Raw genomic sequence first — 67,259 nt, 5'->3', positions numbered from 1 at the left:
AGATGCCTTGAGGGCAATTAGCTTTCTTCACTTTTTTAGATGCAGGGACAGCTCATAGGTTTGAAGAAATCCCACCAACTCTTCAATCTTCATCTTTTCTATGGATGAGTTTTACCTCCGAGACAGTCTTCCCAAGACTCACCATCGAGTTTCTTAAGTTGCTCTCATCTTGGAGTAAAACTCTCTGAATGTCTCATCATCCAACATCTTAATCTCTTCAAATCTAGAAATTAACATTTGAAATTTGGCAGATTTAACAAGTTTTGTGCATTCATATGTTGTTTCTAAGACTTGCCATGCTTCTTGAGTAGTTCCACAGTTTGAAATTGCAGTAAATTCAAACGGAGAAAGCACTTGACATAGAGCATGGAGGGCTTAATCATTAAAAAGTCGTATGTTCCTTTCATTTTCAAGCTCAATATTCGTATCCACTAGCTCAATCCAACCAGTTTCAATAGTTTTCCAACAATCAATGAATTTTAAAAAGAAACGCATACGAGATTTCCAATAGCCCTATTTCGTGTCATCAAAGGCAAGAATAGTTGTAAGATTTTGAGACATATTAAAATAAAATAGAAGTCAATTAAAAAATTAAGTGACTTCTAATTTAACATGCGTGTGTGGAACATGTAACAAAATATTGTAAAAGCGGAATTTAAATAACACAAATATTTTGTTAATAAAGTGGAAACTCAATTAAGAGAAAAACCACTCCAGGGCAGCGAAACCCAGATATCCACTATTCAGAAGACAAAACTAGTTACAAAGCAATAGTACTCATATATACCCTTATGCAGTGGTCGTACCTTGAACTCTGACGTGTAACCCAACACAAATGCCTCCCAACCAAGTCACCTACTTGAAGGAGTCTTCAATGAAATCATTTACCTTAGGGATCATCCTTAAGATAGACTTCACACTAACACAGCAACAGCATTTCGGCAACGGTTTGAGAGCAAACTAATTAGCACAATTACTCCTAAATTATACTTTCTAAGCACTATGGAATTCACCAATCATACTTATCTCAAATTCCTACTTCATCTCCTAAGAAAATTCATGGGCTTGGGAATCTAGAGTTGCTCCAAATATGATATCATCAACATAAATTTGAGGAATGAGCTTATGATTACCTTGATTCCTAATGAATAGAGTCCGATCAGCTTGTCCTCTCATAAGCCCTTTAGCCAAAAAATATGTAGTCAGTCGCCCATACCATGCTCAAGGAGCCCGCTTAAGACCATACAGAGATTTCTTCAGCTTGTAAACATGATGAGGATTATGAGGATCTTGAAACCCTTTTGGCTGTTCTACATATACTTCTTCCTGAAATATGCCATTCAGAAATGCACTTTTTACATCCTTCTGGTATAACTTGAATCCAAGATGACAAGTGATGGAGAGAAGAATTCTGATGGATTCTAACCTGGCAACAGGAGCAAAATTTTCATCAAAGTCTATCCCTTCAATCTGAGAATACCCTTGAGCAACGAGGCGTGCCTTATTTCTGACCACTGTACCATGCTCATCTGATTTTTATTCTTGAATATCCACTTGGTGCCAATGATATTATGATCAGCAAGTCTGGGGACAGGCTATACTTGGGTTTGGGCATTCTAAAAAACTCACAAGGCTCGTGGGTTTGTTAAGGCGAAGCTTGGAAATCACTCAGCCAGTGTGGGTCTTCAATTCGGCAACACCCAAAAATTCGGCACCCTCTTGTCTTCATCTTCACTTAGTAATGGGCAAGAAAACACGATCGACACCCAGAATTTTCGGCACCCTCTCCTCTTCAACTCTCGTCTTCAACTTCACTCAGTAATGGGCAAGAAAACACGGTCCCCTCTTCAACTCTCTCGTCTTCAACACGGCACCCTCTCGCCTTCAACTCTCATCTTCACTCAGTCCACGGCAATAAAAACTGTTGACACCCTCCTTCGGCACGGTCCGCCCAGTCGGCCCCCTCTAAATCTCTCCACGATCGTAAACCCTAGAAAAGAAGACAAAGTAAAAAATGCCCAAATCAAATCGCGCATTAAAATTTACCGAATGGCATTATTATAAAAAATTGCCAAGAAATTTACACTCACTGTTTCGAAGGGCACAATGGGAATTTCAACGTTAGGGAGAGGGGTATTTTTGGGCTTCTTGGCTACAAGGGGCACGTGCACGGCACGCAGATCGGTTTCCATCCATTTACACGGCACAAAGTAACGGATGGGGTCAAAAACCAAGCAAATGGTAGTTCGGGGGGCCGGACTGCAAGCATTGGTAGTTCAGGGGCCAACTAGAGAACGTGTAACGCCCCGAATTTGAGCCTGCAAATTCGTAAGCAGAAACCTCCGGTTTCCACGTGACATTACTACATCAGAGATAAACTCTCGCAGCGGAATATATTTTTTTCTTCTAATGCCTTAGGAATTGATAGCATAACACATTTAGAGCTGACTGAAATACCTCGGTACATTTATTAAAAGTTACTTATGTTTATCTTTACATGTCATATGCACACTAGGTGCATCAAAATTAGTGCCACAGGCAGCACATAAGCATATAACATAAAACATGACGAACATGACATTGTTATAAATATTTACATGCCATAAAACAAAACACATATAAGCGCAACTAGTAATTTCTAAGCTAGCACATGATAGTTCGTTGATGGTTTCAAAAACCATCAAAACTGGCATATGGGTCCATGCCTTCATTCTCCAGATCTGCATCAGTAACTATGCAAATATGGCGTTATCATATTTGCATAGACAAACAAGTGAGTCATCTATTTTCATATCTACGTTACCATCAATCTAATAACAGTTCATATAGAATGCAAATGTAAGGGTTGTATGAATATGCATCGTAGTAACTATTTAGTTTGTGTTTTAGGATCATCTTACTTCAGACCTCTCGTTCTAGGTTATCTGAACCCGTTCACGTCCTTTGCCTCACACTTAAAGTCTTACCTGTTTGTACTGGAATCCTACTGGTCCCAGCATTAGTTATATATTAGGCCTTCGGATACCCCTGGGTCACTCTGAACCCCCTGGATCCACTGACTAACCTTCCTTCCCCTTGCTACTACATCAGCTTGTTGATGGCTATCTCATCAGCCGTTATATTAATTGGACACAACATGCAATGCATGAACAACCACATGCAATAAACACACACCACACAGTCCTAATGAAACATAGAATCATTCCTCAGTAAGTACATCCATACTTACCCTCTTCCCCGTGTAGTCCTTAGACTTCTTTTCTGTATAAAAATCCATCCATACAATAATATACAAATCAATTATCTATCAAACAAATCATTGTTTATAGACCCTCATCTCTCTATATTTATTATTATCCATCACTTCATTATATTTGAGACGATCACTTACGATAATCGTAAAACCTTGGTTCATAATTTGATGACGAGGCTATATGACCAATACCACCAAATATGAACTTGAAGGATTAAAATATATCATAAGGACAATAAGAGTAAATACGATCAACTCATGAAGGTCATAAGATCAGTCATGAGGACAGTGAAATTTAAATACGAAATATAAATACGATCAACTCATGAAAGTCAGAAGATCAGTCATGAGGACAATGAAATATAAGTACGAAATATAAATACGATCAACTCATGAAAGTCATAAGATCAGTCATGAGGACAATGAATTTTAAATACGCAATATAAATACGATCAACTCATGAAAGTCATAAGATCAGTCATGAGGACAATGAAATTTAAATACGAAATATAAATACGATCAACTCATGAAAGTCATAAGATCAGTCATGAGGACAATGAAATTTAAAAGCAGTTTATATTACCCTTTACTTTAATTCTTTTATCTCTTAAGCTTATTGGGTCTTTTAAACAATTCATAAAAAGTAATGAAATCAAATAGTAAGGAAGAAGTGTCAAGATTTACTTACCAATTTGATTTGGAGAGAAAAATAACTTCAAGAACACCGAAGTGGTTGTGTAGTAGAAGGAGAGAAAAATGGAGAGAAAACCAAAGCACAAAGCTTTCAAGGAAGTTGTCTAGGATTTGTGTGGAAAACAAGGAGCCTTGCATGCTTATTTATAGGAGGAAGGTAGGGGTATTTAGGTCCAAAATGTAATAAAAGAATTAGCTTATTGGATAATGTCTTGTAAATTTGGAATTTAGAATTTTCGTCCAACTAGAGGGCAGCCTACTCCGAGAATTATTTCGATGGTCAAACCTACTCCGATTGACGTGAAATTTTGAGGGTAGATAGAGGACTTCATGACAAACATTTTCTCTTTTTGGTTTGTCTCATTTTGAGTTCGTTTTGACGTAGTTTCGGTCAAGTCAAAGTTTCTGTCTATAAAGCCAAAATATCTTTTATCCACTTTCAGCGTTCACACTGGCTTTATTGATTTTTCTTCCTTTTCATGATTGCTTTTGAGATATCCTATCCTTTCATCATTACTCTTGTTTTTTATACATAAATGTTTCTAGAAGCATGGAGATATTATTCTTGACAGTTTTTCGTTTAATATCGACAGTTGGGTTATTTAGGCTCGGGTCAAAAAGTCAACTGGTGGACTTTTTTACTAACTTTTGCCATATGATAGATCTTTCTTTTGTAAGTACAACGGTCTTTGAATTATCTAAATCTGAGTTCGTTTGACCTATTTTCGGTTCAATCAAAGTTTAAAGCTTAAATGTAACTTTTAAGTTTTTAAGGGTTTTTAGGTTTTGATCTTTTAATTTTTCGAAACAACTTTAGGTTTGCTTATAAAAACATGTGGATATTGTTTCCTCAACAATATCAATGATTTCTTAAGAGCTTGAATTTACTGGGCGTTACATCCTACCCATCTTATCGGAATTTCGTCCCCGAAATTTGCAAACTAAGTTATGCCAAAAGAAAAAATTTACACTAAGTAAGAAAATTTCAAGTAGAGATGTTACTTACCTTAATTATCTTCAAAGTCACTAAGACATGGCTTAGTGGAGGACTGAGGTAACTCTCTCCCTAGTTGATCTTGAGGTATGGTTTGATGTACAGAGTTTTCAATTTTATGTTAACTCCATGATATTTGACAATTATCAAAAAGGGTGTAAGAAAATAATGTTTTCAAATCATACTATCTTTACCTGGGTATTTGGTTTTATATAGTACCATGATCTATTTATGGGCTCAACATACCGACTATAGTATGTATTCACAGCTACTACTCGCAAACTATTTTAAACACAATTACTACCGTAAAAGTTATTTAATTATAAATACTACGTCATAAATCACGAAAGTATTAAACATACCTACTTCAAAGTGGCTCATGGGAATAGGTACGGGTATTTGCTCCTTATCTCTTGTTCTAACTCCCAAGAAGCTTCTTCTACTTCATGGTTTTGCCATAGAACTTTTACTAGTGGTATTGTCTTTGTCCTCAGTTGTTGTACTTTTCGATCCAAGATCTGCACCGGCTTCTCTTCATATTTCAAATCTGCTTGAACTTGTAAGGGTTCAAAGTCTATCACGTGTAACGGGTCGTGCACGTATTTTCGTAGCGTGGAAACGTGGAATATGTCATGTACACCAGCTAGGTTAGATGGTAATTCAACTCTATAGGCGACCGGACCTACGACCTCCGTCACTAAAAAGGGACCGACATACCTTGGACTTAGCTTTCCCTTTTTACCAAACCGCATGACTCCTTTCATCGGTGATACCTTCAGGAATACTTGGTCACCAACTTTGAATTCTAGCTTGCGTCGTCGTGTATCAGCATAACTCTTTTGGCGACTTTGTGCGGCCAGCATCCGCTTTCGAATTAAGGTAATCTTGTCTTTAGTATCCTGGATTATCTCCGGTCCTACTAGCTGTCTTTCTCCAACTTCATCCCAATATAGTGGTGATCTGCATTTCCGTCCATAGAGCGCTTCGTATGGAGCCATTCCAATAGTTGCCTGAAAACTATTGTTATAGGCAAACTCAACTAACGGTAAATATTGAATCCATTTACCTTTAAAGTCCATCACGCAAAGTCTCAACATATCTTCCGAAATTTGAATGGTTCTTTCTGATTGGCCATCGGTTTGAGGATGGTATGCTGTGCTAAGAGTTAGCTTTGTCCCCATGGCATCTTGTAAACATTGCCAAAAACGAGAGGTGAATTGCGCATCACGGTCAGATACAATAGAAGCAGGTATTCCATGTAGTCTGACAATCTCTCTTATATATAATTCTGCTAGCTTAGGAACAGGGTCGGTAATTTTGATAGGGATGAAATGAGCACTTTTCGTAAGTCTGTCAATAACGACCCAAATAGCATCATGCCCATTGAGTGTTTTTGGCAAACCTACAACAAAGTCCATTGCAATTTGATCCCATTTCCATTCTGGAACGTTGAGAGGTTAGAGTGGACCGGCTGGTCTTTGGTGTTCTGCCTTCACTTGCTGACAAGTGGGGCATTGCGCTACATATTCTGCGATATCACGCTTCATTCCCTGCCACCAAAATCCCTTTTTCAAATCCTGATACATTTTCGTGCCTCCCGGATGTATGGTGTACCTAGTCTTATGTGCTTCGTTGAGTATGTCCCTTCTCAATTCTACATCATTGGGTATAACAGTTCTGGCATCACCTGTTCTTAAAAGGTCATCTTCTGTGAAATAGAAACCTGGAGCTTTACCCTGGCTCGTCTTCTCCATCAGTTGTTGCAACCCAAGGTCGTTCTCCTGAGCAATCTTAATTCTGTCAGTAGTTAATGGTCGGATAATAAGAGCTGCTAGGATGGCATCCTTTACGCTTGGCGCCACATCCAGCTGGATCATTCCCAATTGCTTGGCGAGTTGATTAGGGGTAGGCGTTGAGTTCGTTGATGCACCCTGCGATTTCCTACTCCAAGCGTCTGCGCCTACATTTGCTTTCCCTGGATGGTATAGAATATAGCAATCGTAGTCTTTTAACAATTCTAACCACCTACGCTGCCTCAAATTCAATTCTTTTTGCGAGAAGATATATTTTAGACTTTGATGATCAGTATAAATTTCTACCTTCTCACGAAAAAGGTAATGTCTCCAAATTTTTAAAGCAAAAACTACAGCAGCTAGTTCAAGGTCATGAGTAGGATAGTTTCTCTCGTGGTCTTTCAACTGTCTAGAGGCGTAAGCTATAACTTTATCTTGCTGCATGAGTACGCACCCTAGTCCTTTAAGAGAGGCATCACTAAAAACTACGAATTTCTCAGACTCTCTTGGCAGAACAAGGACAGGTGCAGTTACTAACCTCTTTTTCAGCTCTTGAAAGCTTGCTTCGCACTTATCATTCCATTGAAAATGAGCATTCTTTTTAGTGAGGGCGGTCAAAGGGCCGGAAAGATTGGAAAAACCTTCTACAAATCTTCGGTAGTAACCTACCAATCCAAGAAAGCTGCGGATTTCATGGACGTTGGTTGGCCGCTCCTAGTTGACGACAGCCTCAATTTTGCTAGGATCAACTGCTATTCCATCTTTTGAGATAACGTGCCCTAAGAATGAAACTTTCTCCATCCAAAATTCGCACTTCTTGAGTTTAGCAAATAACTGCTTTTCCCTTAGAACATTTAGTACTGTTTTCAGATGCTCCCTATGTTCTTGATGATTAGTCGAGTAAATTAAAATATCATCAATAAACACAACTACGAACAAATCGAGGTACATATGGAAAACACGATTCATTAGATCCATAAATACCGACGGTGCGTTAGTCACCCCAAAAGGCATGACTCGGAATTCGTAATGACCTTACCTCGTTCGAATCGCCGTCTTTTGCACATCTTCTTCCTTTACCTTAAGTTGATGGTATCCCGATCGAAGGTCGATTTTCAAGAATACCTTGGCTTCCTTCAATTGATCGAACAAGTCGTCAATCCTTGGTAAAGGATATTTATTCTTTATGGTAACGCGGTTTAGCTCCCGGTAGTCTATGCATAGTCGCATAGTCCCATCTTTCTTCTTGACAAACAATACCGGTGCTCCCCACGGTGATACGCTTGGGCGTATGAATCCTCTGTCCAAAAGTTCTTGGAGTTGTTTCTTTAGCTCTTTCAACTCGGCGGGCGCCATGCGATAAGGTGCTTTGTGAATGGGTTTAGTTCCCGGGATCAAATCGATGGTAAACTCAATCTCACGATCGGGTGGCAATCCTGTCACAACCTCGGCAAATACGTTTGGGTAATCGCACGCCACTGGAATATCTTCCAACGTACGCTCCGCTTCTGGTTTTGCCGTCACATAAGCTAAGAACGCTGATGCTCCTTGTCGTATATTCCTTGTAGCTTGTATTGCAGAAAGTAGCGGTGGAGTAGCTCACGTAAAAGATCCGTTGAATTTAAATCTTTCAACACCTGGCAATTGAAAAACGACTACCTTCTCTCTACAATTTATACTCGCATAATACTTTGATAACCAGTCCATGCCTAGGATTACATCATATCCTAGAGATTTAAACACTGATAGATTGATGGGTAGGTTCCTTCCTTTTATATTGATTGGACAGTTCTCTACCATTTTATCGCATACGACTTTCTTTCCTCCAGGGGTTTCAACCGTAAGACTTTGTACTAAAGGTCGTGTGCTAACATGACGTAATTTAATGTATGCCTCATAAATGAATAAATGTGTAGCTCCTGAATCAAAAAGAGTACACACAAGGATACCAAACAAAAAGATGGTACCTATCACAACATCGTTAACACCTCTCGTTTTTCTTCTTCGTCTACCTCAACAGGAGTTAAGGTATACACCCTTGCTTAGGCGGGTTGTTTGGATGGGTATGTCACCTGCAACGCTGGTCGCCTCTTTAGTTCGTAAGCGGCGGATGATTCGCGCATTCCTCTTTCAGCAACTGATGCTATATCAACCAATTTGACAAAGTTTCTAATCTTGTGGCACATAACTCTTTCCTTAATACGAGGATTAAGGCCAGTTTCGAAACGTTCCGCCTTTGTTTCCTCATCCGGGATTAGGTTGAGGCCAAACCTTGATAATTCAATAAACCTCGAGGAATATTGCTCTACCGTCATTGTGCCTTGCACCAGATTCTGAAATTCAATGGCCCGTATCTACCTTTGTGCCCTTGGAAAGAAACGCCCATTAAATTCTTTTACAAACCTATCCCAAGGGATAACAACTCCACATCCCAACTCTATTCCTAAGAGTCCTTTCTTAGACTTCCACCATCTTGCAGCTTCATCGGTTAACCTTAGTATTGTATAATTAACCTTTTGCTCATCAGTACAGCCAAGGGTCTCATGCAATAGCGCGATATCCGTAATCCAAGCTTCAGCAACTAACGGTCCCTGCATTCCATCAAATAGGCGAAATTGCTGGCTAGCAAAATCGCGCATAGAACAACCTACCTGCACCACTCGACCGGCAGGTTGTGGAATTCTTGCCACTACTTCAGCAAACTGCCTAGTTGTTTCAGCCATAAATTGAGCTAAGGCCGGATTCACTCCATCATTAAATGGTGGAGGTGGGGGTGGGAATTCGTTATCATGGTTGCCATGACGATGGTTTCCGTAGTTTTCGTTACGAACAGGGTAACGTCGAGGTGCCATAATTCTGTACCATCGCATCAAGTTTAATCACCAAAATAATAATTAATTTAAATACTACACAATACATTTAATCACATAGATACATATTGATTAGCTTCAAAAGCTTATCATTCTCTAATTCTTACAAAGATATTACACACAAAAGTTTTTATTTTATTTAGGGTACATAGCATATTTAAACAAAACTGATACTTCTACAGTTCTATAATTATTCATTTACTATTATTCCCGACTCAACACTAGATTCTTCAAACGAAATTTTTTACGTGGTTTATAAAATCATTTATTAAAAGTAGCTCTTGGTTATGCTCTAGTTTCTAGGTAGGTCAATTCCAATGGTCACCTGAGCGAACTGCTCTGATACCAAACTGTAACGCCCGGAATTTGAGCCTGCAAATTCGTAAGCAGAAACCTCCGGTTTCCACGTGACATTACTACATCAGAGATAAACTCTCGCAGCGGAATATATTTTTTTCTTCTAATGCCTTAGGAATTGATAGCATAACACATTTAGAGCTGACTGAAATACCTCGGTACATTTATTAAAAGTTACTTATGTTTATCTTTACATGTCATATGCACACTAGGTGCATCAAAATTAGTGCCACAGGCGGCACATAAGCATATAACATAAAACATGACGAACATGACATTGTTATAAATATTTACATGCCATAAAACAAAACACATATAAGCGCAACTAGTAATTTCTAAGCTAGCACATGATAGTTCATTGATGGTTTCAAAAACCATCAAAACTGGCATATGGGTCCATGCCTTCATTCTCCAGATCTGCATCAGTAACTATGCAAATATGGCGTTATCATATTTGCATAGACAAACAAGTGAGTCATCTATTTTCATATCTACGTTACCATCAATCTAATAACAGTTCATATAGAATGCAAATGTAAGGGTTGTATGAATATGCATCGTAGTAACTATTTAGTTTGTGTTTTAGGATCATCTTACTTCAGACCTCTCGTTCTAGGTTATCTGAACCCGTTCACGTCCTTTGCCTCACACTTAAAGTCTTACCTGTTTGTACTGGAATCCTACTGGTCCCAGCATTAGTTATATATTAGGCCTTCGGATACCCCTGGGTCACTCTGAACCCCCTGGATCCACTGACTAGCCTTCCTTCCCCTTGCTACTACATCAGCTTGTTGATGGCTATCTCATCAGCCGTTATATTAATTGGACACAACATGCAATGCATGAACAACCACATGCAATAAACACACACCACACAGTCCTAATGAAACATAGAATCATTCCTCAGTAAGTACATCCATACTTACCCTCTTCCCCGTGTAGTCCTTAGACTTCTTTTCTGTATAAAAATCCATCCATACAATAATATACAAATCAATTATCTATCAAACAAATCATTGTTTATAGACCCTCATCTCTCTATATTTATTATTATCCATCACTTCATTATATTTGAGACGATCACTTACGATAATCGTAAAACCTTGGTTCATAATTTGATGACGAGGCTATATGACCAATACCACCAAATATGAACTTGAAGGATTAAAATATATCATAAGGACAATAAGAGTAAATACGATCAACTCATGAAGGTCATAAGATCAGTCATGAGGACAGTGAAATTTAAATACGAAATATAAATACGATCAACTCATGAAAGTCAGAAGATCAGTCATGAGGACAATGAAATATAAGTACGAAATATAAATACGATCAACTCATGAAAGTCATAAGATCAGTCATGAGGACAATGAATTTTAAATACGCAATATAAATACGATCAACTCATGAAAGTCATAAGATCAGTCATGAGGACAATGAAATTTAAATACGAAATATAAATACGATCAACTCATGAAAGTCATAAGATCAGTCATGAGGACAATGAAATTTAAAAGCAGTTTATATTACCCTTTACTTTAATTCTTTTATCTCTTAAGCTTATTGGGTCTTTTAAACAATTCATAAAAAGTAATGAAATCAAATAGTAAGGAAGAAGTGTCAAGATTTACTTACCAATTTGATTTGGAGAGAAAAATAACTTCAAGAACACCGAAGTGGTTGTGTGGTAGAAGGAGAGAAAAATGGAGAGAAAACCAAAGCACAAAGCTTTCAAGGAAGTTGTCTAGGATTTGTGTGGAAAACAAGGAGCCTTGCATGCTTATTTATAGGAGGAAGGTAGGGGTATTTAGGTCCAAAATGTAATAAAAGAATTAGCTTATTGGATAATGTCTTGTAAATTTGGAATTTAGAATTTTCGTCCAACTAGAGGGCAGCCTACTCCGAGAATTATTTCGATGGTCAAACCTACTCCGATTGATGTGAAATTTTGAGGGTAGATAGAGGACTTCATGACAAACATTTTCTCTTTTTGGTTTGTCTCATTTTGAGTTCGTTTTGACGTAGTTTCGGTCAAGTCAAAGTTTCTGTCTATAAAGCCAAAATATCTTTTATCCACTTTCAGCGTTCACACTGGCTTTATTGATTTTTCTTCCTTTTCATGATTGCTTTTGAGATATCCTATCCTTTCATCATTACTCTTGTTTTTTATACATAAATGTTTCTAGAAGCATGGAGATATTATTCTTGACAGTTTTTCGTTTAATATCGACAGTTGGGTTATTTAGGCTCGGGTCAAAAAGTCAATTGGTGGACTTTTTTACTAACTTTTGCCATATGATAGATCTTTCTTTTGTAAGTACAACGGTCTTTGAATTATCTAAATCTGAGTTCGTTTGACCTATTTTCGGTTCAATCAAAGTTTAAAGCTTAAATGTAACTTTTAAGTTTTTAAGGGTTTTTAGGTTTTGATCTTTTAATTTTTCGAAACAACTTTAGGTTTGCTTATAAAAACATGTGGATATTGTTTCCTCAACAATATCAATGATTTCTTAAGAGCTTGAATTTACTGGGCGTTACAGAACGAGTGGTAGTTTTGGAGTCTTTTTTGTATTTAACCCTATTAATTTAATTTTAGACCCAGCAGCCGAGCACGTATGTGGAAGGAAGCCCAGAATTTGGAAAGAATATTGTTTTGTCCTAAACATGTTCGTGCGTGCCATACAAATATAGAAATATTTTGTGTTTGAACCAAAAACACACCAAGCAGCACCGCATGCACCACATTCAAGATCCTCTCCGATCCAGATTTGGCAAGCCGAGAGACACAAATGCTTTCAAGGAAGTTCCAGTAGCTCGATCTTTACACGTGCACGTTGTTCCTTAAGGAAAGCTGAACAGCAGCAAATCATGCACAAAAGGTAACACGTTTATTTTGGGCAGACCTGGGCACCGAATAGTATCATGTCTTTCCACGATAGAGCAACAGCTACATGTACACATCTTTCCTTGGCAAGAGCAGCCGAATCCATGCAATACCTGGCAGCACAGATTTCCTTCCAATACAGCCAGCATCAAGACAGTGAAGATATCTTCCCCATACATGTGAAGTTTGCAGCACCGACTTGCCATGTATCTTTAATTTCCTTAACTAACGAACGTGACCTGGATCTTTTTCTTGTGAATTTACATGAACGTGGAGACGATGGAGTGCGTGATTTTAGACTCAGCCAAGATGTGATTTCTTTCCACCTGGAAGCACCGAAATATACACATGGGTCTTTCCATAATTGGCAGCACTAGGAAAATACGCGTTCTCTAGGAGGAAGTTGCAGCATTTTCACACGAGCTTCCTTCCAAAGCAGCACCGAACAAGGACGTGAACTCCATATCTGAGTAACAAAGGCGCAGCTCCTTACACCTGATTTTCTCCAAGACCTGTGCACCGAATCAAGACATGCCTCTTCATAAAGATTCTATCCAAATTAAAGCTGGCAGCACAGTTTTGGAAGGACACTGCTCCTTCCAGGAAAGAATGTTAGATATAATCAACATATTATTAAACTAACATGCGCAGCGGAAATAAATCAAGAATCAGGTTTAGGCTTACCTCCGGCCATTGTTGCTCAAGCACTTCTTCAACACTTCTGCAAAATAAATTTTGAGGTATCTTCTAACCTATGCCTTTCGCTTTATGGTTGTACTGATGGTGTACACAGGCACTCAATTTATAGGCTAGGTCAGGGACCCTCAAATTGGTAAATACCATATTGTTCCTCCCATTAAGGAAACAATTTTATTAATTGATTTTTGAAATCAATTAAACGATTCCATTACGGTAATCTAAATTAATAGAAATTACTATAACCATAATACCGTATATTATATTTATTATATTAAAATATAATAAATATAATAAACACTATAATATGTGATATAAAGGCCACATAAGGAAAAAATATCTTACATTCTCCCACTTGGCCTTTATGACACATGACCTTATGATATTAGGTTCTTTAGTTTGGCCAATCTCTTATGGAATCCTCCAATTCAAATAAAAAATGTTTCACACAAATCATGGCGGTAAAACTATTATAAAATTAGGTCATCCCTTCCATGTATCACAATGTAAACCATTCCTTATGTGAGTACCTTATGGATAGTTAAGCTTTATGAATGAACTTCCTATAAGTCATTCGGGTCCAACTTTATTTATCCTCATAGATAAAATAACAAATGTGCACAATAAACTTTATTACAATAACTTTATGTCTATAGATCAAAACTGAGTACAAAATGAATCAACAAGTCCCAAATGGTCCACATGACCTTTAAATTGTTTCACCGGTAAACCTTTTGTCATGGGGTCCGCAACCATTGATTCTGTACTAATATGCTCAATGAAAACTTCATGCCTCTTAATGTTATCTCTAACACTAAGATACTTGATGTCGATGTGCTTACTTTTGCTTCCACTTTTGCTATTCTTAGAAAAGAAAACTGCAACAGAATTATCGCAAAAAATCTTAATGGGTCTTGCTATTGAATCGACAATCTTTAGTCCACCAATGAAGCTTCTCAACCACAATGCCTGTGTAGTGGGCTTCATAGCATGCAATGAACTCTGCCTCCATAGTAGATGTAGCAACTATAGTCTTCTTGCTGCTTTTCCAAGATATAGCCCCTCCAGCAAGAAGAAAGATATATCGTGAAGTAGACTTTCTGCTATCTACACATCCAGCAAAGTCTGAATCTGTATACCCAAAAACCTCCAAACGATCGGTGTGTCTGAAAGTCAAACTGTAACCCTTGGTTCCTTCCAGGTATCTCATGACCCTCTTGGCAGCTTTCCAATGCTCTAATCCTGGATTACTTTGGCATCGTCCCAGCATTCCAACCACTAATGCAATGTCAGGTCTGGTGCAGACTTGAGCATACATCAGGCCCCCTACTGCAGATGCATATGGGATGCTTTTCATCTGTTGTTGTTCCAATTCATTTTTGGGACACTGGTCTTTACTAAATCTTTCTCCTTTAGTGATAGGTGTCACACTAGACTTACAGTCACTCATCCTGAATCTCTCTAAAACCTTTTCAATGTAGGCCTTCTGAGACAGTCTCAATATTTTCTGTTGTCTATCTCTGTGAATCTCTATGCCAATGACATAAGAGGCTTCACCCAAATCCTTCATTGACGAGAGGCCTGTTTTAGTCCATATATAGATTTCTTTAACTTGCAAGCTCTCTTGCTATCATCATCAAAGCCTTCAGGTTGTATCATATAAACCTCTTCTTCAAGATCCCCATTCAGGAAGGTTGTTTTCACATCCATCTGTTGTAACTCTAAGTCAAAATGAGCTACTAATGCCATGATTATCCTAAACGAATCCTTCTTTGATACTAGAGAGAAGGTTTTGTGATAATCAATGCATTCCTTTTGACTGAAAACCCTTGGCCACAAGAAGCATCCCTTTTGGTTTTGTAAACCCATTTGTAGCCTATGGCTATAGCTCCCTTTGGTAAATCAACGAGATCCCAGACTTGGTTTTTAGTCATGGATTCTATTTCTTCCTTCATGGCATCGTACCACAATGTGGAGTTATCCCCACTCATGGCTTGTGAAAACACACTTGGATCATCCTTAGGTCCAACATTAAAGTCAAACTCTTGGAGGTATACAACATAATCTGTAGAGATTGCTGGTCTCCTTATTCTAGAAGACTTTCTTAATTCCACTTCCTCTACATTTTGCAATGGGAGAGTAGACTCATTCTGAACCTGTTCTGTATGAGTTGGTTGTTCTAGAACTGATTGTGACTCAGGAGGATCAAATTGATTTCCCTGTTCTTTATGAGCCGGTTGTTCTAGAACTGATTATAGCTCAGGATAATCAATCTGATTTTCCCTGAATACAATCAATCTTCCTCTGTGAGGAGGAGATTTGGCCAACTCTCGTGCTTCCACTAATTCTATTCTTTGTGGACGAGCACTCCCACTAGGTTCAGCATCCTGCAATTTTCTCCTTTATATGTCTCTCATTTTCTTTATGTTTTTAATAAAATTTAGTATTTTATTTTTAGCCATGAATAGCTAATTTTTCAACTAAGGTTGACGATGAAACCTCACATTTGAAGAGCAACAATATTTTCATGAGAGTTTAAACTATCTGATTTTATTAGGTTTAATATTTCCAATGTTTTACTTCTTTTCAATTATTGAGATGATTTCTTGGATATCTATTGTGATTTTCGGATACATTTGATGATTTGAGATAATCTCATTTAAATTGATTGCTTGAATTTTTCATTTATCAAAACATTGAATATTCATTGTGTTCCGTTCTACGGATACATTTGATGATTTGGTTTAAATCGGATATCTTTTCTAATTTGTGCAAAGAACGGATCCATTGAATGATTTGATTAATTTTTTAAGCATAGTAGAACATACATAAGATTTGTATGGTGAGAACTTCAGATATGTATTGACGAACATGAGAATATGTTGCTGTGATTTGGTGGGCGTGGATTCTAAAACCTTAGTCCATTTTGTCTTGTTTTATTTTTTCTTTTATTCATAAAACCCCAAAATTTGGAACTAGGTTAAAATAAAATTAGTTTAAATAGAAATTAATTTTTACAATACAATTCCCTGTGGATTCGACCTCGCACTTGCACATACACTAATTACCCTGTGCATTTGAGTATAATTTGCACATTAATCACCCTGTTTTTTTTGCTCTACAACCCCATTCTGTTGAGGAGTAATGGGGGATGAAACTCTTGCTAAATGCCATAAGAGTAGCAGAATTCTTCAAATTTGGCATTCTCAAATTCTCTTCCATGATCACTGCAGATTCTCATTATGGGGCAGTATTGCTCAATCTGATTTTTCTTCAATAATTGTTGAGCTGCATCAACAGCATTAGACTTTTCCCAGAGAAGAATTGCCCATGTGAACCGGGAATAGTCATCCACTACCACCAATATGTACTTTCTTCCGCCTAGATTAGCAGTTCTAGTGGGACCCATGTGATCCATATGCAGTTATTCTAAATTTCTAGAAGTGAGAATCTCCTTTCCCAGTTTTCTCCATCTTGGGTAGATCTTTGACAATCTCCTTGCTGGCAATCTTGAGCAAATCTGTAAAGTTTAAATGTCCTAGCCTTTGATGCCATAGCTCACTGTCATCAATGGTTGCCTTGTTACCGATTATATGAGGCTCTGAAGTGAGACTTGGAAGACCATAGCAATTGTCAACAGTTCTTTCTCGTCCCATTAGCCACTTCCCACTGCTGTAAAAAATATTGCATTCCTTTTTGGGGAATTGATCAACTAAGTCGTTGTCACAGAATTGACTAATGCAGAGGAGATTTGCAATAACCTTGGATTGAAGCCCTTTTCCAATAACCTTGGATTGAATTCCATCTCCATAAGTGATTTTTCCTCCTCTGCCCATCTGAACTTCTTTTAGCATAATCTTATCACCTATCATATGTTTAGAGCATCCACTATTCAAATACCACAAACAAGTATCAAGTATTTTTAGGGCAGTATGAGCAACTAGACACATGTTGTCCTTTTTCTTAACCCAAACCTATTTAAAGGTATTCTTCTTTTTATTAGTCAAGATAGATTTCTTTTCATTAGGACTTAGGCTTCCTAGCTTTTCACTAATGAGTTTAACTTGATCACTCAAATTCTTGACTTGGTTCTCAATACCTGGTTCACCTTCCCTAGGTACATGCAGTTTATCTCAAGGTTTTTGGGAATGAATTTGAAAGCAATTAGGACAGATATGACCACTATTGCGACAACGATGACAAGTATGGATAGAATTGAAATTTTTATGACTAGCTCCTTTAATATTTTCCCCTTTATCCCCACAAGTAGGCTGAGTATGATGTTGGGACATGCTAGGTTTAACAAACATAGTTCTATGAGCAGTCATAGCATGTGAAACATATGCAACACTATCAATACTCATGCAAGAATCAAAAGGTTTGTCCCAAGGAAGTTTTGAATTCATTAGAGCATCTTCCAAAGACTTAATTTTTTCAATAAACACATCTTTTTCAAGTTCAAAATTTTTAAGTCTTTGTAAATGCTCAATGCTAGAATTTTTAAAATCTTCAAATTGTTTAAACAATTCGGCACACATCCTTTAGAGTTCACCCTTTTCCAACAAATCAAGATTGATAGACATGATAAAATATTAGAAGTCAAACAGAATCACACTCAATAAATAAATTTTCTCATAGTGTGCCAAGCTCTGATACCAATTGAAAAATAAAGAGACTTCTAATTTACACATGTATGTGTGTGTGTGTGTGTGTGCAACGTGTAACAAAATATTAAAATGTGAAATTTAAATGAGACAGATATTTTGTTAACGAAGTGGAAACTCAATTAAAAGAAAAACCACTCCAGGGCAGCCAAACCAAGGATTTTCACTATTTAGAAGACAAAGCTAATTACAAAGCAGTAGCACTCACATAACCTAGATGTAGTGGTCGTACCTTGAATTCTGACGTGTAACCCAACGCGAACGCCTCTCAACCAAGTCACCTACTTGAATGAGTCTTCAATAGAATCCTTTACCTTTGAAAAATAGATGACTTCTATTATAACCGTGTGTGCACAATGTGTTAACAAAATAATATAAAACCGAAATTTAAAAGACAAGAATTTTATTAACGAAGTGGAAATTCAATTAAGAGAAAAACCATTCTGGGACAGCCAAACCTAGGATATCCACTATTTTGAAGACAAATCTAATTACAAAGTAATAGCACTCACATACCCTTATACAGTGGTCGTACCTTGAATTCTGACGTGTAATCCCACACGAACGCCTCTCAACCAAGTCACCTACTTGAAGGGGTCTTCAAATTCTTGCAATTAGCACAATAACATCTAAAATATTCTCTCTAAGCACTATCGAATTCTTGCAATTACATGCCTAGGGGCCTCTATTTATAGGCTACAGAAAACCTAAATCGCATCTGATACGATTTTTCTAGGCGGCGTCTGGACGGTAGCTGAGGGTGTCTGGACAGACAACTGTGCAACTGGCTTTCCAAATTCACTTTAAATTCTTTCTTGAACAGGACCGCGTTTGGACGGGGTTGCCCTAGCATCCGGACGGTTGCACTTCTGCTACATGCAATTTCCATCTTAAGGTCTGATTGCCCGGACCATAGAGTCTGATGTCCGGACGGTTGAACATCTTCTGCATGACTTGCCTTATCAAGGATAGCGTCTAGATGGAATGGCCATGTCGTCTAGACAACCCATATCTATGTTTTGGAAAGAAATCCTTTTACTTGTTGAACATTGAGAGGCATCCGGACATGTTGCTAAGACATCCGGACGGATGCAATCAAGAACAATTCGAAGCTTCTGGACACAGAAGGATGTCCGGACGGAAAGTTCTCGTTGTCCTGATGAATGATGCTTTGACAGATGAGAGACCATATGGATGCAAGGGAACTGAACTACATTGTTTTGGATCTTGCACAGAGTCTTCTTGAAGCCCGTAACTAAAGTGTAGACTTTGAATAAAAGAGCATCTCTGTATAAAAGGCATTATTATATAGAAGTGATTTTGTCCAACAGAATGCAACCAATCACAAACTAACAAACTCCCCCTTTGGCCATTATGGGACAAAAATCACTTTACCGATTAAAAATACAATCCTAGTTCAAAACAAAAAATACCCCCCTTTTTGTCTTAAAAGGACAAAAGGTAAAACAGAATAAAAGAAAAACCACAAAATAATTACTCTCCCTCAATGTCACAGCAGGACAAGGCAAAGTTCCTTAGCCTCCTCCTATTGACACCTCAGTTGCTGCATCATCATCTCAGTCGGTGCCTCCTTCTTTCAACATTGAAGCTGCTTTTGCTCAGCTTATGTCTTCCATGGGAGCTCTCCAGCGAAAAGTCAATCTTATAGGAGAGCGTGTCGAGCAGAGTCAGATCGACTTTCGGGAGTGCCTAAATTATCATCACCGATTCACCCCAAGCCTGATGATGATGATGATTGAGTTGTTGTTAATTTGAGAACAATTTTCTTTTCTAAGACTGTGTATTTTTTTTAATACTACTGGCTTTTCTCTTATACTCTGTTTACCCTTTGTCCTTTTGTGACGAAATGGGGGAGCATTTTTTGTTGTTTATGTTGGTATTTTATGTTGGCAACATTCTGGATGACAAAAACACTTTATGTAACAGTTGCATTTTAAATAGGTTTATCGGTTTTTTTTCAAAGTTTTCAAGCAATATGGACATTGTTCGTTTCAAGCCATGTGACTGGTCACAAAATTCTAGAAGATGTCCATGAAGACTCCATGCATTTTCCAAGTCAGATCAATCGGTTCCTGTGCAACAGTCTGGACGTTCCTTTGAAGGCGTCTAGACGCCTGGCATTGTCTAGAAGCTTTAACGTTGAAGACATCCGGATGTTAGAGCAGCATCGTCTGGACACTAGGTCAAGCTTCTCCAATTTCTACACTGAGTTGGATTTCAATCGACACTATTTGGAAAGTTTCTGCAAGACGTAAGGACGACGTGGCAACATGTCCGGACGCTACCCAGCGTTCCAAAATATTTCGGGTTTTCTTTACGGACGCAGAAATGAGTGACGGTGAAGACCGTCCGGACATGGTCTTGTGTCATGGGTAGAATCGAGCTATTCTGGAAAGGCGGTCGTAGAAGACTGTCTGGACGATGCTAACTTCCGTCCTGATGCTCCATAACTAGAGTCCGAATTTGTCTAGAATTAGGTTTTCTGAAGCCTATAAATAGATGGCTCTAGGCTTGTTATTTGTAAGAAATTAGTATAAAATTTCAAAGTGCTTAGAGAGGGAGTTTACGGAGATTTGAAAATCTCCCTAAACACCCTTTGTTTAGAGAGTTATAAGAAATCAGTATAACTCTCTAGTCCTTGCCGGTGTGTGCTCTTTGTTCGTGTGAAGTCTATCTTAGGGGTCAACCCTAAGGTAAATGATTCCATCAAAGACCCCTTCAAGTAAGAGACTTGGTTGTGAGTACAAGTGCTTTGTAACTTGCTTTGTCTTTGGATAGTGAATTTTTTGGGTTTGGCTGCTCCAGAGTAGTTTTTCTCTTCACAGAGTTTTTACTTCGTCAACAAATATCTTGTCTCTTTTATTTTCCACATTTAAGATATTTTGTTGCACACGAACACACACTTGGTAGAAGTTATATATTTATTTTTCACAACGTGAACGCCTCCCAACCAAGTCTCTTACTTGAAAAGGTCTTCTATGGGTTCCTTTACCTTAGGGCTCCTCTCTAAGATAGACTTCAATGATGAGCACAGTAACAACACAACGGCAACGGCTTGAGAGCTAGCATATCTTCACAATTTCTTCCTAAAATATACTCTTTAAGCTATGAAGAATTCAATACTGAATTCTGTAAATCGTACATGTCTAGAGGCCTTTATTTATAATCTACTGAAGACCTAAATCGACATTGATTCGGTTTTCTCTAGGCGGTGTCTGGACGCAAGCTGAGGCCATTCGGATGGACAATTGAGCAATCGACTTTCCATAACACGCTTCACACAATACCATATCAGGGTCACATTCAGACAGTGTGGTCCTAGCATCCGGACGGTTGCACTTCTGCTGTACATCAATACTATAATAAGGACCACGTGCGGACGATGTTGTCCTGACGTCTAGACAGTGGCCATTCTTCTCCACGTAGCCTCATCAAGGATAGCGTTTGGATAGTGTAGTCCTGTCGTCCAAATGGATATAGCTGTCTTCCCATATACGTGTCTGCAAAGGAAAACCTAATTATAGTCGAGCTCTGACTGGCGTCCGGACGGTATTGCTACGTCATCAGGACGGATGCACTGGAACGTTGGATTCCTCTCGAACTCTGAAGAACTTTCGGACGTGTTGCCATGACGACCGAATGTATGCAACCTTGAACTGTTCGAAGCTTCTCGACACTAATGGGAGTTCGGACGGTATTGCCACATCATCCAAACGAATGTTGCTGATTGACGAGCGTCCAGACCGAAACAAAGGATTCGACTTTTCAGAGTTGGAATCTTCCTTGAACACTGAAATAGCCTTCTTGCAGCTTTTGACACTAGGACTTGTCATAATAAGGCTTTTTCCATCTTAGAGAAATAAACTCTAAATGATTTGAAGATTCTAGAATATACGGCATCCCTGTGAAAGCAGTAACATTACATGATAGTGATTTTGTCAACAGAATGTAGCCAATCAAAAACTAACAAATAGAGATAAGTGCATACCTGGAATATCAAAAGTGAAGAGAAAATGCAAAAATTGCCAAAAAGCACCAAAACCTCGAGGGAAACACGAGAAACTCGAGAGAAAAACAAAAGAGAAAAAAAATCTCAAGGCAAACAGTGGTGCGGCACAGGGGACAAAGCGATATTACCCTAAGGTCGCGCGTCCAGACCGTGAACTTAGATGTCCAGACGGCAGTTTGTCAGACTGTCAATGCCATGCGCGTCTGGAAGCTCCACACAGAGAAGCTAAAATTGAGGAAAAATAGCATACAACTAATTTTTTCCTAATGTTAGCTTTAGAACACGGATGTGTTCAAAATTGATAACACAGTCAAATAGCAAACCAAAAACATGCAAACATATAATTGAGAGTCAACTAATTTATGAGCCAAAGAATCTCTGCAGATGAAATTTTTTAAATATTTTACTCAACTCATGCTATGCATGTTGTGTGTGAAAGCTTTCTCAACAAAGGCATAAGTTCACAGATAAGGTTGAAAATTACTGTTTGATTAATCAAAAGCCAAACCTTATGATGTGAACCCATGGGATCGAACTCCCTTGAACCCACAATCAAATTGAAACCTACTCAAGAAAGCCAAGAATCAAGTCAAGAAGATCTAGACCCGTTGAAATCTTGTTTCAAGAACCTAGATTCGGTGAGAACACCACAAAGGGTTTGCCTTTGATATGTTCTTAGTTCAATCAAGAACAAGTAGAGAAAACTGAAATGTTTTCTATGAAGAACAAAAACTTCATTCACGTTCAACTTTTTTAGCAAATGCGGCTCTCCATGAAACCCTAAACCTACTAAGGCCTACATCAATTAAAAGACATGGGCTGAACATCTTCAACCCCAAAACATCCTAAACTAAACTTCTATAGCTAATAAAAGAAGTCCACTTAATAAAATAAATAGGCCCAAAAGCCAACAACCATAGAGACATAAAAATAGGCTCACACGCCTATACTTAAGGAAATAAAGAGTCTGCACTAAACCACTAGGCTATGCCGCCCTCATCTGTCGCTTGTATAACATGGATTAAAATTGGTTCTTCTTCTTTCAAGCCCATCTTGAATGCTGGGGTCTTGTTCGATAAATTTGCAAATTCTGTCCAAGTGGATTGTACCAATCCTTGCATTGCTTCCTTGATCTTCTTCGCTCTCGACCTTGTGATTGGCCCATCTGGAACTTGCAAGGGATCTTTAAGATTCGGTCTACCATGGGGCCCATCTCCTTATCTTAGTAGGGCATAGAGATCAAAGAATTTACCTTTAGGGAGCTTTGGATAGTACACAAATTTATTGCATGAGAGGAGTAAACTATCTAGCATTTAGATGCAACAGAGAAACTCAGCACATATCAGACTCAAAATCTCAATTAAATATAAGTGTATATCCTTAATGCACAATGAACTGAGATATCAGGTAAAAATACATGAGATATCTAAAAAGCAAAACAAAAGAAAAAATAACTTTTGTACTGCATGCTCATGGGAATGTCCAGCCTAACTTGGGTATGCCCAGCAAGAGTCATGTAAACTCTTGTCAAGTAAGCAAGGCCCAAACCCCAAAATGGAAGAAGATTTGGATGCTTGCTGTCTACTACTGGGTTTAGGCCCATCATAACAGGACCAAACGTTGTCCTTTTTGAGAGTTTCTTCGGTCCAAATTGCAGTTCAAGACGCTAGCTTTCCAACCCAATAAGTTTTAGTCTATTTGGAGAAACATACAAAAAGATATGACCGTTTTAAAACTAGTCGTTGGGTCCACTCGAAAAATCCGGGATGTTGTTTTCTTACTTTTAAACCATCCCTTGTCTCCTTGACTGTTTTGGAGATTGTCCCCCTATCTGTCTCCTGCCTTATTTCTTGACCTGTTTGCTATGCCTTATTTTGTGTAAGAATTGCAGCATGATTGTCATGCTTGTCCTATGCTTGGAGGGTTGTTCCAAGCTCTTTTAATATTTGTGGTTGTAAGTTGAAGGGGACGTTTTTGTGGAAAGTGAATTAAATCAGTTTGGTTTGTGACAAGAGTGAATTCTCATTCTTGTAAATTCTGTATCTCTTTGGTGTTAACCTTAGAGTGGTGAAATTCCTATAGTTCTGTATCCCTTGATTTAATCCTTGGGGTGGTGATAATCTATATCCCCTTGGTGTATCTCTTGGGTGGTGAACTCTTATCCTTAATTTCTTGTTCATTTCTTGAGTTTCCTATTCCTCCATTCCAATCCGGTATCAATGCCACCCCCCCTCCCCTCCCCCCCCCCCCCCCCCCCAACCCCCTCTTTGTTGAAAAAAATAAAAACAAGAAAACATTCTATGTAGGGAAAAAGATAACATCTAATTCTAGCATGTGAGGTAATAGCAAACATGTCCTCACAGAGAGGTTTGAAATTACCAAGACAGAAAAGCAGCAGCCCGACGTGCTTTTTGTCATCCTCAAAAAATACATGCAGAAGTTTTTCTTAAGATAACAAAAGAAAATATGAGGATAAAACAAATATGGTTCCAGCAAAGCATACATAAAAAATATTTCAGTGAATAATCAATGCAATGCATAAAACTTGACATGCTCTAGGATAAGGAACCAAGATCCCAGGCATGCCGTGTACTCACCCACAAAGTGAGTCTACTCCCTCTAAAGGGGTGAATTGTCTCACCCTTTCTTACCCATACCTTCTTAGGGTTGGCAATTCGGGTCGGCGGGGTCGGGTTCGTGTCGACCCGGCTGACCCGATTATACAATCGGGTCTGACACGAACCCGACCCGATTATTAATCGGGTTGAACTTCTGAACCCAAACACGACTCGCCTGCGAGCCGTGTTACCCGAACACGACCCGGGTAACACGTTTACTTTCAACCAAACCTTGAAATCTGAATTGGTGAATGAGTGAATCCTTGATTGATCAGAGAAGAAAAGAACTGAGAAGAGAACCCAATGTTTATAAAAACAAAATCAATACAAGCATTAACAAATCTAATGGAAAATTCACCTAAATCGGCACAGGACCGAACTACCGAAGGGTGAAAGTTGTGAAACACTGAAGTGAAAATCTAGAAGAGATTCAAGAGAAGATGAGAACCCAAGAAGTGCGGCCGTGCGGGAGTGCGGACTGCGGGCGACGGGCGTGCGCCGTGTGGGCCGGTGCTGCTACGCCGACTAGCAGGCTAGGGTTCCGACTGCAAAGTGCGGGCGACGAGCGTGCGCCGTGTTGGCGGTGCGGCTACGCCGACTAACGGGCTAGGGTTTCGACTGTGGAGTGCGGGCGACAGGCGTGCGCCGTGTGGGGCTGCGGGCCGGTGCGGCTACGCCGACTAGGGGGCTAGGGTTCCAATTCATTCTTACTTTCTCAGCTTTCTCCAATTCACCGTTTCTAGATTCTTCAATCTTCATTGTTCTTCTACAGTCTACGTTTTGTGACTTACTGACTTGTCTTTCGACTCTTTCGGACTTCGGCCTTTCTTCCTCTTTTTTTTTTTACAAAAAAAAAAAACCGTGTCTAATCGGGTTGACCCGAACCCGATTACAATAAACCCAAACCCTATTTTCTCGTGTCGGGTTCGCGGGTCGTGTCAAAAATTGCCAACCCGATACCTTCTTGACCCTAGGAGCAGGATTGTAGGCCTTGTCCATTGTGTCCAGTATGCTTAGGACATTCTGCATCAGGCTCAATAACCCTTCATAGATGGTTATTGTTGGGGCGACTTTGTCTTGAGGTATTGGGATCTATTGTGTCCGGGGCAGGGAAAACTCATAGCTTTGAAGAGATCGTATGAGCTCTTCAATCTTCATGGCATCAAGATCCTTGCTTTCTTCAATAGTAGTTACTTTAATTTTGAAACACTCAGGCAAAGATCTTGATGTGAACCCCATCAAGAATAACGAGACCCAACAACGAAAGGGAACACAAGATCGTTGTTATGACAAACAAGAACCTCGGTATAAGGAAGACGCCACAAACGGTGGTGGAAACTCCGTTTGATAAGTCGAGATGAACGCCACGGGAAATCCCGATAAGTTCGCGTATTTCTTCATAGAACCAAAGAGAATAAACCTCACAAGTTTTATGAATAATCAATATCTGCGTTTTCCATTGCTTATGCACCTATTTAAAGGGCTGAACATTACAAGAAAAAAACCCTAACATAGAAAACCTAATTAAAGCCGAAAATGGGTAAGGAAAGAAATTCTTACCTTCCTAAAACACATAAGAAATATAAGGCAATAAAGGCTGGACGCCCACCCTCCTAATCAAAGCTAAAATAAATCCCTACTTGCCTAAAAAAGAGACGTTAAAATAGGAAAGAAGAGCTGGACGCCTAGAGTCATATAGAAGGAAACAAAAGACAACATAAAAGGAAAGAAAGTGGCGCCTAGAATAGCCATGCAATCCGATCCTTCTAGAATAGACCCAAAATATTTCTTGCCAATTCTTAGCCTTGACCAGATCCTTCTAGAACTTGAATCAAGGTGATGATTCTCTGTTGCCCACATGGATCATGCTCAATGGGCCTCCACGAATTTGCTTGAGCCCATAACTCTTGGATGAGTCCGTTGAGTACATCCTTGAACTTCTTTGCTCGTGCTCTCATAACCGGCCCAATTGGTACTTGAACAAGATCCTTCGAAGCGGTGCCTTGATCTCCATTAGATCTTAATATCTTGTTAATGAGCTTTGCATCCGAAATTTTCTTCCTGAGACTCACCATAAAATTTCTCAAGTTGCTGAGAAACTAACATTTGAAGTTTGGCAAATTTTACAATTTTTGTGCCTTCATATGTTGTTTCCAGTATTGCCCATGCTTCTTGAGCAATTTCACAATGCAAAATTTGTGAAAATTCAGATGGTGAAAGAGCTTGGCAAACGGGATTTAGGGCTTTATCATTGGAAAGACGAGCACTTGTTTGAACAATAGACATTTCAGCAGCTGTTGTATTCGGTGGGGTCCAACTAGATTCAACAATCTGCCAAACGTCTATGGATTTTAAAAAGAATCTCATTCTCACTTTTCCAATAGCCATAATTTGTGCCATCAAAGGCAGGAATGAAATTAAGATTGTTAAACATGTTAGAACAAAAAATAAGGAGTCTAGGGTAGCATTTAGGAAATTAATCAAAACACGAGTGAACCTGCTCTAATACCAATTGAAAAAAAAATGATTTGATCAACCAATCAACCAAAATATAAATGCTGAAAATAAATAAGACAGATATTTTGGTGACGAAGTAAAAACTCTTTGAACAAAGAGAAAAACCACCCCGGGATAGCCATACCCAGGAAATCCACTATTTAGAAGAAATAGCTAGTTACAAAGCCGTTGTACTCACGTACCCCAGCCCTGATGTAGTTGTTGTGCATTGAACTCTAACACGTACCTATAAGTGAGCGCCTCCCAACTAGATCGTCTGTCTAAAGGGTTCTTCAATGGACTCCTTTAGCTTAGGGTTCCTCCCTAAGTTAGACTTTAATGATTGATCAAATCACACATCATACTCTAAGAGAGCTAGCACATCTAACAATTTTTGCTTAAACACTCTATCTTAGCATACAAGAATTCAATACTAAATTCTTACTATATAATAGCTTAAGAGCCCCTTTAAATAGGCTTTGAAAATCCTAATTTGACACAAACTTATATTTCCCTAGGCGGCGTCTGGACAGGACATTGAGCGTCTGGATAGTAAGCAACAATTCTTCATAAGTTGCTGAAGCGCGTCCGGACGGCTTGCCATAGCGTCTGAACGGTTGTGTAGAACACCCACCGTTCGCAGCTACCGCACTTGCGTCTTAACACTTGTGCGAACATACGTTCTCTGTGAGTTGCGTCCGCTGGGTCGTTCGGACAGTTGTGCGAACACCAAGTTCCTGTGGTTTGCATCTGCTATGCTGTTCTTATAGTTCACCGAACACTGAAGGGCGTCTGGACGCTTCCTTTGGCCGTCTGGATAGTCATAATGGAAACCACCTTTATAGAGTTGTACGCGCGTCAGAAGTTTCCTTGTCTCAGAAAATTGTCTTCCTTGAGATATTTGATGCAGAACTTCCCATATTAAGTCATTTCCATGTTGGAGAATATATACTGTAATATCTGAATAGTCCTTTTGAATTACAGTGTCCCTGCAGTGTCTTGATATATGGTAGTGTTTTTATCTACCAAAATATAGCCAATAAAACCAATACCTTTTATTGAGTATGTTGTTCTGGTGTAATTTTGATGATCACGAAAGTAGTTAAAGTATTTGTTCTCAAAACTAATAAAAAATAATATCTAATTAAAATAGAAAAATATTTAGAAAGTTTTATGTAGGAAACTTTTTAAAGTTATAGATAAAATAATAAAAATAAATTATTTAGCTAAATTTTTTTTTTAAAAAAAAAAATTAGAGAGCTTACTAGAAATACTTTTATTTATTATTAAGGAATCTCGTTCTCCGTTCCGGATAGCCGACAGGAAGTAAGTGAGATAACACGTACGGGGTGACGTACGTGGTTATAAGTCCACAGCCACGGGCGTGAGTGAATGAATTGAATGAAGTTTTACCAAAAGCACTAATATTATTGTTACAGCCGTGGACGTCTCTAGCTTAAAGAGTAAATACACACGAGGAGCCTCTCTGTCTCTCTAGTGAAACGTAGGTGATGACGTGGGAAATAGCAGCCGCAGGGTGAAATCTTGTTTACAATAAATACCCTTCACTCCCCGATAAAGCCTTCACTGGATCTATATTGAAAACGCAATTACCCAAGAGGAGCTTTTCGATCATCTTCCTTCGATCTCTGCATAATTGCTACATTATATATCTACGGTGGTGATGGAACGCATTTGTAACGCACTGCATGGGCTGAAGCCCGCCATGTTAATGGTGGTGGTTCAGTTTGTATTTGGCGGGGTCAATGTGTTCTACAAACTGGCCGCGAATGATGGAATGAGCTTGAGGGTTATTGTTGCCTATCGCTTCATTTTCGCAACTGCTTTTGTTCTTCCTCTTGCTCTCCTTTTCAAGAGGTAATAAATATCATTTTTTTTTTTAAAAGCCTAACCAACGTTGCCATGCTCACTTCTCCTTATAATTGTATTATATATTACAAAAGCATTTTGTGTTTGGTGTAAGCTTTTCAGACTTCCTGCATGCTAGCAAAACGTTCGTTTGACAAGTTTCAACACATGTAAATTAATGTCTTCATATTGGGTAGAAATTTCGAGAATGTTGAGAATAATATCCTAGCTATAGCTAGCTAGCTAAACTTTAAACCAGATTAGAAGAAAAGAGAAAAACATAAACGTACTGGGTCTGGGTATTATTGGCAGGAAAAGCAGGCCAAAGCTGAGTTGGGTAGTGCTCTTCCAAGCATTTTTTTGTGGGCTATTTGGGTAAGTAGGTTTCATAAATTTTGTTATCTATATTAATATTGCTTTTCCAATTAATTTTCAGCAATATTATAAGTGACACCCTAGCTAGCTAATTGCAGGGGATCATTAGCTCAAAACTTATATATTGAGAGCTTAGCCTTGACATCAGCAACATTTGCTTCAGCCATGAGTAACCTAATTCCTGCCATTACCTTCATCCTCGCAATCTTCTTTGGGTACGTACTTCTCTCTCTATCTCTCTCACATATAAAATTTCATCATAAATATAAAAAGAAAAAGGAAATTAATTTGTGAACAGGCTGGAGAGGCTGAACCTGGGGACAATAGTAGGCAAGGCTAAAGTGTTGGGAACATTAATGGGAATAGGTGGGGCGATGCTGCTCACTTTCTATAAAGGCGCAGAAATTGACATTTGGTCTTCTCATCTTAACCTTTTGCATGACTCCCAAAATCAAACTCGACACGTGGCCTCTCCGCTTAAACAGTCCGGAAATCGCCTTTTGGGTTTTTTATTGGCCCTAGGAAGTTGTTCCTCATTTGCCCTCTGGTTAATCATTCAGGTGATTATACAAATTAAAGATTCGATCTTCTTCTTTTTCTATTTTCCCATATTCCAAATTCAGGTGACTAAGAGGAATTTTACTTCAGTACTTCACTTCAGTTCACTCATATATGTGTCAAAAGAAATTTATTCCAGCATTCTTTTAATTACTAATTAAATCATTGTTAGAAAACTGCAGGCTAAACTGAGTGAGAAATATCCGTGTCATTTCTCAAGCACAGCTCTAATGTGTATGATGGGAGCAATTCAAGCCGTTGCTTTTGCCCTATGCATGGAGAAGGATTGGAGTCAGTGGAAGTTGGGGTGGAATATCAGGCTTCTTACAGTTGTTTATTCGGTACTCTCTCTATTTTATTTTATTATTATTTTTTTAAAAATTTACTTGATTGGTCAATGTGGGAAAACATTATTAATTTATGATGGATTCTGGTATATTGATTTGAGAATACGCGCGTCGAGTACTTGTGTTGTAGGGAGTAGTGGGTTCGGGACTAATGGTGATTTTCATTGCGTGGTGCGTACACACGAGAGGCCCTTTGTTTGTCTCTGTCTTCAACCCTCTAATGCTTGTTTTAGTTGCCGTCATGGGCTCTTTGCTACTCGACGAAAAGTTGCACCTTGGAAGGTATATATATCACTTTTAAGCTATATCTATATATCTATCATATATATATATATATATATATATGATTTTGTTTTCAAATGACAGCATATTAGGAGCCGTGTTGATTGTTTGCGGCTTATACGCGGTGCTGTGGGGTAAAGGCAAAGAGATGAAGAAGATAACTCAACTAGCACCCTCAAACAGCTCCCGAGAGTCTGATGATCAGTTGATGGATATTGTTATCGCGTCTCCAATGGAAGGAAACGTCAACGTTATCGCAAGTGTTAAACCGGATTCCCTGTCAACCTCTAATGCCCCAATACAAGGCAACCCGTTGGCAAAGGGACATAATCAAGAGAATGAAGAAAATCTCAGTAATAGTAAGAGTTGCTGAAATCGCTCGATTTTTGTCATCTTAACATTCATCACCGCTACAATATTGGATAAGGAAACAGCCCAACAGCCAAAGAGAAGATGATGAAGCAAGCTGATGAGGATAAGAAACAACATCGATCATTCTGATAAACATATATAAGCTAGCTAGGCTTGATAATGTTTTATACGTACTAGTTAACTTATATATGTACAACATCGATCTGTTGATCATAGTGTTGTAAACATGATATATTATAAATGAACCACAGTGATTCATGGGGAGTTAGTCATTCAATTCTATATATAGCATGTGTTACGATATGGTATGAGAGCCACTCTTTGACGACTAATTAACGTCCAAAACGGCGACCAACAAATTAACTCTACCTCGGCCCCAGTACTACATCCCTCACGACCCTAAACCATTTTCTTACCGTAAAACTTACCAAGAAAATTGTCTTTTTACTACAAAAAATTTGCTTATTAGCGGCCAATAAATTTGGCCGCTAATAATACTATTTTGGCCGCTATTGATCAATAGCAGCCAAGTTTGGCCGCTAAAGAGTGGTCGCTAATAGTCCGACGCTAAAGACTATTAGCGGCCACATTTTTGACTCGCCACTAATAATTGTTTTATAGCGGCGAACTTAGTGGCTGCTAAAAATAATTTTACCCCCCCAATTTTTTGTTAACGAGTCCAAGAGTCGCCGCTAATACTATACTATTAGCGGCGACACGTATGTGGCCGCTAATAGTGTCTAGTATTAGCGGCCACATTTTCCACCGCTAATACTATTAGAAAATGAAAAAAAAAAAAAAAAAGTATTAGCGGCGACACGTATGTGGCCGCTAATAGTGTGTCTAGTATTAGCGGCCACATTTTCTACCGCTAATACTATTAGAAAATGAAAAAAAAAAAAAAAAAAAAAGTATTAGCGGCCACATTTGCCGCCGCTAATACTATTAAAAAATGAAAAAAATAGTATTAGCGGCCAATGTGGCCGCCGCTAATACTATTAAAAAATAGAAAAAAAAATAGTATTAGCGGCCACATTTGCCGCTTCTAATACTATTAAAAATTGAATATATATATATATATATATATATGTATATTTTTTTTAAAAAAAATCATATCCACCCATCCTCACTGCATTAATTAAATCCCTACATGCAGTTAATACTAAAAAATGAAAAAAATATATATATATATATATATATATATATATATATATATATATATATATATATATATATATATATATATATATATATATATATATATTTTAAAATTCAGATCCATCTACCCTTAGTGCATTAATTAATCTCTACATACATATTACATGTAAAAATTCAAAATAAAAGCAGATATTCTAAAAGAAGTACATCTCATAAACAAAATTGTATTGCATAAGTTAATAAGTTCATGGGACGTATTCAACTTGCCAAGATAAAAATTATTTGTTGAGAACACTAGGTCCGTCAGTTTTAATTTAATCTGGGAGCATTAATTTAATCTCTACTAGCATTATGCATATCAACCCATACCCTCTTAAGAAGAAAAAGTTCCTGTATATCTCTAACCCATTTGCCTAGTTTAATCTTTTCAGTCTAATTAACTCAATTGAACCTTTATTCTAACTCCAAGTATTCAATTTAATTACTGAAACAAAATATATCTTCAAATCTCTATTATGTTATCTAAGAGCAATCATGATGTGTCTACATGTTGTTATATGTGTATTATATCAAGGAATTAGCACACAGAATCTTTACTATTAGCGGCGTAAAAATGGCAACCGTCCGGACGTCAGAGCAACACCATCCGGACGCCAGTGTTTATAGTGGAAATTACGTGTAGCAGAAGTGCAACCGTTCGGACGCTAGAGCAACACTGTCCGGACCCGGCTCTGATATGGTATTGCGTGAAGTGCGTTATGGAAAGTCGGTTGTACAATTGTCCGTCCGAACGGTCTCAGCTTCCGTCCGAACGCCGTCTAGAAAAATCAAAGATAGACTCGATTTAGGTCTTCTTAGCCTATAAATAGAGGCCTCTAGGCATGTACAATTTACAAAATTAGGTATTGAATTCTTCATACCTTATAGAATATATTTTAGGAAAAATTGTAAAGATTCGCTAGCTCTTAAGCCGTTGCCTTTGTGTGATGTTGCTATGCTCGTTATTGAAGTCTATCTTAGGGAGGAGCACTAAGGTAAAGGAATCCATAGCAAATAGGAGATTTGGTTGGGAGGCGTTCACGTTAGGTTACGTGTCAGTGTTAGATACAATCGCTGCATCGGGTATGTGAGTGTTACCGTCTATGTGCTAGCTTTGTCTTTTGATAGTGGATATCTTGGGTTTGGCTACCCCGGAGTGGTTTTCTTTTAATTGAATTTTCACTTCGTTAACAAAATAATTGTGTTCTTTAAATTCCGAATTTATATTATTTTGTTACACGTTGCACACAAACACGGTTAAATTAGAAGTCATCTATTTTTCAATTGGTATCAGAGCTTGGTACACTCTATTTAGATTAATTTCTTGAGTGTGGTCTTTTTTACTTCGTTAATATGTCTTGTTAGTTAGTGATTGGCTACATTCTGTTGAACAAAATTATTTATATGTAATGATGCTTATTATACAGGGATGCTGTTTTATTCGGAGTCTACACTTCAATTTTAAGATTCAAAGAAGACTCTATGCAGAATTCAAAGTAGTTAGTACAGTTCCCTTGCAACCGTCTAGACGATGTGTTATAATGTCCGAACGCTCAACTGTCCAAGCATTACCTGTCCAGACGACGAAAACTTTCCCTCCAGACCTTCCTCTGTGTCGAGAAGCTACAAATTGTTCCGAGTTGCATCTGTCCAGACGCCTCAACAGCACATCCGGACGCCGTTCAGTGTTCGATTAGCTATGGGATTTCTTTCCTAAATACTGATATGGGAAGACAGTTGCAACCGTCCGGACGATATGTGTTCCCGTTCGGACACGCTCATTCATAAGGCAAGTCGTGCATTCAAAGTTCAACCGTCCAGATGCTCAAGTTTCATATATGGAAATTACGTGCATCAAATCAATTGTCCAGACGACAGCTGTTATGGTTCGGACGCGCCAAGTCTTAATATGGATGACTAAAAACGAAGCCTAATATGGATGTAAAAATAAACAGTTTTAATATTGGAAAAAGAACTGTAAGTTCCATATGTACTTACTGAGGAATGATTCTATGTTTCATTAGGATATTGTGGTGTGTGTTCATTGCATGTGGTTGTTCATGCATTGCATGTTGTGTCCAATTGATATAACAGCTAATGAGATAGCCATCAACAAGCTGATGTAGTAGCAAGTGGAAGGAAGACTAGTCAGTGTACCCAGGGGGTTCATAGTGACCCAGGAGAGTCCGAAGTCCTAAATATATAACTAATGCTGGGACCGGTAAGATTTCAGTAAAAACAGGTAAGACTTCAAAGTGTGAGGCAATGGACGTGAACGGGTTCGAATACCTAGGAACGAGAGGCCTGAAGTAAGATAATCATAAAACACACTAAATGGTTACTACGATGTATATTCATACAACCTTTGCATTTGTATTATTTATGAACTGTTATTAATCTGATGGTAACTTAGTTATGAAAATGGATGACTCACTTGTTTGTTTATGTAAATATGATGACTTTGCATAGTTACTGATGCAGATCTGGAGAAATAAGGCATGGACCCATATGCCAGTTTTGATGGTTTTTGAAACCATTATCGAACTATTATGTGCTAGCTTTAGAAATTACTAGTTGTATTTATGTGTGTCTTGTTTTATGGCATGTAAATATTTATAACGATGTCATGTTTAAAATGTTTTATGTTATATGCTTATGTATTGTCTGTGGCACTAATTTTGATGCACCTAGTGTGCATATGGCATGCAAAGATAAACCTAAGTAACTTTTAATAAACTACCGAGGTATTTCAGTCAGCTATAATGTGTTATGCTATCAATTCCTATGACTATAGAAAAAATATATTCTGCTGCGAGAGTTTATCTCTGATGTAGTAATGTCACGTGGAAACCAGAGGTTTCTGCTTACGAATTTGCAAGCTCAAATTAGGGCGTTACAGTATGGTATTAGAGCAGTTCACTCAGATGACCATTGGAATTGACCTACCTAGAAACTAGAGCATAACCAAGAGCTACTCTTAACAAAAGATTTTATAAACCACATAAAAGATTTTGTTTGAAGAATGTAGTGTTGAGTCGGGAATAATAGTAAATAAATAATTTTAGAACTGTAGAAGCGTCAATTTTGTTTCATATGCTATGTACCCTAAGTAAAAAAAAAAACTTTTGTGTGTAATATATCTTTGTAAGTATTAGAGAATGGTAGGCTTATGAAGCTAATCAATATGTATTTATGTGATTAAATGTATTGTGTAGTATTTAAGTTAATTATTATTTTGGTGATTAACTTGATGCGATGATACAGAATTATGGCATTTCGACGTTACCCCGTCTGTAATGAAAACTACGAAAACTATCGTCATGGCAACCGTGATGACGAATTTGCACCTCCACCTCTGCCATTTAATGATGGAGTGAATCCGGCCTTAGCCCAATTTATGGCCGAAACTATTAGGCAGTTTGCCGAAGTAGTGGCAAGATTTCCACAGCCTGTCGGTCGATTTGAACAGGTAGGTTGCTCTATGTGCGATTTTGCTAGCCAGCAATTTCGTCTATTTGATGGAACACAGTGACCGTTAGTAGCTAAAGCCTGGATTACGGATATCCAGCTATTGCATGAGACACTTGGCTGTACCGACGAGCAAAAGGTTAGGTACACAGGACTAAGGATAATTGATGAAGCTGCAAGATGGTGGAAGTCTAAGAAAGAACTCTTAGGAATAGAGTTGGGACATAGAGCCATTATCCCTTGGGATAGGTTTGTCGAAGAATTCAATGGGCGCTTCTTTCTGAGGGCACAAAGGCAGATGCGGGCCATCAAATTCCAGAATTTGGTACAAGGCGAATTCCTCTAGGTTTATTGAACTAGCAAGGTTTGGCCTCAACTTAATCCCTGATGAGGAATCAAAGTCGGAACGTTTCGAAAATGGCCTTAATCCTCGTATTAAGGGAAGAGTCATGTGTCATGTGATCAAAAACTTTGTCAAACTGGTCGATATAGCATCGGTTGCAGAAAGAGGAATGTGCGAATCATCTACCACTTATGAACTAAAGAGGTGAGCAGCGTCCCAGGTGACATACCCATCCAAATGACCTGCACTAAGTACTTTCCACCAAGGCGATCCACCCAAGCAAGGGTGTATACTTTAACCCCAGTTGAGGTAGACAAAGAAAAAGGAAGTGATAATGGTGTTGTGACAGGCACCATCTTTTTGTTTGGTATCCTTGAGTGTACTCTTTTTGATTCAGGAGCTACACATTCATTCATTTCTGAAGCATACATTAAATTACATCACGTTAGCACGCGACCTTTAGTACAAAATCTTACAGTCGAAACCCATGGAGGAAAGAAAGTCGTATGCGATAAAATGGTAGAGAACTGTCCAATCAATATAAAAGGAAGGAACCTACCCATCAATCTATCAGTGTTTAAATCTCTAGGATATGATGTAATCCTAGGCATGGGCTGGTTATCAAAGTTTTATGCGAGTATAAATTATAGAGAGAAGGTAGTCGTTTTTCAATTGCTAGGTGTAGAAAGATTTAAATTCAACGGATCTTGTACGAAAGCTACTCCACCGTTACTTTCCGCTATACAAACTACAAGGAATATACGACAAGGAGCATCAGCGTTCTTAGCTTATGTGACGGCAAAACCAGAAGCGAAGCGTAAGTTGGAAGATATTCCAGTGGCATGTGATTATCTAGACGTGTTTGCTGAAGTTGTGACAAGATTGCCACTTGATTCTGGGAACTCAACCCATTCACAAAGCACCTTATCGTATGACACCCGCCGAATTGAAAGAGCTGAAGGAACAACTCCAAGAACTTTTGGACAGAGGATTCATACGCCCAAGCGTATCATCGTGGGGAGCACCAGTATTATTTGTCAAGAAGAAAGATGGGACTATGTGGCTATGCATAGACTACTGGAAGCTAAACCGTGTTACCATAAAGAATAAATATCCTCTACCAAGGATTGACGACTTGTTTGACCAAGTAAAAGAAGCCAAGGTATTCTCGAAAATCGACTTTTGATCGGGATACCATCAGCTTAAGGTAAAGGAAGAAGATGTGCAAAAGACGGCGATCTGAACGAGGTATGGTCATTACGAATTCCGAGTCATGCCTTTTGGGGTGACTAACGCACCGTCGGTGTTTATGGATCTAATGAATCATGTTTTCCATGTATCTTGATTTGTTCGTAGTTGTATTTATTGATGATATTTTAATTTACTCGGCTAATCATCAAGAGCACGGGGAGCATCTGAAAACAATACTAAATGTTCTAAGGGAAAAGCAGTTATTTGCTAAACTCAAGAAATGCGTATTTTGGATGGAGAAAGTTTCATTCTTAGGGCACGTCATCTCAAAAGATGGTGTAGCAGTCAATCCTAGCAAAGTTGAGGCTGTCGTCAACTGGGAGCGGCCAACCAAAGTCCATGAAATCCGCAGCTTTCTTGGATTGGCAAGTTACTACCGAAGGTTCGTAGAAGGTTTTTCCAATCTTTCTAGCCCTTTGACCGCCCTCACTAAGAAGAACGCTCATTTTCAAAGGAACGATAAGTGCGAAGCAAGCTTTCAACAACTAAAAAAGAGATTAGTATTTGTACCTGTCCTTGTACTACCAAGAGAATCTGAGAAATTTGTAGTTTTTAGTGATGCATCCCTTAAAGGACTAGGGTACGTACTCATGCAGCAAGATAAAGTTATAGCTTACGCCTCTAGATAGTTGAAGGACCATGAGAGAAATTATCCCACTCATAACCTTGAACTAGCTGCTGTAGTTTTTGCTTTAAAAATCTGGAGACATTATCTTTTTCGTGAGAAGGTAGACATTTATATTGATCATCAAAGTCTAAAATATATCTTCTCGCAAAAAGAATTGAATATGATGCAGCATAGATGGTTAGAATTGTTAAAAGACTACGATTGCTATATTCTATACCATCCAGGGAAAGGAAATGTAGTTGCAGACGCTTTGGGTATGATCTAACTGGATGTGGCGCCATGCGTGAAGGATGCCGTCCTAGCAGCTCTTATTATTAGTCCATTAACTACTGACTGAATTAAGATTACTCAAGAGAACGACCTAGGGTTGCAACAACTGAAGGAGAAGGCGAGCTATAGTAAAGCTCCAGGTTTCTATTTCATAGAATATGACCTTTTAAGAATAAGTGATGCCATAACTGTCATACCCAATGATGCAGAATTGAGAAGGGACATACTCAATGAAGCACATAAGACTAGGTACACCGTACATCCGGGAAGCACGAAAATGTACCAGGATTTGAAAAAAGGATTTTGGTGGCAGAGAATGAAGCGTGATATCATAGAATATGTAGCGCAATGCCCTACTTGATAGCAAGTAAAGGCAGAACACCAAAGACCAGTTGGTCCACTCCAACCTCTCTCAACATGCCAGAATGGAAATGGGATCAAATTGCAATGGACTTCATCGTAGGTTTGCCAAAAACACTCAATGGGCATGATGCTATTTGGGTCATTATTGACCGACTTACGAAAAGCGCTCATTTCATCCCTATCAAAGTTACCGACCCTGTTCCTAAGCTGGCAGAATTATATATAAGAGAGATTGTCAGACTGCATGGAATACCTGCTTCTATTGAATCTGGCTGTGATGCGCGATTCACCTCTCCTTTCTGGCAATGTTTACAAGATGCAATGGGGACGAAGCTATCTTAGCACGGCATATCATCCACAAACCGATAGTCAATCAGAAAGAACCATTTAGATTTTGGAGGATGTACTGAGACTTTGCGTGCTAGACTTTAAAGGTAAATAGAATCAATATTTACCGTTAGTTGAGTTTGCCTATAACAATGGTTTTCAGGCAACTATTGGAATGGCTCCATACGAAGCGCTCTATGGACGGAAATGTAGATCACCACTATATTGGGATGAAGTTGGGGACAGATAGCTAGCAGGACTGGAGATAATCCAGGATACTAAAGACAAGATTACCCTAATTTGAAAGCGGATGCTAGCCGCACAAAGTCGCCAAAAGAGCTATGCTGATACACGACGACGCAAGCTAGAATTTGAAGTCGGTAATCAGGTATTTCTGAAGGTATCACCAATGAAGGGAGTCATGCGATTTGGTAAAAAGGGAAAGCTGAGTCCAAGGTATGTCCGTCCCTTTTTATTGACGGAGGTCATTGGTCCAGTCGCCTATAGAGTCGAATTACCATCTGATACCGGATTGGAATGGAGGAACAGGAAACTCAAGAAATGAACAAGAAATTAAGGATAGGAGTTCACCACCCAAGAGATTTACCAAGGGGATATAGATTATCACCACCCCAAGGATTAAATCAAGGGATACAGAACAATAGGAATTTCACCACTCAAAGGTTAACACCAAAGAGATACAGAATTTACAAGAATGAGGATTCACTCTTGTCACAAACCAAACTAATTTTTCACTCTCCAAAAAACGTCCCCTTCAGCTTACAACCACAAGTATTAAAAGAGCTTGGAACAACCCTCCAAGCATAGGACAAGCAAGACAACCATGCTGCAATTCTTACACAAAATAAGGCAAAACAAATAGGTTAGGAAATAAAGCAGGAGACAGACAGGGGGACAATATCCAAAACAGGAAAGGAGACAATGGATGGTTCAAAAGTAAGAAAACAACATCCCGGATTTCTCGAGTGGACCCAACGACTAATTTTAAAACGGTCGTATCTTTTTGTAGGTTTCTCTAAATAGACTGAAACTTGTTGGGTTAGAAAGATAACGTCTTGAAATTAAATTTGGACCTAAGAAAATTTCGAAAAGCACATCGTTTGGTCCTGTTTTGATGGGTCTAAACCCAGTAGTAGACTACTGCATCCGAATCTTCTTCCATTTTGGGGTTTGGGCCTTGCTTACTTGACAAGAGTTTACATGGCTCTTGCTGGGTATACCCAAGTCAGGCTGGACATACCCATGTCACCATCTAAGGAAGAATTGGAAGATAATGCTGAGGAAGAATCTGAGGAGGAGTTCACGTATGGAGATCAAGGAGAGTCTCTTGTCATTCGTAGTCTCTTAAGATCAACTAATGCAGAAGATGATTGGCTTCGGAACAATATTTTTCACACCAAATGCACTTCCAATGGCAAGGTGTGTGACGTTATCATTGATGGGGGAAGTAGTGAGAATGTGGTGTCTACAACCATGGTGGAGAAGTTGAATCTGAAAACAGAAGCTCATTCCCATCCTTGCAAACTTCAATGGCTTCGAAAGGGAAATGATATCCAGGTAACTAAGAAATGCTTAGTTCAATTCTCCATTGGAAAAAATTATTAGGATGAAGTTATGTGTGATGTTGTTCCTATGGATGCTTGTCACATACTACTTGGTAGGCCCTGGCAGTATGATAGAAAAAATGTCCATAATGGTCTCAAAACCACATATTCTTTTGTAAAAGATGGAGTTAAAGTGATTTTGGCCCCATTAAAAATGGTAATTACTCCTAAACCATCTAAAGGGGAGGGTTGTAACTTACTGTCTGTCGATGAAGTTGAGAAAACCTTAACTGAATGTGGGAAGGGGTATGATGCAACCACTTCTTGAGGAATTCCTTGATGTTATTCCTGAAGAACTTCCACCGGGCCTTGCACCTATGAGGGGTATACAACACCATATTGATCTTATTCCCGGTTCTGTCTTACCTAAGAAATCAGCCTCTAGGATGAATCCAAGGGAGCACGAAGAGTTGCAAAGGCAAGTCGATGAGCTGATCTCCAAAGGCCTTATGCGAGAAAGCATGAGTCCTTGGGCCGTTCCAGCACTTCTCGTACAAAAGAAGGATGGCTCGTGGCGTATGTGTATTTATAGCAGGGCTGTCAACAAAATCACCATCTGGTTCCGTTTTCCTATTCCACGGTTGGATGATCTCCTAGATCAGCTTCATAGGGCCACAATCTTCTTAAACATCGATCTTCGCAGTGGGTATCATCAAATTCGCATGAGAGATGGCGATGAATGGAAGACAACGTTCAAAACGAGAGATGGTATTTATGAAAGGATGGTTATGCCATTCGGACTATCTAATGCTCCAAGTACTTTTATGTGCCTTTTGAATCATATTTTCAAACTATTTACGGGTCAATTTGTTGTTGTTTACTTTGATGACATCTTAGTTTACAGCAAGTCTCAAGAACTGCTATAGGCCATCTTCATCAAGTTTTACAAACCCTGCGAGAACAAAAGTTGTATGTTAACTTGAAGAAGTGTCATTTCTGCACCAATAGCCTTGTGTTCTTAGGCTATGTTGTTTGCAAAGAAGGAATCATGATGGATCCAAGCAAGATAGAGGCAATCACCAGCTGCCCCACTCCCAAGTCCCTCCACGATATAAGAAGCTTTCATGGACTTCCATCATTCTATCGACGGTTCATCAGAGGATTCAGCACCATCATTGCACCTATCACGGAATGCCTTAAAGGAGGAACGTTCAAGTGGACGGAGGAAGCCAAAAATAGCTTTGAAATTCTCAAACAGAAGGTAACGGGGGCCCCAGTCCTTACACTTCCAGATTTCTCCAAGGTGTTCAAAATTGATTGCAATGCCTCTAATTTGGGGATTGGTGGTGTTCTCAATCAAGAAGGTAAGCCCATTGCCTTTTTTAGTGAAAAGCTTAATGAATCTCGGAAGAAGTATTCAACCTCTTGTTCGTACCTTGGAGCATTGGAGTCATTATCTACTCCATAAAGAGTTTATACTTCATTCTGATCATGAAGCCTTAAAGTATTTGAGCATCCAACAAAAACTCAGCAAGCGACATGCAAAGTGGAGTGAATTCTTGCAAGCTTATTCATTCTCCATCAAGCACAAGTCCGGTAAACTCAATCAAGTTGCTGACGCCCTGAGTCGAAGACACTCTTTACTTAACACTATGCAAGTGCAGGTTTTGGGTTTTGATGTTGTCAAAGAACTTTACAAGGATGATCCTGATTTTGGCAATGTATGGAAGGAATGTTCTAATGGTCCTAACAACCATTTCTTGTTACAAGATGGTTTTCAAAGACAATCACTTGTGCAAATGTTCATTGAGGGAAGCCATTATCAAAGAAGCCCATGGAGGAAGCCTTGCTGGCCATTTTGGTAGAGATAAAACTTCAACTCTTGTGCAGGAACATTTTGTTTGGCCCAAAATGGTGCGAGATGTTGTGCGACATGTGAAGCAATGCCAACAAAACACCGGGCTATACATGATGTGAACCCCGTCAAGAATAACGAGACCCAACAACGAAAGGGAACCCAAGATCGTTCTATGAACAAATTCGAATGGAAGACCTCGACCCGTTGTTTATGACAAACAAGAACCTCGGTATAAGGAAGACGCCACAAACGGTGGTGGAAACTCCATTTGATAAGTCGAGATGAACGCCACGGGAAATCCCGATAAGTTCGAGTAGTTCTTCAAAGAAATGTCTATCTTTTTCATTACAACCACATGCTTAAATAGGATTTACAAAAGACTAGCAAGCTTTTTATCCCTACGCAATCTCTTGCGGTCCAAGCAATTATTTGGGCAACAAACCCATTATGGAAAACTTAGAAATATCAAATCAAAATATACTTAAATATCTAACTTGAATAAGGCATGAAATCGTTCTAAATATGGTACTCTTCATATTTCCATGCCGGTTCACCATCAATTATCTTTGTGGTCTAACATATTTCCATGTCACTCCACCATCAATTTATTCCGCATCAATTTGGTTTAGATTTCTTGCGATTGTTTTCTTGCCAATGCTTAGCCTTGACCGGATCCTTCTAGAACTTGAATCAAGGTGACAATTCTTTGTTGCCCACGTGGATCATGCTCAATGGGCCTCCACGAATTTGCTTGAGCCCATAACTCTTGGATGAGTCCGTTGAGCACATCCTTGAACTTCTTTTCTCGTGCTCTCATAACCGGCCCAATTGGTACTTGAACGAGATCCTTCGAAACGGTGCCTTGATCTCCATCAATACATTCCATTACCTGTTCCTAATGCCCCATCGGAGGATGTTAGTATTGATTTTGTTGTAGGTTTACCAAGAACCCAAAGGAACAAAGACTCCATTATGGTGGTGGTTGATCGATTCTCAAAGATGGCTCATTTTGTTCCTTGCAACAAAACTCTTGATGCATCTCATGTTGCTGACCTGTACTTCAGAGAAATAGTCCAACTTCATGGCATTCCTACGACGATCACCTCTGATCGTGATTCCAAGCTTGTCGGGCATTTTTGGTGTACTCTTTGGCGAAGGCTTGGTACTATCTTTCAATTCAGCTCTGCTTATCATCCCCAAACAGATGGTCAAACTAAAGTTGTTAATCGGAGTTTGGGGAATCTCTTGAGAAGCTTTGTAGGGAAGAACATCCATTAATGGGATCTCCTCCTAGCTCAAGCTGAATTTGCTTATAATAGGTCTACTAGCCAAACCACTGGTTGTAGCCCATTTGCCCGTCTATGGTCTTAAACCCATTAGCCCTCTTGATTTGGCTCCACTTCCCACTAATACTCAATTTAGTGGAGATGCCGATGAACAAACATAGGAGATCAAGAAATTACATGAACAGATTCGAGCTCATATTGAGAAGCAAAATGAGAAGTACCGCAAACAAGCAAATAAACATAGGAAGCCTGCAACTTTCCAGGAAGGAGATCTGGTGTGGATTCATCTTCGAAAGGAGCATTTTCCATTTAAGGTACTTCAATGCATTGGAGAAAATGCTTACAAGATTGAACTCCCTGGAGATTATGGAGTATCTGCAACCTTCAATGTGAGTGACTTATCTCCATATGAAGAGAATGAAGAAATCGTGGACTTGAGGGCAAGTCCTCATCAACCGGGGGAACCTGACATGGGTATGTCCAGCCTAACTTGGGTATGCCCAGCAAGAGTCATATAAACTCTTGTCAAGTAAGCAAGGCCCAAACCCCAAAATGGAAGAAGATTCGGACGCAGCAGTCTACTGGGTTTAGGTCCATCATAACAGGACCAAACAATGTCCTTTTTGAGAGTTTCTTATGTCCAAATTGAATTTCAAGACGTTATCTTTCCAGCCCAATAAGTTTCAGTCTATTTGGAGAAACATAGAAAAAGATATGACCGTTTTAAAACTAGTCGTTGGGTCCACTTGGAAAATCCGGGATGTTGTTTTCTTACTTTTGAACCATCCCTTGTCTCCTTTCCTGTTTTGGGAATTGTCCCCCGTCAGTCTCCTGCCTTATTTTGTGTAAGAATTCCAGCATGGTTGTCTTGCTTGTCCTATGCTTGGAGGGTTGTTCCAAGCTCTTTTAATACTTGTGGTTGTAAGTTGAAGGGGACGGTTTTATTCTTTGGAGTGAATTAAATGAGTTTGGTTTGTGACAAGAGTGAATTCTCATTCTTGTAAATTCTATAATTCTTTGGTTAACACCTTAGAGTGGTAAAATTCCTATAGTTCTGTATCCCTTGACTTCATCCTTGGGGTGGTGATAATCTATATCCCCTTGGTGTATCTCTTGGGTGGTGAACTCCTATCCTTAATTTCTTGTTCGCTTATTGAGTTTCCTGTTCCTCCATTCCAACCCGGTATCAACTTGGGAGGAGTTGAAAATGCTTTTGAGGAAGCATTTTGTACCCAGCCACTTTTATAGGGGATTGTATCAAAAGTTGCAGAGGTCAATTCAAGGTTCCAAGAGTGTGGATGAGTATTACAAGGAGATGGAGGTAGCTATGATCCGGGCTAATGTAGAAGAGGACCAGGAAGCCACCACGGCTAGGTTTTTGCACGGTTTAAATCGTGAGATTGCAAATATAGTCGAGTTGCAGCACTATGTTGAGTTAACGTATATGGTGCATCAAGCCATAAAGGTGGAAGAATGATTCAAACAAAAGGGATTGGCTAGGATGGGACAACCTATGGCTACCACCAGCCCATGGAAGACAGCTTCAAAATAAGCCAAAATTTGAACCCTCTAAGAATGCCAAACCAACGACTGCCACTACTTTAGGTAACACCGAGGCTTCAACTTCTAAAACATGTGATATTAAGTGTTTTAAATGTCAGGGGTGGGGACACATAGCCAGCCAGTGTGTAAACAAAAGGGTGATGGTGATAAACGCCCAAGGAGAGCTTGAGTCGAAGAATGAGGAAGAAGTAGATGATGATGACATGCCACCTTTGGAGGATGCCGATGATGAGCAAAATGCTGTGGTTGGAGATTTATTGGTAGCAAGGCGAGTTCTCAATGTACAGGTTAAGGAGGAAGAAAGTAACCAAAGGGAAAACTTGTTTCATACTCGGTGCTTTGTAAATAACAAAGTTTGTAGTGTCATTATCGATGGAGGGAGTTGCACAAATGTAGCCAGCACTTATTTGGTGGAGAAACTAGCCTTAACCACCTTGAAACATCCTCACCCTTACCGGTCTCAGTGGCTTAATGAATGTGGCGAAATCAAGGTGACGAGGCAAGTGTTGGTGGCATTATCCATTGGCAAATATGAGGATGAGGTGCTTTGTGATGTGGTTCCTGTGCATGCATGCCATTTGTTGTTGTGAAGACCATGGCAGTATGATCTGAGGGTTACGCATGATGGATTCACAAATAGGTATTCTTTCACTCTTAAGAGGCAACCTATTACACTTGTGCCATTAACTCCAAAACTGGTCATGGAGGACCAACTAAAGTTACAAAGATCAAATGAAAAAAAAAAAAAAAAGAAAAAAAAAAAAAGAAAAGAAAAGAAAGGAAGGTCGAAATTGAAAACAGAGTTTAAAAAAATAGAAAGAAAGAAAAACATTGATCAAAGTGAAAAAGAAAGAGAGAAGATTTCGGCCATAGTGAGAGCAAGAGGAGAAATTTAATTACATTGCAAAAGAAAGTGAGATCAAGAGAGCATTATTTTCACACCAGCCCCTTATTATACTCATATACAATGAGGCTCTTTTATGTACTAATGATCTCGTCGGTGCTTTACCGAGCGATATTGTTTCTCTTTTGCAGAAGTTTGAAGATGTCTTTCCCAAAGAGGTACAGGCTTACCTCCAATCTGAGGGATTGAACATCAAATTGATTTCATACCTGGTGCATCAATTCCAAACAGACCTGCTTATAGGAGCAATCCCGAGGAGAACAAGGAACTTCAGAGGCAAGTAGGTGAATTATTGGAGAAGGAGTATGTGCGTTTTCACATGAGTCCTTGTGCGGTTTCGGTACTATTAGTTCCTAAGAAGGATGGAACATGGAGGATGTGTGTTGACTGCCGAGCCATCAACAACATAACAGTAAAGTATCTTCATCCCATTCTTAGGTTAGATGATATGCTGGATGGTTCTTGTGTCTTTACAAAAATTGATCTTAAGAGTGGATATCATCAGATTAGGATGAAGGAAGGCGATGAATGGAAAACTGCTTTTAAGACTAAATATGGTTTGTATGAGTGGTTAGTGATGCCTTTCGGTTTAACTAATGCGCCGAGCACATTTATGCGTTTGATAAACCATGTTTTGCGTACATTTATATAAAAATTGGCAGCACTGTCTATGGCCAAAGGAATTTTTGATTCACACAGATCATGAATCTTTGAAGCATTTGAAAGGACAGCAAAGGTTGAACAAACGCCATGCCAAGTGGGTGGAACTCATTTCCTTATGTGGTTGCTGATGCATTGTCCTGAAGATATGCTTTACTTTCCATTTTAGATACAAAATTACTTGGCTTTGAATACATTAAGGATTTGTATGCACAAGATTCTGATTTTGGTGATGTGTTCAATGCATGTCAAAAAGTGGCGTTTGGTAAGTTTTATAGGCATGATGGATTTTTGTTTCGGGAGAATAAACTGTGTGCCTATGTGTTCTTTGTGTGAATTGCTTGTGAGAGAAGCTCATGGTGGTGGTTTGATGGGTCATTTTGGTGTAGCTAAGACTTTAGGAATTTTGCATAATCATTTTTTTTGGCCTCATATGAAACGTGATGTGGAAAGAATCTGTGAGAAGTGTATCACGTGTAAACATGCTAAGTCTAAGTTGAAACCCCATGGTTTGTACACCCCTTTGCCAATACCTAGTGAACCTTGGACTGATATTTCTATGGATTTTCTTTTAGGTTTACCTAGGACTAAGAGGGGGAGAGATTCAGTTTTTGTGGTGGTAGATAGATTTTCCAAGATGGGACACTTCATTGCATGTCATAAAACCGATGATGCATCACATATAGCTGATTTGTTCTTCAAAGAAATTATTAGGTTACATGGCATGCCTATGACCAATGTTTCTGATAGGGATGCAAATTTTTTGAGTTACTTTTGGAAGACTTTGTGGGGAAAGTTGGGAAGCAAGTTGTTGTTGTCTACTGCTTGTAAATAGAAAGTTGGAAAGTTTGGAAGACTTTTTTGGTCAAACTGAAGTTGTAAATAGAACTTTGTCTACTTTGTTGCGTGCTATCATTAAAAAGAACTTGAAAACATGGGAAGATTGTTTGCCACATGTTGGATTTGCTTACAATAGAAGTGTACATTCTGCAACTAAGTTTTCACCATTTGAAATTGTTTATGGCTTTAACCCAATGTCACATTTCGATTTAACTCCTTTACCTTTGAGTGAACGTGTGACCTTAGATGGCAAAAAGAAGGCAGAATTTGTAAAGATGATTCATGAAAAGGCACGGCTGAACATTGAAAGGAGGACTAAACAATATGTCCACCAAGCCAACAAGGGACGCAAGAAGGTAGTATTTGAACCAGGAGATTGGGTTTGGTTGCACTTAACGAAGGACCGTTTTTTGGAGAAACGGCATTCAAAACTCCTCCTCGGGGTGACGGACCATTCTAAGTAGTGGAACACATCAATGATAATGCCTACAAGCTTGACTTACCAAGTGAGTATGGTGTTAGTGCAAGCTTTAATGTTGCTGATTTGTCTCCTTTTGATGTAGGTGATGATTTGAAGACAAATTCTTCTCAAGAGGGGGAGAATGATGCAAACCAAGGAGCTGGACATGCTGATCATACACATGGGAATGGAGCTGAAGTTACACAAGACCCTTTGTCACTTCCTAGTGGCCCAATTACAAGACTTAGAGGCAAACGTTTCAAGGAAGCATTAAATGGGCTAATCCAAGAGAATTTGGCTGATTCTAAAAAGACCAATGGGCTCAAATAATAATCAAGGCTTAGTCCATGTCATCAATGCAATTGAAGAGGATAATTAGCATGCAAAAGCGTGACCAGCATGGTCTGACCATTAAAGGGTGTGAACTTGTTGAGTTTCAATGATATTAAATAGGGGAATGAACTTGGTCTTGGATGGTTATGTTAAATATATTGAATTTAGTCATTTAGTTATTTTTGGTTGCCTCTAGAAGTCCAAGAGACCTAAAAAAACGTGGGGACTTGTTTGTGTTGCTTTTAAAGCTGTAGTTATGAATTTTCCAAATCTTGCAGGGTTGTTCCAAGTATATAGATGGGCATTACGAATTTTGTAGGCAGACATTATTTTCAGAAAATTATTATTATTGTGAGGTCTTGTGTTCCTCTTTGTTCTTGAAAGATCTCTTTGAACTTATCGAGTTAATCTTGTGGCGTTCAAACAACCAAACTTATCACCTTGATTCTTGAGATATTCTAGATTTCTTGGTGTGGCGTTTCAATCCTTCGTAGTCTTGGTTTCTCATCTAGTTAGGTGACGGGTCAAGGCTCAACAAATCTTGTCTACACAATCTTGGGGTTTCTAACCATCATTGTTATCGAGTTTCATCACAATTGTTGGTGGAGTTCATATCAAGGCGCCTTAGGCACAAATGACTTAGGAGGATCCTCAACAATGTGCGTGGCTTTAAATGGCTCCACATTTCTTTCCTCATTGCTACCACTATCTTGCGCTTGAGGAACAACAAGGTTGTCTTCAGGAAGAACCACTTGATTGTCCACTTCTCTCCCAAACCTCATTTCACGCCCCTGTTTTGGGATATAAGGAGAATGTGAACTTGAGCTATACATAATTAAAGATAATAAAAATTTCCAATAAATTTCTAGGAGACAGTTTCTACGAAATAGCACTTCATATTTTTTTATATATACATTAGTAGTTCTTTAATTGTTACAACATAATTCCAAGAATTACAAAAAAACATATTGTACAATACAAAAGTTAGGTCGGTCCATAACAATCTATTGCTTTTAAGGAGGTCTACGCCAACCATAAAGAAAAGACTCCGGTCTACAGTGTCATATGAAAGGGGTTAGTTCAACAACTCAGTAAATAACACAACATAATAAATAACAGTATAAAAATTGGTTATAACTCAAACTTTACAGATAAAATGATTATTTTGATCAAATAAGGAAAAATGCAATTATTATTCATATACCATTTAAGTTATAGAATCCCTTGACCCAATTCCGCTTTTCAACCATGAGTGGCGCATGTTTGGCTTGATCCCAAAGGACCCATATGCTCATCTTGTTGTCACAGGGGAGAGCTATCAGGCTAGGAAATTCCCTAGGTGAAAGCCCCCCCGGCCGGTAGCCCACACCTTTGGTGTGGTTGCCATGTTTACCATATAACATATATGATCCAGATCGTTACATTATGGTGTCCCAGGTAAAACTTTATTAATATGATGCACATGTAACACATATTCATTTCACCAACTTTATTCATATGGTGCACATGTAACAAACTTTGAGAACTATAATTTCACCAATCTTTATTCATATGGTGCACATGTAACAAATATAAACTATGTATGATCATATGAGATTCCAATCACATCATATCACAAGAGTATTATGATATCTGAAATAAAAAGGCAAGTAACATTAAAATGAAAGAGTTTAGAAAAATTCTCGACGTTTTCTTTTGAAAAAGTTTTAATAAAATTATGTCAGGGTTTTTAAGATTGTGTTCCCTTACCTAGGTGATCCTGAGTGAAATCATAGTTATTTCTACCTAGATTAGATTATAAAAATACATTTAGAAAATATTCTAAAGATAATCAACATCCATTCTATCAATGTCAAAATTTCAGCAACTATACTATTTTAAGATTTATTCATACTTAGCAATATTCCCATGTCATATAGTAAGGAGTTTCTATTTCTCTTAATTTCATTCTCATTTGTAATGATGATAAGTGATTCTATCTCCAAATATTTTAAATCAATTACATGAATCTGATCAAGAAATTGACACATTAATCATATGAAGGTAAGGAATAGAGAACCACTAGTGGTATCTCAAAATAATGTTTCAGTACTATTTTGATATATCATCCCACCAAAAAAGAAAATATTAGTGAAGCCTAGAAATTTGAAAGCTAGGGGGGGTAAAAAGATAACCGATAAGAGTAAATCTTAAATCTATCAATAAGGAAAATCACCTCAAAAGCCCTGCCTAGAGCATTTACCACATTTAATTCTAGAGAATGTCAAAACTTCTAGAGAATGTCAAAAGAATAAAAACTTTTCATCAACTCTGTGGAGTCAAAAGAGTGTTTAAACATAAAACCTTTCCAAAACAGGGAGAGACGCCCAAGAAATAAAAGCCAAAACCACAGAACCAAAACACAAGGATAATTGGACTATGATTAAATCAGTACCATCAACAAGAGTCTATCCATAAACAACCCAATATCCATATAAAAGAGATTCTACCTATCTTATACACCAAATAAAAGATTTAAAGTAGTCTCAATACAAACCATATATCAACTTACATAATCAAACATAGAATAGTTGACATAATTCTCCCACAATATAATCCATACAAGTCTCACAATTTCCAGTTCCAGATCAATTATTTCCAAACAAACAAACAAGAATTCTATATCAGACCCATTTGGCCTTCTTGATAAGTGTCAAATATTGTATATTTGACCCTGAACCCCTTAATCCACACGACTTCTTTCCATACTGGCGCACCAATACGGAAAAAAGTTCTTCAATGTCTTAAAGAGCCATCATATGATAAATTTGCCAAGGATCTATGCAGACAAGGTCACAAATTTAGGAATCATTTTCTTAAGAAGATCCTTCAAAGCAAGCAAGTAGGCTACCTGAGATGGAAATCAAATTCTAAAGAAGAAATGGTGGAAGGAATTAGTTGGACATCCCAATGATCGAGGAAAGTGCGGTAACTTTTCTTTTCCAATTTATTTTCCGCACATTTTCTTTTAGTCAATTTTCATTTCATTTGTGTCTTTTTCTTTTATTTCTAACAGCAATTGACCTTGTGATGTGTGTTTCTGTGAGAAATACTCTGTTAGTTTGTGACAGGTGTGCTCGTGTTTTAGTTTGGGGGATGCCATGGCCTTTTGCACACTTTGATGTTTCCTTACTTCTGGTAATGTATTTCTATACTACACGCATATGGAAAAAACACTATGTTAGCTTGTTTGTCCTTTTGTTCTAGAATATTTTTTTTAAAAAAAAAAAAATTCAAAAAAATATTGTGCTAGGTTGTTGATTAAGCATGACTACATCGCAACATTGGTTTGTTTAACATCTTGAACATTCCATGTCATTAGAAATCTAAACTTTTGACTCACAAGCACATTAACATTGGTTTTGTGAGGTATGAGATTTGAATTGAGGAATGTGTCTTAACATTTGTAGAATAATTTGTTGATGAAACTTTGGCTTAAATTCAAATAAAAAATACAAAATAAAAATAAAAATCCAAGAAAAAAAGTAATATTATCAGTTTGGGTTCTCATTAAGTAACCAGACCTCTTGCCTCACTAAGCATTGAGTGTTCGCATAAAAAGATGAGAAATTCAATTTGGTTGATTGTATGGCTAGTTTGACTTCATAACCATTTTAACTTGACTAATTAAGCCCTTAGGGATGTCTCTACATCTAGTGCCCTAAAACCATCTAGTTTAGGAGTCACTGGCCCAACACTCATTACGTAGGTCAAGCATTGCACAGCCTACACAAAAAAAGAAAAAGAAAAAAAAGCTTTGGGTTACATAAGCTTTGAGAAAAAATTGAGAGATTTAAGCCTTGGTTGTTTTCATCTGGCAAGAATTCATATGAATTTTGGGGTACATAATCTTTGAGAAAAAAATTGAAACCTCATGAGTCTATGTTAATCTCACTTCACACCTATTTGAGCATGTGTTTCAATTTTCCAGTTATGAGTTTATTGATTTTTGATGTCCTGATGATGATATAATATTCACATTGTTAAACTTGCTCATGATGTCATGTGTTTGTATGGAAGTCTTTGTTTGACAACAACCTAGTGTTTTATAATGTTTGTGGGTATCATTTCTGGCAAACCCTCACAAGACTTCACTCGTCCATGAGGGAGTCCTAAGGGTAAAGGCTTGTTCCATTTGCTAAATGCAATCATCTCTCCCACGATAGTTGACTTATGTTTCATGCTTTGATTTTTGTTTTTCATTTTGTTTTGTTAAAGGACTAGCAAAATGTAAGTTTGGGGGGTATTTGATGAGTATCAAATATTGTATATTTGGACCCCTTAATTCACAATTTTTAAACCTTTAACTTTGTTATTTTTTGATTTCTTGGTTAGTTTTGGTGTTTCAGTGTTTTGTAGGACTTTGAGATAAAATTGTAGTATTTTTGTGGGTTTTGCAAAGAAGCATTTGAGGGGTAGAGGTGTCATTTTGAAAATATGGCCCTAAACCTTAGCATTCTTTTCTCCTATTACGGTTTTGAGGGGTAGAGGTGCCATTTTAAAAATATAGCCCTAAACCCTAGCATTCTTTTCTCCTATTAGAGTTTTGACGGGTAGAACTATAATTTTGAAAATATGGCGTTTAACCTAATGTTTTGCTATAAAAACCCTTGGTAGGCACCACTTAGGACATATCGATCATTGTATATACACATTTTCTTTTCAGAGCATTGTTTTTTGCTCCTTTTTTTTTTTTTTTTTTTTTTTAATTTAGATTAATTCTTTATTTTTATCTTCTTTATTCTACCTTTCATTAATTCTTTATCTTTTGTTCTTGATTGAACTAAGAACTTATCAAAGGCGTTTGGCGTTCTCACCGAATCTAGGTTCTTGAAACAAGATTTCAACGGGTTTACATCTTCTTGACTTGATTCTTGGCTTTCTTGGGTAGATTTCGATTCGATGGTAGGTTCAAGGGAATTCGATCCCACGGGTCAGTTCCAAATCATGTCTGATTTATCCTTTTTAATTCTTCCATTCGTTCTTTTTTTTTTTTTTTTTTCTTTCTTTCTTTCTTTCTTTTTTTCTTGTCTTAGGCGTGTTCTAAGGCTCTCTAGTCTCTCATCTGCGATTCCTTCTTCATTCTTGTTAATTTCGTGTGTTTGAATTCAGATCTGTGATTTTCACAATTGATTATTCGTGTACTTGATTCAAGAATTCGAATATGCGAATTCTGTAAGTGAATATACAAATTTTTGCTTAAATTTTCAGATTTGAATCATTGCTTTAATTTCCATATTTGACTCTTTGCTTTAATTTCAAGATTTGAATCATTGCTTTATTTTTCAGATTTGACTCTTTGCCTTTAATTTCCATATTTGAATCTTTGTCTTAATTTTCCAGATTTGAATCTTTAACTTTAATTTCCAGATTTGAATCTTCGCCTTAATTTCCATATTTGAATCTTTGCTTTAATTTTCCAGATTTGAATCCTTGCTTTAATTTGCATATCTGTAATTTTCCAAATTTGAAATCCCTTTTTCATTAGCATTTGTCCTTTGTCTACTTCCGTTTCTTGTTGTATAGTTAGCATATTCAAAGGTTGCTACATAGTTATTTAAAAAAAAAAAAAAAAAAAAAAGAAGAAGAAGAAGAAGAAGAAGAAAGAAAGAAATTTCGAAAAATAGATGTTTGATATACTTTGCAATCCGAAAATTGAAGTGATTTGGTATTAATTGATCTTTATCTTCCATCTCTAGTATCTTGTTTCCTAATTGCTCTTTCCTCATACAAATTATTTTAGATCCGTGTCATTTTATTCCTTTATTGTTTCTAGAATCTGTTGCTAGTTGGAATAACATAAGGTGGTGCCTTGATTTAGTTCAACTAGTTCTTAAAGAACTTGAAAGGGAAAACAAGTGAGGTGAAAGACCAAAAAAGTGAAAACACGAGTGGAGTGACAATATTTGAGTGTAAACACGTAAGGAAGTGTGTGAGGTTTTACAACTAACATTTTTTTTTTTTTTTTTTTTTTTTGTAGTGCATTGAAAATGTCTCATAAGAGTGACTCAACACCTATGGAGGAGGCAGATAATTCATTCTTTGTATTGCGGGCCATGCAACAACAGTAGTAAAGGGGAAGGCCGAACCACCTAAGGGAAAAGATGAGGGAACTAGCGAGAACAAACTCAAGGTAGATTTTCAACCTTCAAGAAATAGAGATATTAAATGTTTTAAATGTTTGGGTTCAGGGCACATCGCGTCTCAATGTCCAAACAAGCGGGTGATGGTTATGCTAGACAATGGGGAGGTGATGACTAATAGTGATGAGATGCCCATGTTGGTCGATGCTAGTGATGATGATGGAGTGGAATACCCCGTAGAAGGTGAGTCTCTTGTTGCCAAGAGTGCTCTCAATACGCAAATTAAGATAGACGATACGGAGCAGCAGAGAGAGAACATATTTCATACTAGATGTTATGTAAACAAGAAGGTGTGTAGTATGATTATAGACAAGGGAAGTTGCACCAATGTAGCTAGTACCACCCTAGTTGAAAAGTTGAGCTCACCTTTATTGAAGTATCCTAGACCTTATAAGTTGCAATGGTTGAATGAATGTGGGGAGGTCAAGGTCAATAAGCATGTTTTGGTAGCTTTTACCATTGGGATGTATAGTGTTGAGGTGCTTTGTGATGAGGTACAGTTCCTATGCATGATGGCCATTTTTTGTTGGGGAGGCCATGGCAGTATGATAGGAGGGTGATTCATGACGAGTTTACGAACAGGTACAACTTTGTAAAGGGTGGAAAATCATTCAAGCTTGCTCCTTTAACCCCAAAACAGGTATATGAGGACCAATTGATGCTGAAAAGTGAGATTGAGCAAAAAAAAAATAGAGAGGTGCCTTAGAATAAAGAAAGAGAGTGGAGCCACAATAGAAAAAAGAAAGAGAACTTGCAAAAAGAAAAGGAAAGGCAAATATGAGTTTTTATGCAAATGAGAGTGAGGTTAAGAGGGCCTTCTTAGCAGATCAGCCTATGATTTTTCTTGTTTACAAAGAATCTTATCTTAATCTTGATGAAACTAACCAATCTCTTCCTACTTTGGCTGTTTCTTTGTTGCAGAAGTTCGATGATGTATTTCCAGAGGAGATGCCTAATGGGTTGCCACCCATTAGAGGCATTGAGCACCAAATTGATTTCATACCCAGAGCCGTTATTCCAAACCGACTAGCCTATAGGAGTAATTCGGAGGAGACCAAGGAGCTTCAAAGGCAAGTTGAAGATTTGTTGAGCAAGGGGTACATGAGAGAGAGCATGAGCCTATGTGTAATACCAGTGCTACTAGTGCCAAAGAAGGATGGGACTTGGAGGCTGTGCGTTGATTGCAGAGCGGTCAACAATATTACGGTAAAGTACCGTCATCCCATTCCTAGATTAGATGATATGCTTGATGAATTGCATGGCTCATGTATTTTCAGTAAAATAGATTTTAAAAGTGGATACCATCAAATTAGAATGAAAGAGCGAGATGAATGGAAAACTGCTTTTAAGACTAAACATGGACTTTATAAATGGTTGGTTATGCCATTTGGACTTTCATGAGATTAATGAACCATGTATTACATGCGTTCATAGGCAAATTTGTAGTCGTGTACTTTGATGATATCCTAGTGTACAGTACGAACATAGATGAACATATTGAGCATTTGAGATGTGTGTTAGATGTGAAAAGTTGTTTTCTAATTTTAAGAAATGTACATTTTGCATGGAAAAGTTGTTTTTCTTAGTTATGTTGTTAGTACAAAAGGTATTGAGGTGGATGAAGAGAAAGTCAAGGCTATCAAGAAGTTGCCAACGTGATGGGTCCCATGGTAAGCCGAATCTTAAAGATCCCTTGCAAGTTCCAAATGGGCCAATCACAAGGTCAAGAGCAAAGAACATCAAGGAAGCAATGCAAGGATTGATGCAATCCACTTGGGCCGAGTTTGCAAATTTATCGAGCAAGACCCCAACATTCAAAATAGGCGTGTGAGCCTATTTTTATGTTTCTATGGCTAAAGGCTTTTGGGCCTATTTATTTTACTAAGTGGATTTCTTTTGTTAGTTATAAAAGTGTAGTTTAAGATGTTTTGAGCTTGAAGATGTTCAGCCCATGTCTTTTAATTGATGTAAGCCACATTTGCTAGACAGATTGAATTTGAATGAAGTTTTTTTTCTTCATAGAAAACTTTTCAGTTTTCTCTGCTTGTTCTTGATTGAACTAAGAACTTATCAAATGCAAACTCTTTGTGGCGTTCTAACCAAGTCTAGGTTCTTGAAACTCGAATTCAACGGGTCTAGACCTTTTTCTTGACTTGATTCTTGGCTTTCTTGGGTAGGTTTCAATTTGATTGTGGGTTCAAGGGAGTTCGATCCAACGGGTTCACATCATTTGGTATCAGAGCTTAGTTCTAAATCAGGTCTGATTTATCCTTTTTAATTCTTCCATTTGTTTTTTGTTTTTTTCTCTCTTTTTCTTATCTTAGGCGTGTTCTAAGGTTCTCTAGTCTCAGCTGCGATTCCTTCTTCATTCTTGTTAATTTTGTGTGTTTGAATTCAGATTTGTGATTTTTACAATTGATTATTCGTGTACTTGATTCAAGAATTCAAATTTGTGAATTCTTTAATTGAGTATACAAATCTTTGCTTAAATTTTCAGATTTGAATCATTGTTTTAATTTCCAGATTTGACTCTTGCCTTTAATTTCAGATTTGAATCTTGCCTTAATTTTCCATATTTGAATCTTTGCCTTAGTTTCCAATTTTTGATGCTATAATTTTCCAGAATTGAATATTTGCTTCGATTTTCCAGATTTAAATCCTTGCTTTAACTTCCATATCTGTAATTTTCAAATTTTAATTTCATTTTCGTTAGCGTTTGTCCTTTGTCTACTTCTGTTTCTTGTTGTATAGTTAGCATATTCAAAACTCAAAAGTTGCTGCGTAGTTATTTAAAAAAAAAAAAAAAAGAATTTTTGTTCTTCTCGAAAATAGCTGTTTGATATACTTTGCAATCCGAAAATTGAAGTGATTTTGTGTTGATTGATCTTTATCTTCAAAAGAATCGAATGTATCATATTTAGTATCTTGTTTCCTAATTGCTCTTTCCTTGTACAAATTCTTTTAGATCTAGGTCGTTTTATTCCTTTCTTGTTTTTAAAATCTATTGCTGGTTGGAATAAATACGAGGTGGTGTCTTGATTTAGTTCAACTAGTTCTTAAAGAACTTCAAAGGGAAAACAGGTGAGGTGAAAGACCAAAAGAGTGAAAACACGAGTGGAGTGACAATATTTGAGTGTAAACACGTAAGGGAGTGTGTGAGGTTTTACCACTAACATTTTTTTTTTTTTTTTTTTTTTTTGTAGTGCATTGAAAATGTCTCATAAGAGTGACTCAACACCTAAGGAGGAGGTGGATAATTCATTCTTTGTATTGCGGGCCATGCAACAACAGTTTGAATGGTTGAACTTGGTATTGGAGGAGGTGAAGGATAGGATGGATCTGTAAGAGGTAGTGATTAGAAATCTGCAAGGTGGGCGAAAACGAAGAAGATGAGTGATATGAACTCCACCAACAATTGTGATGAAACCCAATAACAGTGATGGTTAGAAACCCTAAGATCGTGTAGACAAGATTTGTTGAGCCTTGACCCGTCACCTAACTAGATGAGAAACCAAGACTACGAAGGATTGAAACGCCACACCAAGAAACCTAAGAATTAATCAAGGTGATAAGTTTTGTTGTTTGAACGCCACAAGATTAACTTAATAAGTTCAAAGAGTTCTTTTCAAGAACGAAGAGGAACATAAAACCTCACAATAATAATAATTTTTCTGAAAACAATATCTGCCAACAAAATTCGTAATGCTCATCTATATACTTGGAACAACCCTCCAAGAATAGGAAAATTCATAACTATAGCTTTAAAAGCAACACAAACATCAACATAACAAGTCCCCACATTCTTTTAGGTCTCTTGGACTTCTAGAGGCAGCCAAAAATAACTAAATGACTAAATTCAATGTATTTAACATAACCAGCCAAGACCAAGTTCATTCTATTTAATATCCTTGAAACTCAACAAGTTCACACTTTTTAATGGTCAGACCATGCTGGTCACGTTTTTGCATGCTAATTATCCTCTTCAATTGATTTGATGACATGGACTAAGCCTTGATTATTATTTGAGCCTATCTTGGTCTTTTTAGAATCAGCTCAATTCTTTTGGATTAGCCCAGTTAGTGTTTCCTTGAAATGTTTGCCTCTAAGTCTTGTAATTGTGCCTCTAGGAAGTGAGAAAGGGTCTTGTGCAACTTCAGCTCCATTCCCACGTGTATGATCAGCATGTCCAGCTCCTTGGTTTGCATCATGCTCCCCCTCTTGAGAAGAATTTGTCCTCAAATCATCACCTACATCAAAAGGAGACAAATCAGCAACATTAAAGCTTGCACTAACACCATACTCACCTAGTAAGTCAAGTTTGTAGGCATTATCATTGATGCATTCCACTACTTGGAATGGTCTGTAACCCCGAGGTAGGAGTTTTGAACGCCGTTTCTCCGGAAAACGGTCCTTCCTTAAGTGCAACCAAACCCAATCTCCTGGTTCAAATACTACATTTTTGCGTCCCTTGTTGGCTTGCTGGACATATTGTTTAGTCCTCCTTTCAATGATCAGTCGTGCCTTTTCATGAATCATCTTTACAAATTCTACCTTCTTTTTGCCATCTAAGTTCACACATTCACTCAAAGGTAAAGGAGTTAAATCGAAAGGTGACAATGGGTTAAAGCCATAAACAATTTCAAATGGTGAAAACTTAGTTGCAGAATGTATATGTTCCCATGTTTTAAAGTTCTTTTTAATGATAGCATGCAACAAAGAAGTCAAAGTTCTATTTACTACTTCAGTTTGACCATCCGCTTGTGGATGACAAGCAGTAGAAAACAACTTGGTTCCCAACTTTCCCCACAAAGTCTTCCAAAAGTAACTCAAAAACTTTGTGTAACGCCCAGTAATTTCAAGCTCTTAAGAAATCATTGATATTGTTAAGGAGAAAATATCCACATGTTTTTATAAGCAAACCTAAAGTTGTTTTGAAAACTTAAAAGATTAAAACCTAAAAACCCTTAAAAACCAAAAAGTAACATTTAAGCTTTAAAATTTGATTGAATCGAAAACAGGTCAAACAGACTCAAATTTAGTTGATTCAAAGACTGTTGTACTCACAATAGAAATATCTATCACAAGGTAAAATTTTGTGAAAAGTCCATAGGTTGACTTTTTGGATTTGTAGTTGACTATTTAAGTACCAAGTGGCACTTTTGTTTGAACTTTGACCTCTAAATTTAGGCTTGATAAATATGTTTTTATGGCTTACAAATACTCATTATAATATATATATATATAGTTTATACCAGAATCCTATGAAGTCAGAGTTCAATTTAGAAACAGTTGATTTTGTTATCCAAAACCAGTGCTTAAATGACCTAACTGTCGAATTAAACGAAAAACTGTCAAAGAAAAATATCTCCATGCTTCTAGAAACATTTATGTATATAAAAAAAAAAAGAAAAAGAAATATTAATGAAGGAAGAATATCACAAAGAGTAATCATGACAAGAAAGAAAAATCAATAAAGCAAGTAGTTTAAAGATATTTCAGCTTAAAAGACAGAAACTTTGACTGGACTAGAATGGAGTTAAAACAAACTCGAAATGAATCGAACTAAAAAGAGAAAGTGTTTGTCTTAAAGTCCTCTATTTCGGCTTAAAAGACTGAAAGTGTTTCTCTCCTTCTACCACACGACCACTTTGGTGTTCTTGAAGTTATTTTTCTCTCTAAGTCAGATTGGTAAGAAATCTTGATGCATGGAGTGACTTTCTTAGATATTCCTAAGAAAGCGTTTAATTCACTTCCGCTATATCGAGTCCAAAAACTCAAAAGATACAGTTGGAACGTGAAACTTTCAAAGGAATATCTTATGAATCACTTGACACCTCTTCCTTACTATTTGATTTCATTACTTGTGTATTTATTATACGGAGTTGGTTCTACCACCTGTATCTATTTTATCATTTATTGCATTACTACGGAGTTAGTTCTACCACCTGTATCTATTTTATCATTTATTGCATTACTACGGAGTTGGTTTGACCACCAGTATCTATTTTATCATTTATTGCATGACTACGGAGTTGGTTCTACCACCTGTATCAATTTTATCATTTATTGCATGACTACGAAGTTTGGTTTGACCACCTGTATCTATTTTATCATTTATTGCATTACTACGGAGTTGGTTTGACCACCTGTATCTATTTTATCATTTATTGCATTATTTCGGAGTTGGTTCTACCACCTGTATCTATTTTATCATTTATTGCATTACTACGGAGTTGGTTTGACCACCTGTATTTATTTGATCATTTATTGCATGACTATGGAGTTGGTTTGACCACTTGTATCTATTTTATCATTTATTGCATTCCTACAAAGTGGCTCTGCCGCTAATTTCCCTATCTCTTTGCATATTTATCTTAGCATTTGCCTACAAAGTGGCACTGCTGCTAATTTCCCTATCCCCTTGCATATTTATCTTAGCATTTGCATTCCTACAAAGTGGCTTTGCCACTGATATCCTATCATTTGCATCATAATATTATCTTGTTAGGATTCATGTTTAAAGTGTTATGTCACCAAGAGCATTGCTGTGTTTCGATGCTTAAACATGAATCGTTGTAGTATTTATATTCTCATGTTATTGTCTTGTTTTACAGTTATGATTCTTGTGGATAATCATAATTGTTCTAAAAATACTTATTAAGTGCTTTGACTAAAAGACTTATGTTTAAAAACATTATGTCACCACGTTTTGGTGTTTGAACATAAAGCTTAAATGTCATAAATAATCACCTTTTAATATTGATGACTAAAAATGATGAATGAATGGATGTAAAAATAAATAGTCTTAATATTGGAAAAAAAGACTGATGAATATATTATCTTTTTATGTTTTATTAGGACTGTGTGGTGTGCGTTCATTGCATGTTGTGTCCAATTAATATAACGTTTGATGAGATAGCCATCAACAAGCTAATGTAGTAGCAAGTGGAATTAAGGCTAGTCAATGGACCTAGGGGGTTTATAGCGAGCTAGGGTGTGTCCAAAGTCCTATTAACTAATGCTGGGACCGGTAGGATTCTAGTGCAAACAGGTAAGACTTTAATTGTGACGCAAAGGACATGAACAGGTTCGGATACCTAAGAACGAGAGGTCTGAAGTAAGATGATCATAAAACACAAACTAAATAGTTACTACGATGCATATTCATACAACCCTTGCATTTATATTATTTATGAACTGTTATTAATCTAATGGTAACTTAGTTATGAAAATGGATGACTTACTTAGTTATGATGCAGATATGGACAATGAAGGCATGGACCCATATGCCAGTTTTGATGGTTTTTGAAACCATTATCGAACTATTATGTGTTAGCTTAGAAATAACTAGTTGTATTTATGTGTGTCTTGTTTTATGGCATGAAAATATTTATAAAAATGTCATGTTTGGCATGTTTTATGTTATATGCTTATGTGCCGTCTGTGGCACTAATTTTGATGCACCTAGTGTGCATATGGCATGTAAAGATAAACTTAAGTAACTTTTAATAAACTACCGAGGTATTTCAATCAGCTCTAATATGTTATGCTATCAATTCCTAAGACTATAAAAAAAAATATATTCCGTTGCGAGAGTTTATCTCTGATGTAGTAATGTCACGTGGAAACTAGAGGTTTCTACTTATGAATTTGCAGGCTCAAATTTGGGGCATTACAGTATGGTATCAGAGCAATTTGCCCAGGTGACCATTGGAATTGACCTACCTAGAAAATAAAGCATAACCAAGAGCTACTCTTAATAAAAGATTTTATAAACCACATAAAAGATTTTGTTTGAAGAATGTAGTGTTGAGTCGGGAATAATAGTAAATAAATAATTTTAGAACTGTAGAAGCGTCAGTTTTATTTAATATGCTATGTACCCTAAGTTTTGTGTGTAATATCTCTTTGTAAGTATTAGAGAGTGGTAGGCCTATAAAGCTAATCAATATGAATTTATGTGAATAAATGTATTGTATAGTATTTAAGTTAATTATTATTTTGGTGATTAACTTGATGCGATGATACAGAATTATGGCACCATGACGTTACCCCATCCGTAACGAAAACTACGAAAACATCGTCATGGCAACCGTAATGACGAATTTCCACCTCCACCTCCACCATTTAATGATAGAGTGAATCCGGCCTTAGCACAATTTATGGCCAAAACTACTAGGTAGTTTGCTGAAGTAGTGGCGAGAATTCCACAGCCTGTCGGCCGATTTGAACAGGTAGGTTGCTCTATACGCGATTTTGCAAGCCAGCAATTTTGTCTATTTGATGGAACACAGGGACCGTTAGTAGCTGAAGCCTGGATTACCGATATCCAGCTATTGCATGAAACACTTGGCTGTACCGATGAGCAAAAGGTTAGGTACATAGGACTAAGGATAACTGATGAAGCTGGAAGATGGTGAAAGTCTAAGAAATAACTCTTAGGAATAGAGTTGGGACGTAGGGATGTTATCCCTTGGGATAGGTTTGTTGAAGAATTCAATGGGCGCGTCTTTCCCAGGGCACAAAGGCAGATGTGGGCCATCGAATTCCAGAATCTGGTACAAGGCACTATGACGGTAGAACAATATCCCTCTAGGTTTATTGAACTAGCAAGGTTTGGCCTCAACGTAATCCCTGATGAAGAATCAAAGGCGAAACGTTTCGAAAATGGCCTTAATCCTCGTATTAAGGAGAGAGTCATGTGTCATGAAATCAGAGACTTTGTCAAACTGGTCGATATAGCATCGGTTGCTAAAAGAGGAATGTGCGAATCATCCGCCGCTTACGAACTAAAGAGGCGAGCAACGTCGCAAGTGACATACCCATCCAAACAACCTGCACTTAATACTGGAAGCAAACCAGTTGAGAAGAGGAATTTCCCTCCTACAGTAGGGAATCAGGCACTTACATGCCACAAGTGTGGGAAGGTGCATGCTGGAGAGTGCAAGGCAAATGAACCAAACTGCTTCAGGTGTGGTAAATTTGGCTACTTCAAGAGGAATTGTCCACTGGATGCCCCAGGAGGATTGCGACCCCCTGGAAACAACTTCCCACCAAGGCGACCCACCCAAGCAAGGGTGTATACTTTAACTCCGGTTGAGGTAGATGAAGAAGGAGGTGATAACGGTGTTGTGACAAGTACCATCTTTTTGTTTGGTATCCTTGCATGTACTCTTTTTGATTCAAGAGCTACACATTCATTCATTTCTTAAGCATACATTAAATTACGTCACGTTAGCACACGACCTTTAATACAAAATCTTATGGTTGAAACCCCTGGAGGAAAGAAAGTTGTATGTGATAAAATGGTAGAGAACTGTCCAATCAATATAAAAGGAAGGAACCTACCCATCAATCTATCAGTGTTTAAATCTCTAGGATATGATGTAATCCTAGGCATAGACTGGTTATCAAAGTATTATGCGAGTACAAATTGTAGAGAGATGGTAGTTGTTTTTCAATTGCCAGGTGTTGAAAGATTTAAATTCAACGGATCTTGTACGCGAGCCACTCCACCGCTACTTTCCGCAATACAAGCTACAAGGAATATATGACAAGGAGCATCAGCATTCTTAGCTTATTTGACGGCGAAACCAGAAGCAGAGCGTAAGTTGGAAGATATTCCAATGGCATGTGATTATCCAGACGTGTTTGATGAAGTTGTGGCAGGATTGCCACCTGATCGTGAGATTGAGTTTACCATCGACTTGATTTGAAGAACTCAATCCATTCACAAAGCACCTTATCCTATGGGGCCAGCCGAGTTGAAAGAGCTAAAGAAACAACTCCAAGAACTTTTGGACAGAGGATTCATACGCCCAAGCGTATCACCGTGGGGAGCACCAGAATTGTTTGTCAAGACGAAAGATGGGACTATGCGGCTATGCATTGACTACCGGGAGTTGAACCGCGTTACCATAAAGAATAAATATCCACTACCAAGGATTGACGACTAGTTCGACCAATTAAAAGAAGCCAAGGTATTCTCGAAAATCGACCTTCGATCAGGATACCATCAACTTAAGGTAAAAGAAGACGATGTTCAAAAGATGGTGATCCGAACGAGGTATGGTCATTATGAATTCCGAGTCATGCCTTTTGGGGTGACTAACGCACCGTCGGTATTTATGGATCTAATGAATCGTGTTTTCCATATGTACCTCGTTTTGTTCATAGTTGTGTTTATTGATGATATTTTATTTTGCTCGACTAATCAACAAGAGCACGGGGAGCATTTGAAAACAATACTAAATGTTCTAAGGGAAAAGCAGTTATTTGCTAAACTCAAGAAGTGCGAATTTTGGATGGAGAAAGTTTCATTCAGGGCACATCATCTCAAAAGATGGTGTAGCAGTCGATCCTAGCAAAGTTGAGGTTGTTGTCAACTGGGAGTGGCCAACAAACGTCCATGAAATCCGCAGCTTTCTTGGATTGGCAGGTTACTATCGAAGGTTTGTAGAAGGTTTTTCCAATCTTTCTGGCCCTTTGATAGCCCTCACTAAGAAGAACGCTCATTTTCAATGGAATGAAAAGTGCGAAGCAAGCTTTCAAAGCTGAAAAAAAGGTTAGTATCTGCACCTGTCCTTATACTACCAAGAGAATATGAGAAATTTGTAGTTTTTAGTGATGCATCCCTTAAAAGACTAGGGTGCGTACTCATGCAGCAAGATAAAGTTATAGCTTATGCCTCTAGACAGTTGAAGGACCATGAGAGAAATTATCCCACTCATGACCTTGAAGCTACTGTAGTTTTTGCTTTAAAAATCTGGAGACATTTTCTTTCGTGAGAAGGTAGAAATTTATACTGATCATCAAAGTATAAAATATATCTTCTCGCAAAAAGAATTGAATATGAGGCAGCGTAAGTGGTTAGAATTGTTAAAAGATTACGACTGCTATATTCTATACCATCCAGGGAAAGCAAATGTAGTTGCATACGCTTTGAGTAGGAAATTGCAGAGTGCATCAATAAACTCAACATTACTACGAAGTTGGTTTGACCACCTGTTTCTATTTTATCATTTATTGCATTCCTACAAAGTAGTTCTGCCGCTAATTTCCCTATCCCTTTGCATATTTATCTTAGCATTTGTATTCCTACAAAGTGGCTCTGCCGCTAATTTCCCTATTGCATATTTATCTTAGCATTTGCATTCCTACAAATGGCTCTGCCGCTGATATCCCTATCCTTTGCATCATAATATTATCCTGTTAGGATTTATGTTTAAAGTGTTATGTCACCAAGAGCACTATGCTGTGTTTCGGTGCTTAAACATGAATCATTGTAGTATTTATATTCTCATGTTATTGTCTTGTTTTACAGTTACGATTCTTGTGGATAATCATAATTGCTCTAAAAATACTTATTAAGTACTTTGACTAAAAGACTTATGTTTAAAACATTATATCACCACGTTTTGGTGTTTGAACATAATGCTTAAATGTCAAAAGATTTCTAAGTAATCACCTTTTAATATTGATGACTAAAAACGATGAATGAATGGATGTAAAAATAAATAGTTTTAATATTAGAAAAAAAGACTGATGAATATTATCTTCTTTGTATATATTTATTTTATGACAGAAAATGAGCTAAGAAATTACATCAAGGAGAGTAAGTATGGATGTACTTACTGAGGAATGATTCTACGTTTCATTAGGATTGTGTGGTGTGCGTTCATTGCATGTGGTTGTTCATGCATTGCATGTTGTGTCCAATTAATATAACAGCTGATGAGATAGCCATCAACAAGCTGATGTAGTAGCAAGTAGAAGGAAGGCTAGTTAGTGGACCTAGGGGGTTCATAGCGACCCAGGGTGTGTCCGAAGTCCTAATATATAACTAATACTGGGACCGGTAGGATTCCAGTGCAAACAGGTGAGACTTTAAGTGTGAGGCAAAGGACATGAACGGGTTCGGATACCTAAGAACGAGAGGTTTGAAGTTTGATGATCATAAAACACAAACTAAATAGTTACTACAATGCATATTCATACAACCTTTCCATTTATATTATTTATGAACTGTTATTAATCTAATGGTAACTTAGTTATGAAAATGGATGACTCACTTGTTTGTCTATGTAAATATGATGACGTCATATTTGCATAGTTACTGATGTAGATATGGAGAATGAAGGCATGGACCCATATGCCAGTTTTGATGGTTTTTGAAACCATTATCGAACTATTATGTGTTAACTTAGAAATTACTAGTTGTATTTATGTGTGTCTTGTTTTATGGCATGTAAATATTTATAACGATGTCATGTTTGGCATGTTTTATGTTATATGCTTATGTGCCGTCTGTAATTACTTTTGATGCACCTAGTGTGCATATGGCATATAAAGATAAACCCAAGTAACTTTTAAAAAACTACCGAGGTATTTCAGTTAGCTCTAATGTGTTATGCTATCAATTCCTTAGACTATAGAAAAAATATATTCTGCTGCGAGAATTTATCACTGATGTAGTAATGTGACGTGGAAACTGGAGGTTTCTGCTTACGAATTTGCAAGCTCAAATTTGGGGCATTAGACTTTGCATCCCTATAAAAAACAATGGTCCTAGGCATGCCATGTAAACTAACAATTTCTTTGAAGAACA

The 67,259-nt window shown here is 37.9% G+C and overlaps 2 protein-coding genes across 2 annotated transcripts; both read left to right on the top strand.

Moving 5' to 3' along the window:
* The first annotated feature begins 28,949 nt into the window (after positions 1–28,949).
* On the top strand, positions 28,950–31,426 carry LOC133882820 (WAT1-related protein At1g25270-like). Its single transcript, XM_062322044.1, has 7 exons — positions 28,950–29,229; positions 29,533–29,595; positions 29,694–29,810; positions 29,894–30,155; positions 30,336–30,494; positions 30,631–30,782; positions 30,867–31,426. Exons 1-7 carry the CDS (start codon positions 29,036–29,038, stop codon positions 31,153–31,155), a joined length of 1,236 nt encoding a protein of 411 aa, XP_062178028.1. The 5' UTR covers positions 28,950–29,035; the 3' UTR covers positions 31,156–31,426.
* Positions 31,427–35,619: 4,193 nt separating this feature from the next.
* Positions 35,620–38,042, top strand: LOC133881121 (uncharacterized). The gene is made up of 5 exons (XM_062320080.1): positions 35,620–35,820; positions 35,920–36,068; positions 36,166–36,366; positions 36,813–37,189; positions 37,519–38,042. Exons 1-5 carry the CDS (start codon positions 35,620–35,622, stop codon positions 38,040–38,042), a joined length of 1,452 nt encoding a protein of 483 aa, XP_062176064.1.
* Positions 38,043–67,259: the final 29,217 nt, after the last annotated feature.

This window comes from Alnus glutinosa, chromosome 11 (assembly GCF_958979055.1).
Source record: "Alnus glutinosa chromosome 11, dhAlnGlut1.1, whole genome shotgun sequence".
In the NCBI taxonomy this organism is placed as follows: Eukaryota; Viridiplantae; Streptophyta; class Magnoliopsida; order Fagales; family Betulaceae; genus Alnus; species Alnus glutinosa.
Note: the sequence above shows the minus strand (reverse complement) of the source record. Positions and strands in the feature narration are given on the sequence as shown.

Bases quoted from the DNA above. Each gene is read 5' to 3' on its own strand.
- LOC133882820 (XM_062322044.1), top strand. From the start codon at position 29,036: ATGGAACGCATTTGTAACGCACTGCATGGGCTGAAGCCCGCCATGTTA. The intron at 29,230-29,532 runs GTAATAAATATC...TATTATTGGCAG, and splicing joins CTTGCTCTCCTTTTCAAGAG to GAAAAGCAGGCCAAAGCTGA. The intron at 30,156-30,335 runs GTGATTATACAA...AGAAAACTGCAG, and splicing joins CCCTCTGGTTAATCATTCAG to GCTAAACTGAGTGAGAAATA.
- LOC133881121 (XM_062320080.1), top strand. From the start codon at position 35,620: ATGGCATTTCGACGTTACCCCGTCTGTAATGAAAACTACGAAAACTAT. The intron at 36,367-36,812 runs GTGAGCAGCGTC...TATAAATTATAG, and splicing joins ACCACTTATGAACTAAAGAG to AGAGAAGGTAGTCGTTTTTC. The intron at 37,190-37,518 runs GTATTATTTGTC...ATTTGTTCGTAG, and splicing joins TATCATCGTGGGGAGCACCA to TTGTATTTATTGATGATATT.